The 71,104-nt window shown below is 36.3% G+C and overlaps 5 protein-coding genes and 1 long non-coding RNA gene across 10 annotated transcripts; 4 read left to right on the top strand and 2 right to left on the bottom strand.

Moving 5' to 3' along the window:
- Positions 1-8,906: 8,906 nt before the first annotated feature.
- LOC132056009 (serine/threonine-protein kinase AFC2) lies at positions 8,907-12,833 on the top strand. 3 transcript variants are annotated; one of them, XM_059448053.1, is made up of 11 exons: positions 8,907-9,089; positions 9,998-10,190; positions 10,599-10,779; positions 10,880-10,928; positions 11,026-11,140; positions 11,320-11,411; positions 11,536-11,692; positions 11,811-11,875; positions 11,958-12,055; positions 12,162-12,264; positions 12,354-12,833. In XM_059448053.1, the coding sequence occupies exons 1-11, from the start codon at positions 8,988-8,990 to the stop codon at positions 12,498-12,500; spliced, it is 1,302 nt and encodes a 433-aa protein (XP_059304036.1). In that variant the 5' UTR covers positions 8,907-8,987; the 3' UTR covers positions 12,501-12,833. The 3 variants fall into 3 exon arrangements, with proteins under 3 accessions (XP_059304036.1, XP_059304037.1, XP_059304038.1); XM_059448054.1 differs by lacking the exon at positions 9,998-10,190; XM_059448055.1 differs by lacking the exons at positions 8,907-9,089; positions 9,998-10,190; positions 10,880-10,928; positions 11,026-11,140 and having other exon boundaries at positions 10,617-10,779.
- Positions 12,834-24,575: 11,742 nt separating this feature from the next.
- Positions 24,576-33,195, top strand: LOC132056007 (quinolinate synthase, chloroplastic). The gene is made up of 8 exons (XM_059448052.1): positions 24,576-24,992; positions 25,311-25,667; positions 26,646-26,930; positions 28,414-28,632; positions 28,748-28,927; positions 29,165-29,680; positions 31,930-32,091; positions 32,653-33,195. Exons 1-8 carry the CDS (start codon positions 24,576-24,578, stop codon positions 32,731-32,733), a joined length of 2,217 nt encoding a protein of 738 aa, XP_059304035.1. The 3' UTR covers positions 32,734-33,195.
- Positions 29,688-30,838, top strand: LOC132056008 (uncharacterized). Its single transcript, XR_009414703.1, has 2 exons — positions 29,688-30,408; positions 30,498-30,838. It is a non-coding gene; the product is annotated as an uncharacterized LOC132056008 (long non-coding RNA).
- Positions 33,196-35,759: 2,564 nt separating the features above from the next.
- On the bottom strand, positions 35,760-39,853 carry LOC132056006 (D-3-phosphoglycerate dehydrogenase 3, chloroplastic-like). Its single transcript, XM_059448051.1, has 5 exons — positions 39,176-39,853; positions 37,420-37,796; positions 37,079-37,189; positions 36,904-36,999; positions 35,760-36,635 (listed from the first exon to the last, which is right to left on the bottom strand). The coding sequence occupies exons 1-5, from the start codon at positions 39,720-39,722 to the stop codon at positions 35,964-35,966; spliced, it is 1,803 nt and encodes a 600-aa protein (XP_059304034.1). The 5' UTR covers positions 39,723-39,853; the 3' UTR covers positions 35,760-35,963.
- Positions 39,854-45,084: 5,231 nt separating this feature from the next.
- Positions 45,085-50,135, top strand: LOC132056004 (manganese-dependent ADP-ribose/CDP-alcohol diphosphatase). Of its 2 annotated transcripts, none has more exons than XM_059448048.1 (2): positions 45,085-45,156; positions 48,344-50,135. In XM_059448048.1, exon 2 carries the CDS (start codon positions 48,355-48,357, stop codon positions 49,354-49,356), a length of 1,002 nt encoding a protein of 333 aa, XP_059304031.1. In that variant the 5' UTR covers positions 45,085-45,156; positions 48,344-48,354; the 3' UTR covers positions 49,357-50,135. The 2 variants fall into 2 exon arrangements, with proteins under 2 accessions (XP_059304031.1, XP_059304029.1); XM_059448046.1 differs by having other exon boundaries at positions 45,138-45,156; positions 48,214-50,135.
- Positions 50,136-50,641: 506 nt separating this feature from the next.
- On the bottom strand, positions 50,642-52,227 carry LOC132056005 (high-affinity nitrate transporter 3.1-like). 2 transcript variants are annotated; one of them, XM_059448049.1, is made up of 2 exons: positions 52,031-52,227; positions 50,642-51,375 (listed from the first exon to the last, which is right to left on the bottom strand). In XM_059448049.1, the coding sequence occupies exons 1-2, from the start codon at positions 52,161-52,163 to the stop codon at positions 50,891-50,893; spliced, it is 618 nt and encodes a 205-aa protein (XP_059304032.1). In that variant the 5' UTR covers positions 52,164-52,227; the 3' UTR covers positions 50,642-50,890. The 2 variants fall into 2 exon arrangements, with proteins under 2 accessions (XP_059304032.1, XP_059304033.1); XM_059448050.1 differs by having other exon boundaries at positions 50,642-51,372; positions 52,031-52,226.
- Positions 52,228-71,104: the final 18,877 nt, after the last annotated feature.

The following is a 71,104-nucleotide window of genomic DNA, read 5'->3' as shown; positions in this document are numbered from 1 at the left end:
AAAAACAGAATTACTATATTTTTACGAGCATTATCTTAAATAGCATCATTAATCTCTCATTTAAAGCAGCTTTTATAAGTCTTATTTTAGAATAGCATTTATACTCATCTTTTATGCAAATTGTTATTTTTCTGTAAATTTTATTTTACACAATATCATCACATTTTTCTTTGAAATCTTAGCAATATTTTTAGCCGTTTTCTTAAAATTCAAACACTGCATTCGCATCTTTAGCCTTAATTAATTAACCTAAGTCAGTCGGATAACCGTAGTTAACGGATTACAGAGATGCCTAACCCCTTTAGATAATATAGAACCCCTTTACCTAGAATCACCTTTGGTTGCGTACTATTAACTGAGGTTTAGTTAATTTTACCTTAGTTAATAATTAGGTGCCCTAATTCACCTTAAAATAAATTTGTGAAAACTCCTTAATATAAGCAAAAAGTAGGAATCTCCAATATGTCGTACTTCACTTCAACCCGGTTAAAATAGGGTATAACAACACGGAAAGCCTAAAACGAGCCGAAGTAAAAAATGTCGACTCTAGTAAACTACCCTCGGTTCGGAGACAGCCAGAACTCTCGAATAGTCGGGTAAAAAACCGAACAAGCATGATGAATCGGTGACCACGAGTCACCTTTACCGTGAAAACGGACCAACAATCGCATGAGAAAGATAATGACAAACATTCGGACGAAGAAGGCCGGAAAGATACACTTTTCATTTATATACATCGATGTTCTTTACATTGAGAAAAAGAAGAATGAAAGTTCTACGAAAATGAAAAATAAAAAGATAGATGCCAAAATAATGGCTCTACACTATCCGTACGGTGGGAGGAGGATGAATGTTCGGACTCGTCTCCGCCGGAGTCATCCGACTCGGACCCGAGAGCGCGGTTGGCCTTCTCCTCCATTCCTTTGGCTTCTAGTATCGGGCGGAAGGTTCTCGAGGCCGTGCTCAACTTGCTCGAGGGTGAGGCGCGAGATTTCCACTTCTCATACTCGGCGACATAGCGGTATGAGCCTCGGCCGCCTCCACACTTCTCCACGCTTCCTCCAAATCGGCTTCGGCCTTGGCTAGTTTGGCTTCTAAGTGAGCCGGTTTCTTTCGAGGTCACCTTTCGCACGGTTGACCGCATCCAAATTGGCCTTAAGACCGGCCACCGGCTCTATTCGCCCCTCGAGTTCGGCTCTAATACCCTCACATATCCGGCCCGCTCCTCGGTTCTTTCCTCCAAAATCCCGCCGCGCTCGTTGAACAAGGCAGCCTCGTACTCGAGCCGCCGGTTCCTTTCGGACAAGCTCGTAGCATCGGCCTTCACCGAGTCCGGCCTCTCCCCGCGCGGGAAACCGTGGCCTCGAGTTCGTCCAACCGCGTAGAGAGGGTGGGCTTTATCCCGGCTAAGGGCGATCTTGTCGGCCTCGAGACTCCGGTTATAATCGGTTATGGCGGCCGGTCGCTTGCCAAACGACGGTTCTCCTCCTTAACCGCATCGAAGCTCGGGCGAAGATTGGCTAGAACGGCCACCCGCTCAACTCTCCTTCCTTCGCCGGAGAAGGTGTTGATATTTCTCCGTCTCGCCCGGGCATCGAGTTGGCCCCCGGAGGTCATCTATCTCGTGTTGGGCACGGATGAAGGCCTCGTTGACCGAAGACCACACTCGGATAAGACAAACCAAAGGACTTAGCAAAGAAGGGATGGCATTTCGAGAATAGAATGTACAAGGATGGTTAGGAATCTTACCCGGTTGCCCGCGTGCATACCCTCGTTCATAAGGCTTCCGCCAAGTGACCCTGGCCATCTTGCGTTTGTCCGAATCCGAGACAAGGGGACGCAAATAGCTCGCAACGCCCACACGGGCGTGATAAGAAGCTAAAGTCTTCGGGGACGGTGACCACCGCTCGATCGGGTCCTCCGAGGTTCCGCGCTCGGGCGGGGAAAACGTTCACCAAACTCGTCCCCGGCACCGCATTCGATGCTCGGTTGGCCGGCCTAGTGACCGGGGAATAGGAAGGTGACCGAAGCCCGCCGCTTCACAAGAAGCCGGTGGAGTCCCCAAGAACATCTCCTCGAAATCGTCAACACGTTGGTGGGGTGGACGAACTTGGAGCGGCCTCGATGTTTTCGGCGAAGGCCGGGGGCTCCGTAGTCGCGGCGAGCTCGGATGATGGACGAGCACCTGCGGGGCCTCGGTATCGGTTCTCCGGGCCTACGCTTTCACCGGCCTCGACGGTAACCGCTTCTCCGGATCTTTTCCTTTGCGGAGGAGTATCCTCGAAGAAAGTTTCACCCGAAATGTCGACAAAGTCAATCGGCCGAAGAGGGACGGTGAAAGTATTTCTTCCGCACCTGATTGGGGAGCAGGGACCAACGGTCCTTCGCTGATGGAAGGAAGGGGCTGGACAGAGACCGTCTCCTCCGGTATCGGGGCCACAGAGGGGATCGAACTGACCCTCCGAATGACGATATCGGGCTCGCTTTCCTCCTCGAAGCCGATCGGCAACGCCGCGTGCCTTCTTCCTTTTCGGAGTCGTCGCCTTATCGGAGGACCTCTTTCTTTTGCGGCGGCGTCGAGGATGCGGGAAGAACCCGCCGTGTCAAACCGGATGACGACGTAGGGTAGGCGGTTCCGGTTCCGCCTTGGGGCCACCGAGCCCGGGGCAAACACGAAAGGCGAAAATAATGGCGGATATGGTGAATTCGAAGAGGCCACGGGTAGTAAAGAATGCGATAAAACACTAAACAAGGATAAACGTGTTACCGTGGTTTCGCGCTACCCACCGACCACGAGACAGTGGGCCCATGTCCGATTCTCGTAGGGGTGCGGCGGAGGAGAGCAAAGAACCCGTTCGCTCAAGTCACGGATGACGGGAGGGACGTATCGTGGGCGGGAGAGCGAGAGAGAAGGATGAGTCAACAAGATCAAAAAATGGATAAAAAATGACTAAGTGCATAAAGACGATCGCAAGGATCGAGCTTACGCTTATTGTTCCATTTCTCTCCGGGAAGGCGGATAACGGCGGGGATGATGTCCTCGGTTTTCACTCGGACATACTCTCTCTAGCCGGCCCTATCCCGGGTCCTCGTCCATCTTCGAGAAGAACGGGTTCGTGCCGCGCTTGACAAGTTTTATTACGCCGCCCGAAGACCTCGGGGAATATAAGCGTATCAAATGGCCCGGCGTAAATCCTCTCGCCGTTGTTGGCTAAAAACCGGAGACACGCAACGACCCTCAAACGATCGGACCGATGCACGCGCTAAAGTCACACCGTAGGTCCGGCACATATCGAGGATGACCGGATCGATCGGAGGATCGATTTTGAGGGTAAAAGGGTAAGTGTATACGAACAAGAACCCTTCTCGGTGATCAGTGACCGATTCATCCGGGCCCGGTGCAAAAACCCTTACCGGGCGGGTATCCCATCCGCAGTCGGCCCGGACTACTTCGAGTTTTTCCTCGGTAACCGATGAGGGATATCGCCTCACATCGTATCCCCTATCCGAAACCGTGGACGGCTTGTCGACCTCGAGGTCTTTGTTAAAATTGAATTTGGCGGAATAATATCCGAAACTACGAGCTCGATTCTAGTGGGATGCCGGACCGGATCCGGTGATGACATCGGTGGAGCTTCGTGGGAAGTAGACTCGGACATATCGAAAATACGAAGGGGAAGGGTTGGGAAGTGAAAAAAAGGAAGTGGAGAAACTTGTGTCTCGAAACAACGAAAAACGGCCTCCCGAACCAAAGCAAATGGCAAAGGCAGCTCTTTGCACTAATTTCGAGTCGGTGATTCAAACAACAAGTCGAATGCAACTGTTAGCAATTTATGGGAATGAAAAGGAATATGGAGAGAAGGGGAAGCTGAAGAGAAGAAGAGCGTGAAAAATGGCAAGTGAATGGGTGATGGGCCTTATATAGGCGAGAAAGGGGAACGGTTACCGAGGGTGACCAATCGCATAACGCCGCGTGTCCCCATCATTAATGAGGGGTGACGTGGCAGAACGTGCAAAAGGCGGTTGGCAGAGGCGTTACGTGGTCATTTCCCGCCAAAATTTAAAGATAAGAACGAGCCGGCCGAGTCACCGGTTTCTAAGGTTATTCACTCCCCGTTACCCCGACGGATCAGCATAACGAGGAGTGAGGGGCTATCTGTATACGGTAAATACCGGACACAACGTAAAACCGAAGCAATGAGGACCGAGAGAAAGAAGAGAGGAACATGCCTGATGGCATTCGAGCTAAACCGGGGAAGCGCCTGCACCGGAGCTGAGTAGGGTTACCATTTGTTCCGGTGTAGCCGTTGGTCCGCGTCGCCATGGCTCCGGTGTAGCTGTTGGCCCGCATGGACGTGATTCCGGTGGGGCCGTTGGTTCGCATAGCCGCTGCTCCGATGGATCATTTGGTTCGTATATCCGTTGTTCCGGTGTACCGTTTGGTCCGGTACGGCCGTTGCACGAGAGCCACGCGTCAGTAGCGTCCTGCCATGGTCAACTGCCAACCTTGCGTGTGTCAGACGGCGCCGTCAGTCTAGTCCCACCAAATCGCATTCGAATTGTCCTTGCTATGATTATTTTATTTATTTTCGCATTGTACGAGGCCCATGGAGGCAACACTATAAATAGAGGACATCCTCCTTTTTTGAGGGGGTTGGCTCCCTTTATCTTCAAAAGAATACCTTTAATAGAAGAAGCTCATATATCATTTTCTCCTCTCATTCCACCCTTCGGCCACGGCTGTTTCTTCTTAATATTGTTGTTAATGATATGATATATTGTTCATGACGTTTATATCTTTAGCTATCTTATTGATGAACCTTCAAACCTCTACTTTCTTTTGTCTTATCAATCTCATGAACTAAGCACATATCCTATACCCGCATATAAATTCAATTGATTATCCGATTTCGGGGTAAACAATTATGCCCTTTATATTTTAATTTGTAGGTACATATTTGATGCAAGAGACAAAGCAATTATAACTTTATTGGAAATGATAAAGAATAAGCTTAGGAAGAGGTTGTATAAGAAGGACGAATGGATTAACAGGTACCAAGGTCTCATCTGTTCCAAAAAAAAAAAAAAAAAAAAATCTGAACTAAATAAGACTTGAGGCAGCATGGTTTAGATCAAATTTTTCTGGTGGACCAAGATAAGATACGAGAGAAATTAGGAAGGAATAATGGTAAACTAAAAGGTTTTGGTCAATATATGAGTATATGTTATTTCTTACAATCTTTAACTAAAAATCAACAATGTGTAATTAAAAAAACACTTGAATAGGTTGAGTGACTTTGAAGGTGAAATACCAATAGTTGTGTGACTTTCTAATTAGAAAATAAAGTTGAGTGACTTTCTAGTTAAAAAATAAAGTTGAGTGACTTTCTGAGTGAAACATCCATAGTTGAGCGACTTTCTGAGTGAAACACCTATACTATTCACTGGGATTACAGTTCACACCACTTAACACTTTACATGCACAATTTAAGTTACAAATTAAATTAAGGTTCTGTATTATATTTGAGTTGTCAGCTAACGAGAAAAGTAACAAGGAATAATAAGTTTTCCTCCATTTAAAAAATGATAATTTTTCCCATATCAAGGCAAGGAATAATAAAAATTTCATGACTTAATGTTTGTTGGTATATATATAAGGGTAAAAATATATTCGCACCGGGTGTTTACACCAAACTAATGAATGTATAACATGTGTTCGAATATATACAACTATCACTTAATCATGATTAATTAATGTATATATTCACTTGATTAAATCACTTAACCATGGTAAATTGCATTGATTTGGTGTTAACACCCGATAGAGGCAAGTTTTTACCTATATACAAGTCTCTAACCCCGGGCATCAACGATTATCAGAATGCACATGCACAATTCGTACTAATTATGGCCATGTAATTAGTATCAATTCCTTTAATCAATTAACTGATGAATTGGATATTTTATGTGGGAAAATATCTATATATATCTATATCTATATGATTTTAAAAGCATGATTATAAATGTTGGTTGACCAAAATATCGTTGAAATATTGAACAACTTTTATATCCTTAAAATTTTAAGTTAAGTAAGGATAAAATTGTAATCACCTTTAATATTTTAAAATTTTAATTAACTTATACTAAGGATTTTAAATCCAACCATAAATTTATAAATCCTATTCGACTCAATCTAGAAGTTAGCAAATTAAATCCTACTAAAATTAAAAAAGGACGTCCATGATTTTCTTTTTGACATGATACGAAGAGTTTTGATAAAGATTAAAAATCATAGAAGAAGATTAGTTCTACTAAAACTGGTTCTTTTAAGTTTATAAACATGTAATACAGAATTCATCAAAAAAAAAAAAATTGCATCACATATATGAATTCTTACTAAATAATAGTAACACTTAGTTTACTACCATAAAAGACAATTTTAAACTGATGTAGCGTCTGTCAATCAAACCATCTTCAATGAGTATTCCAATACAAACTCGATAGATAATGAAGCAAGAAAATACTATACAATTTTTTTGAATTATTACGTTCAGGATCTTCAATCTAAAATATAACAAAAAGAAAAATAAGATTCGATAGTGATGGAATAGAAAATAGTGAGACATTTAGTACTTAGACTCAAAGTATTCGTATTACTTGAAGCAAGAGAAAGCACGAACATAGAGACTAGTTATTATAAAAATATGAATATAAATGTTGGTTGACCAAAATACCCTTTAAATATTGAACGACTTTTATATCTTTAATAAGCCCTAATCCTAATTGTTATTGAACATACTACTACACATGCGTTAAAACTACTATCCTATTACTGCTAATGTTAGGCAGCATAGGTTAATTAGAAACATTGTCCTACTACTCCTAGGAACTCAACTCAACTAGGAATTTAATTCACGTTTTAGATTTGAATAAATTGATCTCTTTTTCTTTTTCTATTCGAATTGCTTCTTTCCAAAAGAAAAGTGTTCTGAATTTTCGTTGTATATATTATATTCTTCCTCCATTGCATTGGTTAAATCACAAAATAAAAAGCAAGATATCATCCAACGAGCTATAATATTTATATACTACATAGCAAAAAGTGCAAAATTTATAAAAATGGTTGACCTAAATTGGGGTTGAGGGATTGAGCTATTTTAATTTCTGTTCATGCATATTGTCTTAATCTTTTACTATCAATGTTTTCTAATACTATCTCCATTGATTTTTACTTTTCTACTATATTAGAAGTAAGTTATCATTTTTACTTGCCTACTTTATCATATCAAAAGAAAAACAATTTCTTTTGATTTGAAGGAGTATTAATTTTAAGCTTTGATACTGCTTCAGAAAGAGAATAACAAAATTTGCAAGCTTCTTGAGAGGTATAATTTCTTCCCATTATTATACTCTTTATTTTCAACTTTATTATTTTGGTTTAGAGGTGAGGTCTTTGTGCCAACTAATTAACCGTGTTGTCTTGTTTTGCCTTAGGATTTTCATATCTTATTATTTCATAGATTAAGAATCAATCCATACATATAAGTTTTTGGCAATGAAACTTATTACACGTTCTAGATACAGTGCGAAAGAAATATATAATTACAATCTGTTTAATTTTCTAAATTCATGCATGCATGTGGAATATTAATTAGATGGATGTATTAATGACAACTTCTAATCAAAATAAGTTGATCAATGCTTGTAGAGGACATTTAGGCAGAGAGAAGGGCTTTGTCCATTTTTGAACAATTTCTTTGGATGAAAAAGCAAAGTATCACCTACCGGCAAAAAATAATTACTTGAATTAATAAAAGAAATTTCATATCGGGTAACGATGTATACATTGTAAAGCGGGTTGTTCCCAATTTACTTTATGAATGACTCTATTTGTAACAGGCTATCTTTGAACATATCACAAAATTGTTAGATCTTTTAACTCTATCTTACTATCAGTTAGAAATCATTTTAATATTGTTCAGTAAAGTTTTCAATATTTCTATGTTTGTAATGACAAAAAATAAAAAAAAATACGGTCACACAATCCCTGATGTGGATAATATTTGTGGTGAAATAGTTTTCAACACGGGTAAAAGAATAATAAACACATACCAAAAACATCATTTTAAAGAAGTATTAAAGTATATCCGAAGTATGGGCACCTATGATTGAAACGTAATAATTGAAACTTGAAAGAATTAATCAAATAAGTTAGCAGATGGAATAGATTAAAATGTAATTGAACACCAACAACAACGCAAGTTAAGTAACACACTTACTCAATTGAAAAGCATAAGAATTAATATCTAACTAACGAATCTCGGCTTTTTTTTGCAGGTTCTATAACACAGTATTTTACTGCGTTATAGATTTTTTTTTTTAATTGGGTCCTATAACGCAGTATTTTACTGCGTTAAAGAACTTAACTGTACCGTTACAATTAAGTCCTTTCGTCACAGTTTTTTTTTGAAGTATTTTGGTTCAATCCCACTATTTTTGGGGTATTTTGGTTCTGGACTCTACTTATATACTCAGTAGTTTTTTCTCACAAAAGAAAGGCCAAAGCCCAAACTCAGAATTTACTACATCCAGCAGCCCATTTCTGCACAACTTGGTCACTTGGCTTATATTTATGATGGGCCAAAGGTTGTGCTCTCTAGAAAGAAGCCCAAGAATAGGTCAAAATCCTTAACCACGGTTAAGGCTAACCACACCCTATAATCATCAAAGCTAAAAAATCAGAATACAACCCGATATTAGCTAAGGTATGAGATAAGGTCGCCTATTGAAATAGTAAAAGCAAGGGACACGATATACGACACGTGTTCGGCTCCGATTCAATATTAACCGACTCTTCACAATTTGTTAGGTCAATATTAGGTTGGATAGCCTTAGGTTTGATGCTTTCACATCAACTTTCTGCGCAATTGCTTTCTCTCTCTAAAAAACTCTCTCTCTCTCTCTCTAGATTATTTAAGATTTCTGTAATGGAAACAGAGCGCGTGACAGGTTTTCCGTTAGCGAATCTGGACCGTCGGCCAAGAAAGAGGGCGCGTCTAGGCTGGGATGTACTACCCGAGCAGCCAAAGGTATTAGATCTGTCTTTAAATTATTCGATTTGTTTTTTTTTTTTTTTTTCGGTTTTGTTTTGCTAGATCTGATCGAGTATAGATTGTTTTTTCGCATCAGGTATGGTAAAGACTCGGTTTTTATTGTTGTATGTTGTATCTTGATTAGATCTGTTGTGTTATTATCATCATGTGGTGTTTTTTGTAGTTGGGTTTTTGTTTTTCAGGGTTTGATTTTTGTTTCTTCAGACGTGAGGGTAAAAATCACTATATATTTGTCGAATCTTTCCTATTTTTTTGTTATAAACGTTTTATGATCAGATCTGACTTGAATTATTTATTTTAGGGATTTTATGATTATTCATGATGTTTTAATTACATGTGAGTAGTTTTTTGGGACCAAAATTTTATGTGCAAGGATGTTATAATGTTAATTAGCAATGTTTTTGAAAAGCTCTCATGTGAATTTGATTACTATGTAAGAAAGAGGGGTCCATATTTTATGTGCTTCTAAATATTCATCTCAAGCTATGTCACATGTCTGATAAATAATACTTGTGTCAGCAATTGTTTTGCAATTTACTATAACTCTATCCAAGACTACTGAAGAAATTAACACTTGAAAGTTTTTTTTCCAGAAGAGTTATTACTTAAAATGATTTTCATAATGATTTCTAGGGATCTCTTTCTTGAAGTTGGAGAGGTATATAATTATATAGCTTGATCTAAGTCTTCTGAGGCACTTTGTGCTCCAACAATTGATTAATGAGAATTTGGTTATGGTTGATTGTTTTCTTGAGTCCTTAAATATTAACATGCTACTTTTATGTTATTTTTTGTGAATTCTATTTCCAACTTTCAAGGTACCAAGAGGTAATAATAAAGTTAGTTTTGTATTAAGATACGATGAATGGAATGCCTGTGTGTAGGCTCAGCTAGGATTGTTTTGTGGACAAGATGTTGGGAATGTGACAAGCTATGCATCTTCAAGGCAACTCACAGACCTTACTAGAGCTCCCTTTATTAATAAGGGAGTTGCTCAAAATGGTTCTCCCCCTTGGAGAGAAGATGACAAGGATGGGCATTTTGTGTTTGAGCTGGGAGAAAATATAACATCACGCTGTAATCATCTTTACCATCACCAAAAAGTTTACTTATTTTTTGGTGCCCTGGTTATACTGACCATCTGATTATTTTTGCTACGTGTATAATGGTTTATGCACTCTAAAATATATATATATATATATATATATATAAAATGATTTGGCCTATATTCTCCTTTTCCTAAAATCCTGCATTAATAGTATTATAGTTAATGTTTTTCATTTTATCAGCTTTTATTTTCTTAATTAGTTCCTTTGATTAGATCGTTGCTCATCTTTTTGGGGTCATTTTGATACAAAAACAAAAATGGTTTCCAAAAAAAAATTAGTAAATGAGAACCCATTTTATAATGGCATGTAGACTGTGGATTGCCCCCTTTACAGCTTTTTGCCCCCCTAATACTCTTTTGGTTTTCCTAAATTGTAGATAAAATCCAAAGTAAGATGGGTGAAGGTACTTTCGGTCAGGTCCTAGAATGCTGGGACCGTGAGAGGAAAGAAATGGTAGCTATTAAAATTGTTCGGGGCATGAAGAAATATCGTGATGCTGCAATGATTGAGGTTGAAATGCTTCAACAGCTTGGTAAACATGACAATGGTGGCAATCGGTGAGTAATAGCCTGTTAAATCTACTGTTATCCTAACCTGTGTACTCATTCATGGGATTTTGTTATTTGTCAAATGGTTGAACTGGTTTGTTCCTTGCAGTTGCGTACAAATACGGAACTGGTTTGACTATCGTAATCATATCTGTATTGTAAGTATATGAATGATTGATTTGGACGGATTAATTTCCCCACCTAACAAATCTTATGGGGATTAAAATTTTGGATGAACTTAAATGGTTTTAACAGGTCTTTGAGAAGCTTGGACCAAGCTTATACGATTTCCTTCGGAAAAACAATTACCGTTCATTTCCCATTGATCTTGTCCGTGAGATTGGAAGACAACTGTTGGATTGTGTAGCATGTGTGTAAAAAAAGCTTTGTGCACTTTTCTTTTCCTCAATCATGCATTTAAATAGATGCAGATAGGGTTCTTGCTGAATATTACAATTTACCTCATGGATGGAGCATACATTGTATTTATTACTACTTCAGATTGATAATACCATCTTGTAATTGATTATGGTTCTGCTTATCTTGTAGTTATGCATGATTTGCGTCTGATCCATACTGACTTGAAGCCTGAGAACATACTTCTCACCTCCCCAGAATATGTGAAGGTTCCTGACTACAAGGTGGCTTGTTTGACCGATTAGTGTTACTTTTCTGTTTTCTTTAATATGCGTGGGGCACAAGCTTACTTTGTATTTAATCTTGATACTACTGCATAGGCTGATGTTTGTCAATTTTTTGTTACAGGTTTCTTCAAGGTCACCAAAAGACGGCTCTTACTATAAAAGAATTCCAAAATCAAGTGCTATAAAGGTAATTGATTTTGGTAGCACAACATACGACCGTCAAAATCAGACATATGTTGTGTCAACTCGTCATTACCGTGCACCTGAAGTAATTCTAGGTAAGGAGTGGTTAAAACATCTAGGTTTCACCAAATTACGATTTTCCGAAAAAAACACATCTAGGTTTCACTATTATCCTGCTTCCATGACTGATCAAATTCACCTTATCTATTTCAGGTCTTGGATGGACCTACCCATGTGATATATGGAGTGTTGGGTGTATCCTTGTGGAGCTTTGCTCGGTATGCTTTCTTCGATCTGGCTGGACTATGGTTTCCTTCCATTTGATTGGTTGCAGTTAATGAATTTTGTAACTTCATTCAGGGTGAAGCATTGTTTCAAACACACGAGAATTTAGAACACCTTGCTATGATGGAGAGGGTTCTGGGCCCCCTGCCTCAGCACATGCTGAAAAGAGTCGAGTAAGTCATAGATTTGATCTCTCAACAATATAATCATACTGATTCAACAGGAGGGATTTCTCTTCTTTACAGTAGATTTATGAATTACTTCCTGGTTTAATCACAGCCGTCAAGCGGAGAAGTATGTTAGAAGAGGACGGTTGGACTGGCCTGAAGGGGCAACATCTCGTGACAGTATCAAAGCTGTGTTGAAGTTGGCTCGCCTTCAGGTATTATTGCTAATCCTTTTCTATTCTACTACTATTTGGTTGAATGAACTTGCACGGTTGTTTATGAGTAATTGTCTTCCGTATTGCAGAACATAATCATGCAGCATGTGGATCATTCTGCTGGGGATTTTATTAATCTATTGCAAGGACTTCTTAGATATGATCCTTCAGAAAGAATGACTGCTCGGGAAGCCCTGCGGCACCCATTCTTCACCCGTGATCATCTTCGGAGGTAGAACGAGTTTTGCCTTTACTCATATGCACATATGCCCTTGCATGACGGTGCCCTCCAGCCTTGAATGCTATTTGGTGTGGCGGGGACTCGAAGTGGAGCCATCTTTCTCTTGGCTCATTCCAGTTTTCTTGAATTTGACTCAAGCCGGTGTAAATAGATCCAAAATGCTGGTTTCTTGCGGGGCGTTCTTGTAATACTAGGTTATGGTGGTGGGGATGGTGCCCTGCCAGTGTGTATAAGATGATGTCTAACCCTCGATTACTGGCAAATTGCAACTAGTATCGAGTTTCTTTTTACTTGAATTAATATGAAATGAGATTTACCCATTGCTTAACTCGCTAGAATTTTATCCAGCAGAACCCATACTTGTGTGTGTTGGTAAATGTCTATTATATAATTGGTTAATATTGTGTTTCTAGATTTTTTTGCCCCACATATTTAAGAAAATAGGATGACTGAATATGAAGTATGGCCAAGGTGCGTGTAGCCGGAATGTATGAGATGTTTTTGGAGAACTAAAAGAGAATCTAGGTCTCTCTATCCGTCTATGGTTATTGATGTCATTAGTCAGTTGTAAAGACGGCTATACCCTGATATGTCTGCAAGCGTTCTAGACTTTCGCGTTCTAGACTTTCTCTTGCAGTGTATTGAGTAAATTTTATCCTGATGGTGTGATTTCGTCAAATAATATTTTTACACGTAAACAATAAATAACTCAAAAAATCTGAATAAAAACAAAGACAAAAGGAAGAAATGAGCGTGGGAGATCTAGATTGTTTATCTCGGAATCCATATTTGGTTTACTTCGTATCTCTTCTTTTGTGTAACGATCAAAGAAATGAGGAAAAACGATCACGGTACACAACTTGAAGAGAAACAAAAATAGGAAAAATAGAATATTGGATGTCGAGGGCACGTGCTTTAGCGCAGTATTTAAAATAAATATTACTAAATAATAAGTAACATATATATATTTAAAATAAATAATTTAAATGAACAAATAAGTATTTTAAATAATAATCAGGATTAAAAACTCATCGAAGTCAAGAATCCTGTCTCCCTCTAAATTCCTCACAGGCCGTTCATCAGCTAATGAAGCGCGTAATGCCGCCCAATCAATGTTATTACGCTCCTCCATGTATGCATTCTGGCTCGGCTGTGATGATGATTCGGGTATCTCAGCAAGTAAGAGCGACGGCGTAAACGTAGGTGAGTCCCAGTCAAGTCGCCACCCGCAAACGGCCGCGATGGACCAGGACCGCGAACGCCCTCTCGGAATGGGATCGGCCTCATCCGTCTCATCTACCGTATGGTGTCCTTCGACCACCGTGTCCTCCGGCCGGCATCGCGGCCCTTTACGCGCACGGCGTCCTCCGGCAAAGCCACGGCGTCCTGCGCGGCACGGCCTCCGCCATCCGGGAGCACCGGTCCTCCACCCTAGCGCTTCCCCGATACTCAACCTCCCGAACGAGGCTCTCCCCGCCCTAATCTCGCCCTCGCTCGGATACCATCCTCCAATATCCGTACCATCTCCGCCGCAAGCCCTGCAAGCTCAGGGTAAGGCATATGCTCTACCCCCAAGATGCGTAAACGCTGTATGGCTACCAGCTGCATTTGTGTTCAACAGAAAAAGAAAAAAAAAGTTATTTTTTAAAACGTAACAATTAATGCAATTAAATAAATCTAAATACGATAAACTTACCAATGCCTCGTTTGCCCACGGGCGAGTGCTGAGTATCCTACATCCCTAAGGGGACACAAAGCTGGGTTGCCGATCAATCGGCGTGTGATCTGATGATACCAGCGCATGTAATGCTCAATGGGAGTCAAATGACCGACCACCGCTAAAGTGCCTAACCTGTTCTCCCAATGGTGGAGCTGGACATCCATGAAAGCCAAAAAATCATCATCAATGGCAGCCCGATCGTCCCGCTAGTAGTGTCGGAACTCATGACGGACATCAGGGGGTATACTCTGTGTATGCCCAAATGGTAGTAAGACACGCTCGGACATGTGCTCCTCTACGATGTCCAGGTGTATCAATGGACACCGCGACCTCCAAACCCCCCCGACCCGCCCCTGCGTAAGGGCCGCAAACCATCTAATATAGCAACGCACGGCCCATATAAATAGCCGCATAACATATAAATACAAATCGTTGATTACCAAATCGAAAAGACATTTAATTAAATTATTAATGTAAATTTAAATAGTTTTACCGCATCGTCCGCGTCATGATCAAGCCGGTCCGGAATGGAAGAATGCGTGGTGCATATCCACATTACTCGGTCAAAACCCGCCGTCCACCTCCTCGCATAAGGCATGTGATCTCGAAAAGGTGATCTTAGGTACGGGCCGAAAGGCAAGATCCTCTCCCACGCCCATAATCGTAAGCGATATTAGAAAATACGATTTTTAAGTCGTCATTTCAAGAGGTTTGTCTACATTAAGGAAGGCACACTTAAAATATTACGGAGAAGAGCAAAAAATCCACACACATCTCCTCGACAACACCAAGACGCCTAAGACAAGCATCTGTAAAGATACTCTAAAACATCACCGCCCCAGCTGTAGTCTCCCAGGCGGTCCAGATGCTCCAAGAAAACCAAATAACGTAAGCTGACAAAGGTACCCGATGAGTTCGGGAACAAGATGCCTCCGAATATAATAAGCAGGTACAAATGGGCATATGACAATCAACATCGTCCTGCGGGGTGCCGTCCTCAACCGGATCCAGACCCTCCAAATAAGTGTAGAGTGCACTAATCTGAACCCGATTCTATCCTGAAATCTGGCCCTGGGCATCAGGTACGAAGTGGGTGAGCCTAGTCAACTCGACTTCGCCCACGTCTGACCAGGAGGAAGCTCGTATCGAGTGTATAGTGGCTCTCCATCTACCTGCAATCCAAAGAGGACCTCCACATCCCGAAGTGTAATCGTGGCCTCAATAGGTGCGAAGATGGAAGGTATGTGTCTCACAGCCTCTACCGCTCAACCATGGCCGTGATGAGCGCCCAATCATGTCGTACTTGACCAACGGACACACAACGGTGTAGATGCCGCCCCGAAACAATATCTCCAAGACACGAGGGCGGGGGTGCTCGCGTAAAAAGAGTCAAGCTCTCTGCGGCCTACGGGGACGGAGCTCCGCAGATATCCCTATGCGCACGCCCGTAATAAGTCTGACCTATGATTGTCTTGCAAAGACAATACTGATCTATCAGCGGGTCCCTGGTGAACAGCGAGCCCCGGGTGATCATCGGGCCCCGGGTGAGCATTGGGCTCCGGGGGAACATTCGGATCCATGAAAGAGTCCAGTCTTTACAAACTAAATTAGTCATTATTCTTGAAATGAAAGATAAATTATATTAGCTAATTAATAATTTGTAGGGAATATATGAATTATGTAATATTATATCTTGTGAATAATTAACATGGGATATACGAATCCAATTTAATATGTGATAGTAAGGACACATATGATTGCAAAGACTTTTAAGTTAATTACTTTTGAATTATGTGATGGCAAAGATTTGTTAAGTTAATTAGTTTGAGAATCGAAATTAAGATGAGTAATATTTGTTTAGAACTCTATTTTGAATATGTGATATATTTTTAGTTGACCAAATAGCCAACACAACTACGATAAAATTAAACTAAAAGAGTATATTCATCGACTACATATTTTCCTACAAACTTTACATTTTTTTGTTAGCTTATGTATTTATGAAAAGAAGAACTTTAACTATTCTTTTTAAGATAATCTTTTTTTATTTAACATATATATTCACGCTTTTAAAATTATATAGATTAACAATTCATAATCATTTACAACTGGTTGTTACCTATTGTATTATATTATGTTGTTAGTTTAAATATAATGTTTGCTTTGATTGTTACTTTAATTTTATTTTTATGTAACAACGAAAGGTCATATTTTATGTAACCACTGATTTGGTCCTATACAATACAACACAATACGATAAACGTCAAAACAATACATAACAATCATCCAAACAAAGTGTTAACAATATAATAATTCATTACCAATCAACTTCTTTCAATTCATAAACAATATTTAACAACTAATAAATTCATAATCAATATTTAACAAATAATCAATTAACAAAATAATGATTCATTAACAATTCATAAATAATTAACAAATTAACAACTCATAAACATATAACAAATTAACAATTCATAAACATTTAACAAATAATGAATTAAACAAAAAAAAATCGGAACACTGGCAAAAGCCACTGCCCAGTCCGAACAAGAACCAATTTTTTTTTTTTTTTTTGGGAAAATAGCAAGGATTAAATGTTAAGCATGCTTACAATGTAATGTATATAACAAAATAATAACAAAAGTTCATAGTAGAAAACCTTAATCGAAGATTTTTAGAAGTTATTTTAATCGAGTTGTATCCGCTTTTTCCCAAAATTGACTTAGAATCTTCTCCTAGAAATCGAATATCTGAGAATCTAAACTTTCCGGATGAAATTTAATAGAAAATATCTTTTTTGGATGTGGGGACCACCTCGGTTTTGCCTTCAATAGCGTTTTCAATTTTTTTTTAACCACTGGAGGGACCAGTGGTGGAACCCGATGGGTTTAAAGTGGACTCCTATAGCGCCATAAAGTATTTTCTTTGCTATAGATATTTAGAAATGTCTATAAATAATATTTCTTGCGCTAAAGATTTCAACGGAATTCTGATTAAGTACTATAGCGCAAAGAAATACTCGCTAAAGCACTTAACGGAAGCAAGTTGTTAAGTGCTTTAGCTTAGTATTTTACTGCGCTAAAGGTACTTTTGTAACATTTTTTTTGTTGGGGTATTTTGATTCAAAATGATTTTTTTGGGGGCATTTTGGTTCCGGACTCCATTCACCCACTAGTAGTGTTGTTTGTTTGCTCTGTCCTCTCACCATTGTAAAGTCTTTCGACCAATGATGTGTTGGGAATCATCCGCTCCCTCTGTTGACTTTTACCTGTCCATTTTTTACTTTGTACGCTCCTTAAAATTAATAAATAAAGTATATATTTTACCATAATACCATATTAATTGGTGTATAATTTCAATAGACTTGGAAAATGATTTGAAGATGAATAATTAATATTAAGGATAAAACAAGAAAAAAAAAGTTTTTCTTCTCTTTATATGCTAAAGTGGATAAGTAAAAATGAAAATTTATTTTTAGTATAGTGAACAATAAAAGTGAATGGAGGGAGTAATTATTTTCAAACGTTCACCCTCTAGCCACTCTCGGAGAACACTTGACCATCGCCTCTTAGTCGGGAGTGTATTATTGTTTTTATTTTTTCAACAGCGGGATTGTATATGTATATTCCCTAAGAATTTCGTTAGTGTCCACTCGGGTGGCTGAAACAAATTTAGCCAGTTGGTGCAGGGTCAAAGTAGTACGTACAGCCATGATCCATAGAGGTCCATTTCAAAAGTTTGAAGACACAAGCCAAAGAAAACTACTTTAGACAGTTCTAATAAGGTGAGACGTGTTTGTCCCAACGTGTCCCGGCCTATTTTGTTCTAACCCCTCAGCTCCATTGGGGACACTTATTATACTATCGACAACGGACATTGTAACATGTCCAAAGTTATGTTCATGTACGAAGTGTGGACGCATGACTATTTTTTTTTTACCGTGAATGAAGGCCAATAATCGTACTGTGAGGCAGGGGGCAATGTTGGTAAAAATTTACTTTGCACTCGATATTTACACTAAATCACTAGGTGTATACCATGTGTTTGTATTCAAATTTCTATCACCTAACCATTATTTTATTGATATACATCTGTACTTTATTAAATCACTTAATCATGATAAGCTGCTATGATTTGATATAAACACCAAATGTGGTTAAGTATTAACCGGATAGTGTCACCATCGTGTAGACGGTTTACCGTCCCAGTGGAATCAATCATCTTTCTTTAATTTTTGTTCTTTTCTTTTTCGGTACATAGCGGTTTCTTGAACCAATTTTGAATTTATTAAAATACTCCTATTTGCATTCCGTAGACATCATAAGTTTAAACTGCATAAACCATAGTTATCGAAAACTACTCATTATTCTCTTGGAATAGGGATGGGTTCAATGAAATAATGGAACACAAGAACAAGAAGAAAAAATTATCAAAATCGCAATTGGATTGGACACGCTTATACATTTCCACAGGGCCCAGATGGAGTGGCTGAATATTTTGAAGCTTCTAGGGCACATGGTACACTGTAAAGGATGTCAAATAGGACTTAAGCTATATTTAGATAGGTTAAAAACGGTTGAATTAATAAATGGGTTGGGACAATACTTTGCTCAAAATTTGCTTGGGTAAAAAGCAAATAGTAAGTCAATTTGGGCTAGACAATGAACGATAATCTAATTTAGGCTACTTATTATGACGATATATAAAACAAATCTGGATGAGTTATACTTTCATGGCCTAAATTTGAGATCCTACGTCTATAGATGTGCCTTCCAAATTTAGACGTCATTTTATTAGAACGAGTGACGATCACTTCGTTAGATATTAACATCATAAATATGCTTGTAACGAGCTGCCTCAGTTCACCACCTCCTCCAACCTTTCGGCTCAATTGGGGTCACTTATTATGCAATTGGCATTGAATATAGACTCTATCTCATGATGTCCATGTTCTTTTTTGCTTTTTGTCACGAGTTAAAGAAGAAAAGTCGTGCCCAATCAATACGAAAGGTGGAAAAGTAGACTTTAATATTCTTCCAACTTTTTTCCTAAATTTTCATTCTTCTTTCACCGATATACTTTTCTTTTTGATATATATCAAAAATAATATCTCACTTTTATATTTAAACATAACTTAATCTTTGTATTCACATTTTATCTTTAATGTAATGATTAATAATCACATAAACAGCTGAGCCTTTTCTTAAATAATAAATTTCAAAGTTTTTTTTTTTTGGTTGTATTAAACTTTGGACTCAATCAAAGAAGTAACACAAAGGGAGATGTATGGAGTTGATGAGACATTCATCAAGAACTTTACTTTAAAACCCTACTAAATGCATCTTCAGTCAAACCCAAAAAAACAGCCGCCTTCTAATAATCTAATTTTTTCTTGACTTGAGCCCATCACACACTCACCTTTTCCCCGCTTCTTATATTCTTCTACTATTACCTCCAAAGCAAGAGGTCCCGATTAGTTAGAATAATTTCCCTTTTTCTGTCTTTTTTCCTTTCTAATTTGGAATCCGATCCATTTAGATGAAACAAGATGCTATCTATTTGGTATGACAAAAAATATTCTGAGAAAACTTTCATATTTTGGTGTTTAGTGTCAAAAGAGTTTCAACGAAAATACTTTCCACCAAATGAAGAACAAATGTAATCCTTTATTGTTGGACGAAAGTTATATTTTTCCAAAATTATTCATGGGGAAAATCTATATTATAATGAGCAAGTTCGACTGAATCTAATAACTTCATCTTACACCATGTATATATGTGTTAAAAAGACAGTAGATAAGTATGAATAATCTACGAACCCAAAAAATCAAATGATATGTGAGTTTAGAAATTTCAGAATTGATAAAATTCAACTTATGAATTTGCCTATGCAACTATATATCTTAACAGGTTAACTTCATAGTACTGCTTCAACTAACACTTAAACATTATTATCAGTTCTTATTCTTGAAAAAATTAATCCAAAATTCCACTTGAATGGCAAGAAATATTTCTAGTAAACATCTTTGAGAAAAATGTTCTCGTCATACCAATAATAGTTTTATTTAAAAATTTAAAAATACGTGACCATTCATTCTTAAACTTTGAAAATTGGGTACCACTTACAGCAAAAAAGCAAACTTTAAAATATGTGGTGTGTGTTTATTTTCAGTTTCAGAATTTGAGAGTCAAAGCTTGTTCTTTCTCCGTACCAACAGATTTGCTCGATTTGCCCATATCCTTCATTGGTGGAATACATTATTTTCTCTATTTTCTTCACATTAAAGTATAAAATAACTGAAATTCCTTGTATTTAATAATTGTGATAGCTAACACTTCATGGCAGTTCCGGAATTTTGCACGAGCGGGTTCAATTAAAGACGATCACAAGTTCAATACCAGGATTTGGTCACTGTTTTCTATTTATTCTTTTTTATTCATAACATGATCTCAAAATGAAATCATTTTAAAGTGTGCTTTTTATGTTTAACAAAGTTATGCATTTTTATTTTGAAAAAAAAAAAAAGGGTACAATTTTTTCCTATTTGAGTTTTTAAACTATTTCAATTCACAAAATCTACTTCAACAAATTTAACATTTGTTAAACTTCAATACAAAGTTTATTTAACCAATTTAATAATTTATCAACTCTCAGAAAATCAAAATATAGATTTTTTTTTTTTTCTGTTTATGCACTCCGAAGGAGTCGTTGTTATTTGCAAATAAAAGACAATGCAATAGAATTATAGAACTAAACTAAATCAATAAATATAATTAAATAACAAGATCTATACTAAACTAGAATTTTTAGTATAAAACAAATAATCTTTTCAACACATGCTGATTTAAAATTGTTTTCATCTATATCGGGATTAAGAATTATAAATAAAGTAACTTCAACTTGCAACCACAAAACAAAAAAAGTATTCAATTGGTAGAAATTTGATTGACTGATACTTGTATAAATATTGTGTTAGTGTTAATATTAGTAATGACAAAATTGACGAAGTATTATTTTCGCAGGAACTAAAACTAAACAATAAAGTGGAATTGCAAGCATAAAGAACCGTAAGGGAGGAAGCAGCTATATAAGGAAAGTCGACCCAACAAGGAAGGAAGCTAATTGAAGATGATTATAGAATCAGTATACAAATCAAGGCAATAATAAAGGAAAACGGAAATAAGAAGATTCAAAAAATAAATCAGAACGAGACGAAGAAAGGAAAGCAGCTGGTTAGAAGTCTAAATGGTTACTCAATTTTGGGTAATTGACCATCATAGTCATTCAATTTTGATCTGTTTTCCAAAAGTCACTGAACTTTGAGTTAGAAGCTTGTATGATCAAGTAATTGACACTATAGTCACTCAATTTTGATTTGTTTTTCAATAGTCACTCAATTTTGAGTTAGAAGCTTGAATAGTCACTCAACTTTGGGGGACTATGTTGGCCAATTACCCAAAGTTGAGTGACCATCCAAACTTCTAACTCAAAGTTGAGTGACTTTTTGAAGACAAACCAAAGTTGAGTAACTATCCAAGCTTCTAACTCAAAGTTGAGTGACCATCCAGGCAATCAATCATCAACCAATCAAGGTAAATTTCCTTAAAAAGTTAGAATACAGTACAAAGTAAAAATATTACTACCTTATACCAGTGACGGAGACAGGATTTTCATCAAGGGGGTTCGAGGTAAACACGCGGAAATTAAAGGATGACAAACGAGAGGGCTAGACTGGCCTTAACTTGCTAATTTTAACTCGCTTGTCATACCTTGCTTAACATTTCTTCCTATTTTTGCCCTGCTCCATCGAGTTTTCTTAAAAAAATTGCGTTTTTTTTTCCTTTCACTTTGCAATTTTCTACTTTTTTTTTTTTTTAACGCAAGGTTCAACCCTATTGATATTGTATATGTGATACAAAAGAATTACATACACACACACACACACACACATATATATACACACCAGTTACCCTTGTGTTTTAGAGGAGCGGGGAAGCTTTCAAGATAATGAAACTTTAAATGACAAGTCGAGAAGAACGGGGAGAAGAAATTAAAGATTGGGTAGTATCATAATGTTAAATTGATGAGAGAATTCTCTTATATAGCGATAGTTATTCTTAAAAATGTTCTAGTCAAGTTGGAGTTTATGATAGGCTGTTATGGAGGAGAAGGGGCTATTGTTTTTCTCAGTGTGTGTGTTTAATTTCGTAATATTTTTTTATTTTAACATAAGGTTCAACCCTATAGATATTGTATATGCGATACAAAAACATATATATATCGGGACTTTTTTATTGTTGTATTGCTGTATTTATTTTTTTATTTTCTCTAAGAATGTTGGTGATATTTTTATTTGTATTAACTTAATTGTAATTTAGTTTTCGTTAAGTTTTGAAATATACATAAGGACTGAATATATAAACTTATATGTTTAGTTTAGAATTTATAAACTTATATGTTTAGTTTATCTTATGAAAATCAACAGAATATGTTAGATTTCATAAAATATATTGTGATTACTTTTAATAGTTAAGTGTTAAAAAAATTATAAATTTAATAAGATTTTTATGACCGCGCAAAGCGCGGACAAATATACTAGTCTAAAATAAAAGAGAAAGCAAATAAAGGGGGAAAAGGGCATTGGCAGAAATTAATTGAGCTGGCACAGGTTTGAACCCGCGACTTTCACAAAATACTGACCTCCCTAGACCGCTAACCTAAGCCTCTTAATAATCTCAAAGGGGTTCAATATAACATACATATACAAAACGCAGATTTGACGATATATACAACAGATACTCACTGTTTCCATAATTATAGTATGAGCATCAAATTAACTAATGTCTTTATGAATTTAAACATAAGATCTTCAATATTTTGACACAAGTTACATATTTAGAAATTATATGAAAAATCTCATAGTCGTAATAGTTAACAATTCAAAAATATTTTAAAAAATCACGATAAAAAAAGACATTTTTAACTCGTCAAATATTAACTAAGATGCTTAAATTAAAATGAAGGAGTGATTAACACCAAAAGATGTGGTGCAGCGGATGTGGCTACTCCTCCCTTAATTATATACTCGGGCTCTAATAAGGGTAGGGAGATAAAAAAATAAAAAAATGAAGGAGTAATTATTACTTTTAGAAATGATCATACAAACTTGCTCCTGATCAAAAAATAAAATCAAATGATCATATACTAATAATTTGCTAGGAGAAAAGGCCATAAATAGTCCCTTATCTATGGAGTAGGTCTAAAATGATCCCTTAACCATATCTGTTTATCGGTTTTAGTCTTTAACTATTCAAAACTTATCAAATTTAGTCTCCGTCTATTTTTTATACAAACAGCGTACAAATCCATAAACCTAGTGAGATTAATGTTAAACCATTCCTCAACTCTCTCTCTCTCTCTCTCTCTCTCCCCGCTTCTTTTCCCTCAAGTTCATTTCTTTAACCTCAACTTTTTTCCTCAAGTTCTCTCTCGCCGTAGCAAGACGGACTACGTCGGTTAAACTTAGTCCATCGATTTTGTAAAAAAAAAAAAAAAAAAAAAAAAAAAAAAGTCCGTCGGTTTTTTTATAATTTTTTTTTTTTTTAAAAACAACAGACTCCATCGATTTATTTTAGAAAATAATATGAAAAATAACCGTAGTCCAGTCGGTTTGCCCAGCTTTTTAGTAGTGTTTGAGAAGAATGGTTGCGAATTGTGTGTTGAGTTTGTCTTTTTGAATTTCCAGACTCGAGAGTGACAAGTCTTGCGAATCTTATTTTTTTTTTTTTTAACAAGAGAAACTCGAGGAAAAAGAAGTGGGGAGAGAGAGAGACGAGTTTGAAGAATGGTTTAACATTAATCTAGGTTTATGGATTTGTAATGTTTGTCGAAGATTAAATTTGATAAGTTTTTGAATAGTTAAAGAATTAAAATTAATAAATGTATAGATATTTTGACTAGCAACCAAACGCCTTTCTCAATTTGCTAGTACTATAAAAAGTTCACATGGTTGTTAGGAGTCAACTTGACAAAAGTTCACATCGTTGACAGACTTTATGTGCTTACCCTTTTGGCGGGTGATTAGGTGGGGGCATTCCTCGAATTTTCTGTTTCCGCCACGCAGTTCTGTATTAATATTCCAACGCCCTCCTCCTCCAGTTTCCCTTGTCCCCTCTCTCTCTCTCTGTCTCGTGCACATCCATTTGCATACCGCCATTTTCCGCACTTCAAGAGAACTCCTTCAATTCCTCGCCTTCTTTTTCACCCACTAAACCCCCTTCTCTATCTCTCTCTTTTTCTTTTCTCTGCTTACACAAGAATTTTCGTAAAAACACAATCTCATCTCTTATGGATGCCGCAACTTTATCCATGAAATCTTCTTCCTTCTTTTCCAAAACCCCATCTCCATTTTCTAATTCTAAATCCATTCCGACTGTCTTTACATTGCCTTCTACCCTTAAACCCCTCGTGAAATGCACACAATCTTCATTCCCATCAAACCCTGATTCCTCCAAAAAGCCCTCAATAAATTCAACCACCTTTACATGTTCAGCCGTGACTTCATTTCCTTCCCAATCTCACCCCCACGCTCCTTCAAACGTTTCTTCTTCAAGCAGCAAGCTCAAACTTCTGATCTCAGAATTCCAGGCCCTCGTCGAACCAATCGATCGCGTGAAACGCCTATTGCACTACGCCGCACTCCTCCCTCCTATGAGCGCGTCCGTTAAAACAACTTCAAATCGCGTGCCCGGTTGCACTGCCCAGGTATTCAAGTAAACTCATAAATGCTCTCCACTATCTCCAATCTCCACTATATGAAAATAGCTAGCGGCACTCCTATTCCTTTATAAATTTTTGACTATAAGTGCTATTAGACATGAATTGGGGAAGCTGTTTCTATGTCTTGATGGAATTGGAGGGGTGGGGTTTGTCCCACTATCTATCTTTTATTTCTGATGTATTGTTTTTGATTTGAGTAATAATTGAGAAGGCGCCTTTTCAAAGACAAAAAAGGGCATGAGTTAAAATACGAAATGCTAACCAATTTATGTTTTCTACAACTTTGAATTGTTTTTGCCACAGGTATGGCTGCATGTGAGTTTAGATGAGGAGGGTAAAATGAGATTTTTGGCTGACAGTGATTCGGAGATAACTAAAGGGTTTTGCGCGTGTTTGGTTTGGTTGCTTGATGGGGCTGGTCCTGATGAGGTGTTAGCGTTGAAAACAGAGGACTTGAATACTTTGAATGTTGTGGGGTTGAACGGGAAAGGAGGATCTGCATCTAGGGTGAATACTTGGCACAATGTGTTGGTCAGCATGCAGAAAAGAACAAGGGCTTTGGTGGCAGAGTGCGAAGGAAAGCCGCGAAGCGAGCTGTTCCCATCTCTAGTAGTGACTGCTGATGGTATCCAACCCAAAGGGAGCTATGCTGAAGCCCAGGTGCTCTTTCTGTTCCCTCAATTATTTTTGATTTAGCATTTGAGGCCTTTTTTATTAACCTTCTCAAATTGCCCATGTGAAACACCATATCAGATATAGGAGGAAAAAAGAAAGCCATAGGGTGTGTTTGGAAAATGTTTTCTTGGAAAACAAGTGTGTTTCTTACTTATTGCAAGTGTTTGGTAAGTAAGTAAAAAAAAATATTATCGCAATTGCATATATATGTAATCTAGCAAAACACTATGGGGGTGGGATGGGATGGACTGTGGGGGTTCCGGGGTGGCGGGGTGGGATGGTCAAGGGGTGGGGGTCACTTAGGAAACTTGTTTTCTCTACTTCCATTAAGGAAGTCATTTTCCTCATTTTTAAGGAACTTGTTTTCCTAGAGATTTTTGACCAACCAAACTTGGAAAAATTGGAAAACATCCTCCATATCAAACACACACTAAGACAACATATCAGATGTAGGAGGAAAAAAGAAAGACACAAATGGGACTTTGACATTCAACTTTAGTGCCTCAGACCTTTATTGTGAACTAGTTCTATATCTCATGGCCAGTTTGAGGCAACTAGGACATACTTTTTCATCGTTTGTTTTGTTTTCTAGACCATTATTTTTCATTTGTTATAGAAGTAAATTTAGTGAGGCCCCATACTTATTCTAGACACAACCAGTAAATATTGCTCATCCATGTTTATAGGTTAAGGAGAAAAAGAGGTTCACGTTATGGCAAAAATAAGAAAGAAAGATTCACGTTCTGAACAAACTTACATTTGTTTGAAGAAAAAATGTTGTAATATTGTTTGTGCCTCGTATTAACATAATTTTAGGCCTTCTTTTTAATAACGGCTCGGAAATTTGTCCTCTTTTCTGTTTGGGCAGGATGTGGAATTTGTCATTGATGCTGTTCTTTAGTACTAGTGACCTTGAACTTCCTGAATTTTAAAGTCCTAAGTTCATTTCTAGTGTAATTGCAGGCGAGGTTCTTGTTTCCTGATGACTCAAGGGTCCAAGAACTTGTCAGTGTTCTAAAAGAGAAGAAAATTGGTGTTGTTGCTCATTTTTACATGGACCCTGAGGTGCAAGGTGTTCTAACTGCAGCACAGAAGTTTTGGCCTCATATACATATATCTGATTCTTTGGTCATGGCAGATTCAGCTGTAAATATGGCAAAATCTGGATGTCAATTTATATCTGTATTAGGTGTAGATTTCATGTCAGAGAACGTGCGAGCTATTCTTGATCAAGCTGGATTTCCAGAGGTACACGCATACCCTGTTTTGTGTTCTATAATATGAGTTGTTTGTAGTTATGACATTACTTCTAAGTTGGTCTGCGTTTTCTCGATCAACCAGCTGTGATTACCACTGTAATTGATTTCGTCGTACTAGACCAGAATGGCTGTGACATTATGTGCAAAATTGTCAAAGAAAAGCCCATGTCCTTCTATAAATGATATACACCTCATTAAAAAAGCAGCAGGGAACAGTTTCTCCTGCTAATAAATAGACGATGAATTGTCACATGTTAAGTGCTCTGTTTACTTCTTCATTGGATTCCTACTTTGAAATTTTCCCATCTGGCTCTCTTCCTGCGAAAATAATTCCCTATGTTGTTGATCTTCTTTGATCGAAAATCCCTTCAAAGTCCATAGGCTGGGTTGTTCAACTTGGCCTAAGGTATACTTGATCAATAGGTATTAAAATCTTTTTGTCGTATGCAGGTCCAGTTTTCCGGAATGAAAATGGAATCTTTTCTCTGTATACCACCAATTTCATTGCGCACATGACATATGTTCAAGATTAAATAGGTAGACTATGAAATGAATTCAGGCTCTAGTGGACCCTCTTTTGCTTAAACGAATACTCCTTCTGTCCCAATTTATATGACACACTTTCCTTTTTAGTCAGTCCCAAAAAGAATGACACATTTCCTTATTTGGCAACAATTTAACTTTAAAGTTTACCTTTTATGCCTAATGAGATGATCTATAACCACACAAATATCTTTGACTTGTTTTAGACCACAAGATTCAAAATCTTCCTTTATTTCTTAAAGTCCATGCCTAGTCAAACTACATCACATAAATTGGGACGCAGGGAGTAACATTTCACTTCCTGTTGGATTTAAGTTGCCAAATTTACCTAGGAATGCCTCTTCTGATTCATTAACTTCGATATCCTATCCGCTCGCCCCCTTCTCCCTTGTAGATATAGAATACTGCCTCTCAGGTGGAACAGAATTCACCGGAAGGAGAAACAATGAACACCCAAAGTGAGGAGACAACTACTGGTTGTTTATTATCTTTTAAATTTTGTACCTTTATGTCATGACCGCTGCGTAAGATTCCATGTCAACGGAAGGGCTTAATTTAGCAACGTTTTATGATTAGTTTAACGTGGGCAGCCAAATGCGCTGTGGCAACTGGCAACAAATAGGTAGAAAAGCAAAGAGGTCAGAGTGAATATTTGAATCTTCCAAATCGATACGCACAACGCCTAGTATCCATCGTTTATGGCTAGGACTACTGGGGAATCTAATCCCATTTGCTCCCCTAGCCTTCGTCTCAGTGTCGGCCCAGCAGAGTGCTAAGCCTTCGGGATTTACGATGTTATTTTGGGATTATGTTCTTTTTGATACTGATAGTTTCTGCCATTACATGGATTATATCCATTTACGGAACTCGATAATATCTTTTATGTGGTCTCAAGTATCTTCTGAATGCATCAATGCTTCTTTGTGTAGGTTGGAGTTTATCGGATGTCAGATGAACGCATTGATTGCTCTTTGGCTCAAGCTGCATCCAGTCCATCATACATGGATTATCTTACAGCAGCTTCAATTTCTTCTCCATCTCTGCATGTTGTCTACATAAATACTTCTCTGGAGACAAAAGCATATTCCCATGAGCTTGTTCCAACTATAACATGTACTTCCTCTAATGTTGTGCAAACTATTCTGCAGGTCAGTTGGATTGTTTCCAATGTTTTAGTCTTTGTCCAAGTTCTTCATAATCCTTTTGTCTTTTCATTTAAATGTCAGCATATTTCTAATGAAGCTGCATCTAATATCTATCCAGGCATTTGCTGAAGTACCTGACTTGAAGGTGTGGTATGGTCCTGATACCTACATGGGTTCAAATATTGTGGAGCTTTTTAGCCAAATGACCATGATGACTGATGAAGAAATTTCTGAGATACATCCTTTACACAACAGAACCTCCATTAAATCCTTACTTCCCCGACTGCATTATTTTCAGGTAACTTGAGTTCTTTTGCACTTAAGGAAATGAATTAGGTCTTAATTATCATTCTTTACTGTAGTTTAATTTGAAGCATTGTTTAAGTGGAAGTTTCGAGGACAAGATTGATCCTGAAGGCTTTTAATAATTCTTTGATTTGCTTGCTTGATATTGTCCAGATCTGCTATTCAGCATCATCATTTTAGTTAAGGAATAACCTATTGTTGCCTGTGTTGCTCATCTTTTCCCCTCCAGGATGGGACATGCATTGTTCATCACCTCTTTGGTCATGAAGTTGTTGGGAAGATAAATGAAATGTATTCTGATGCATTCCTTACAGCGCACTTTGAAGTTCCCGGTGAAATGTTTTCGCTAGCAATGGAAGCTAAAAAAAGGAGCATGGGAGTAGTAGGTTCTACCTCGAACATACTAGATTTTATCAAACTAAGGGTACAAGAGGCCTTGAATAGAAACATAGATGAACATCTTCAGTTTGTTTTAGGAACGGAATCAGGAATGATTACTTCAATAGTTGCAGCAGTCCGTAAATTACTAGGTTCTGCCGACCCCTCTTCTGGGGGAGCAAAAGTTAGTGTTGAGATTGTCTTTCCTGTCTCATCGGAATCAGTGACAACAACATCTGCAATTTCGTCTGTGGACCAAACTTTTGGTGAAATGAGGGATGCATTGAAGGTCAATGTTATACCTGGAGTTGCAAGTGGAGAGGGGTGTTCTCTTCACGGTGGATGTGCCTCCTGTCCATATATGAAGGTTAGCATTGTTTCTCTGTCATCTATTGCCTGCTTCCTCTTCTTCTTTGTACTGACCAATTGTTGCAGTTAATACTTGTCATGATTTGGCATTTGCCAAAAAATAGTCTTTCTTTGTATTCTTCCATACCTCTGCTATTCTTAATGCATATTAGAGAAGAATTATTTTTCCTTTAATAGTATTATTAGAGAAGTATTCTTTCAACAATCTTTGTATCCCACATTGCCTTTATATGTATGGGGTGCATTGGGGATTGGCGAATAGTCCAATCAGATCTGACTAGGAAAAAATGTTCAGAGGAGATTGTGAAGGCAGAGAATATTGGCCAAGAAATGTTCTTTCAATGGTTGAATGCATACCTTCACATTTTTCTGTTATTCATTGTGCAATAATAGTCCTAGCAGTTTAGGAATCCTAGTGCCACTCTCCCGTTTCCAGAATTTCACTCTCATGTTTTACGACCATGCAAATCAACTGCTGACTTAAAATTGGCATGAAATAACTTTGGCTAGAATGTCGATGCAGGAGGGTCATGTTACCCTTTTCATGTGTGTGTAGTGAAAAGTGAATAAGCTGTGGCCCTGTCAGAATGGTTTAACAGCTTTGTTACAAAGTGGTAGTCACCCTTTATGTAGGAAATGGTCTCTCAGCAACAGTATGGCGCCATTTTCTGTTTAGAGCCTTCATCCTAGAGCTGTCGTCCTGTAAGCAGGAATCTGAAAGCTGAGGTTTGACATAACCTGTTTGGTTAAATTTCTTGGAAGCAATCTTTAATTCCTTTCAGCTTAAATTTTTTTTTTTTTTTTTTTTTGAGAAGGTAACATACTTTCAGCTAAAACTTGAATCACCCAAAACTTTGCGAACTTTGAGTTTCGGATCCAATGGCTAGGAAATTTGAGAATTAGAGTCCCAAATTTATCAACTTCAATGAAGTGGGTTGAGAACCATGAAGTCTCAAGTTCAAATCCCAGTGGAGGCAAAAACACTAGGTGATTTCTTTCCATCTGTCCTAGCCTCGGTGGATAGAGTTACCTGGTACCTGTTGCTGGTGGGAGGTCCCGTGGAATTAATCGAGGTCCGCGCAAGCTGGCGTGGACACCACGGTTATAAAATAAAAGACCATGTGGGAGGGACTCACTTAGAGAAGCACATTATATACTAGCACACACTGACACATTTATATACATGTACCTTTCTTCATATCATAATGAAAATACGCAAATAGCATGCATAAGGGAACTTTAAACTCAGCTATATGTACATAAAGAAATCATATTAAAGCTATGAAGCTTAAATGAGTGCAACTTTTGTCAACTGACAGTTTAAATTATGTTACAATATTAGTCACTTAAAAAGCAATTATGGGTGACTTTCTATAGCAATAATAGATCGTAACATGCAAAATATGATAAATAACATGTTACCGCCAGTAAAACTACCCTACACTACACTGACAAAGTAAAAATCTTTTTATTGTCTAACTGTTAAAAATTATGGTTTTGGCCTTTCCTATTTTTTATTTTTTTTTATTTTTTTAAATTGAAGGGGGGCACAAGTGAATTACCGAGTCCGAAATGGCGTTAAGGGTTTCATGTGATATTCTGTGAATAATATAGATGCCTTTATTGAATGAGGACTCACTTGATATTTGAATGAAGGTAGATAGATGAACAGTTTGAATCCATCTGATGAAGCAAGATGCACAACCAAGAAAACTGTCAGACATAAATTTCTTCTTCAAAATGCTTGTTATTTTAAGATGGTGTGGTGATATTTATTAAGCTTTTGTTTTTTCTTCTCACATTAATGACAACAAAAACTCTTGCACTCTGAAATAAACCTCCTAATAGGCATTGTCTTGGTGATTTGTCTTGTAATGGAGCACACTCCTGTTTAGATCTTAAATCCCATATGAACATTCGTTCACAACATTCTCATTGGACTCTCAGTGGGATTGAGTATAGTCTAGCCTCTTCGTAATCTTTCAATATTTTAACGCCCTTTCCGACCTTTCTATATCTGATTGCTCCAAACTAGGTACCTTTCAGATGTTGCATTAGTTGACATAGAAGGACTTATTGCTACATTTTTTTTACTTCAAATGTTGCATTGTTGACATAGAATGGCTTGTTGTTAAACATCATCTTTGTTAACTGCAGTTATGTCGTGGATGTCTTCCTGGACCAAAAAGAACATTTTTTTTTTTTGTAAAGATGGAATCTCATTTCATTACATCCTTTATTTGTCAGATGAACTCTCTTAGCTCGTTGCTCAGAGTTTGCCACAGCTTGCCCCATAACAAAGCTGAACTTTCAGCTTATGAGGCAGCACGTTTCAGTTTGCAAACCCCAAAGGGAAAACAAATTGCGGATATTGGTTGTGAGCCGATTCTGCACATGAGACACTTCCAGGTTTGTTTCCTCATCTTCTCTATTGTCAAATGAGTCTATCCAGGTAACATGACAATGCTTAGTGGTGCCCAAGTTGTGATTTTATACTCTGATTTGAGCAAATTATAGAGATATTCTACTTGATCCTCCTGTAGTCCATTTTGAGTTGCACACTGAAAGAGTTAGCCTTTTTGGCCAAGCTTCTCCATTGTCAAAAAAAGTGTTCTTTTCAAAATTGAGGTGTTTGGCCAAGCTTTTAGAAGAAGAAAAAATGCTTTTGAATAGAAGCAGATGCTGTTTATGAGAAGCTGAAAATGGTAGCCTTTCCCTCCTTATCAAAAAAAGAAAAAAATAGCTTCTCCCCAAAAGTATTTTTTTGAAAAGCACTTTTGAAAAGATACACTTAGAAACACTTGTTAAAAGCTTGTCCAAACACTAGCTGTTGCTCAAAAGTGCTTTTCAAATTGATTAGCTAAACACAAGCGGCTTCTCACCTAATGGACAGGCTAAGTCAGTTGGATATAGCCTTAAGTGCAGTTGGATATAGCCTTAAGTGCTTGCTCTTGAACTCCCCTTTGGCAGGCAACAAAAAGATTACCAGAGCAGCTTATCAATCAAATACTCCAACCTTGTGATAATGGACGATCGAGCTCGCAGAATTAAAACGAAAGCTGGATCGGAAGTGGTAATTACTCAATACAAATGAAAGATTACACCCCTTAACTATACTTGGCAAGGCAAGGCTTGAAGGAAAATTACGCCTGCCACATTTTTTTCTGCTCAGGACATGGATTATACAGGAATTTTATGCTGTGCGCATGCCTTGATTGTTCTGTTTTCTTACTTTTTCTTTAATTTTCACTTGATTTAGCGTGATAATAGATTTATAGATGGAGGAAAATGACAATTGGCTTTTGTTTGGGCTGTATCGGTTACAAAATTTTGTTGGCATTGTAAGTGTAGTTTCTGTTGTCATGATGCCACAAAAATGGTTTTGGCGGTCCTGAAGCTGAAGTCAGATAGCTGGTGTCTTCGCCTTCAGAATGAAGTTAGAATGATATTTTGCATTGAAAAACAATGAGCAACAATAGTGATAACATTTTCTTCGGGGGATGCCCTTATTTAGCCAAATGGAGTGGATATGAACTGTACTAATTACTATGTAGCTGCATCAATCATACAATAGTCATTAGCTTTAGTAGGCTTTTGGTTGGCTTAGAATTGTGATTGGCAGTACTATAGGAATTGTCTGATTAAAAAAAAATGTTCTAATAAATTTGAATGAATAGTTTATAAGTTAAAATTACCAGACATTCTAGTACTATTACAAATATCACATGAAAATTAGATGCGACACTGTTAATTTGAAGCTTTGCAGTAAATGTCTGAAGTTAATGTTTGGTTAATTTGCTCCTAAGAACCACAGAAGCGATCAGTATTTTGGCAAACTGTAAGTTTTAACAGGTTGGACAAATAGTTAACAGCCACATGAAGCAAAAGTCCCAAATTCCTCGTCTGTGTTTATCTGGAATTCTGGATTGGTGGAAGTGTTGATGATTGTGATTGGCAGTACTATAGGAATTGTCTGATTCAAACAAAAGAAAGAATGTTCTAATACAAACTCGGCAGGAAAAATGTTTTGATTACTCTTCATCTGTTGATCTAGTATTTATATTTGAGATAACTATTACAAGATAACACGTTAGAAAATTAGATAACAACAACTGATATAATTTGAAAATACTTGATCTACAAATGGTCTGAACTTAATGTTTGGATCACTGATGAAATCTGTGTAGGGCCGCAAGACATGCTCAAAGAAATCCACAACGGAGAATGTGAAAACCGTGCTGGAAGTTTCTAACAACGTTATCAAATAGTATAACAGCCCACATGAAACAAAAGTCCCCCCCATCTGAACCTCTTCATTTCTGTTTTTACCCTCTCCATTCATGGATTGCTGGAAGTGTTGAGGCAAATAGAACTCATTGCAAGTCAGTCAGTTTATTCCAATCATAGACAATGTTCCTCTTGTTGCAGCCACCATGGGAATGTATGACCTATCTATTTAACAAAAATTCTGAGTTCTGGTAAAATGCATTTTGATTACTCTTCATCAAAACAAGATCGAGGGTTTATTTATATTTGAGATACCAATTTCCCAGCAAGATGTCAACACGCTGATCGCGAAGCATAGAGAAACAAGCTAACAACCAGATATTTGGGAATAGAATGATCTACAAGATGGACGACGTCAACTATACGCTGCTCCAATGGATGGCAGAGGGATCACTGATGAAATGTGTGATCGGATGCTAGTAATTGGTTCAGCAACTCCAGCATTTACGGAGAATGTGAAAACTTTTGGTATATGAGAAGAAAATGAACTCTGGCAACAACGTTATCAAAACCGGGTATTACGGGCCCACACTAAGGAGGCACGCCAACTACTCACACGCCCCATCTGAACCTCTTCATTTCATTTTTTCACCCTCTCCATTCATGAAATGGGAAATGGACATTGTAGAGGCAAATACTGAACTCATTGCAAGCACAATCGGAGTTTATGTCAGCAATCATAGTATTCAATTTTTAAAATATTTTATGCATAAAAATATTTATTTGTAATGTAATTTATAAATATTTCCTCAAATTTTTTGGTAGCTAGTAGCATTTTGTATCTACTTATCAGTAAAGACAAAATTTAAGATCCGAGGGTTTCTTTTACTAATTTTGAATGAGCATACCAATTTTATAATGGATATATTACTGGTCATATAAAGTCCGCAAAACCAACTCAACACCAATACTAAAGAGAGAACCGGGGCTAATTGATAATGTTAGGATATCTATTCTTTTGTTTTACATAATGGGAATAGAATGAAAATACGAACTTGTTTTTTTCTTGTCATGTAATTAATACTTATTAGCCGTCTTATTTTAGCATGACTTAGTATTTTTAGATTATGGATGGCTTATTAATTAGCAATATTTATTTTACCCGATTTTATTAACTTTTGTTGAATATTTTCCAGGATGTTATCACTCTTCTCACATTTTGTGTTATTTTCTTATGAAACAACTTAATTATATTTGTGGGAATAAAGACATATTTGAAGTAAAAGTTATATGTTTGGTATATGAGAGAAAGGGTTGAAAAAAATTTTATTGGTTTGGTTTGGTGTATAAATTTAAAAACCCGACGCAATTGGTTTATGTTTACAAAACATAAGAAAAGGTACACATGCTCCACTATAAACATTTCTGCTGCAATATTTGTCACTCTATATCTCAGGCTCAAGTTCCTTTTCTTCATGGATCTTAATGTCATTCGGATGGGCATTTGATCATTGAAGCTATTAGTACATCTGATCTTTCATGTATTCTCTACATCAAGTTAATGAGCAAAATATATGAACACAAATCGAGGACCTTTAATGGCGGAAAAGAAAATGCCATATAGCAAATTCTTCTGGACTACCAAGTGTATTAGCTGTTTTTTTTTTTTTTTTTTTTTTTTTTTGGCATAAAAAAGTGGAATAGTCATTAAAGCTTAATTTCCTGTTAGTTACTTTGACAGGGAGCTTCCTTTCATTCAGTATTACTCACCCAATGCAAGTTAATTCTCTGGTTATAGAAGGGCGACAATTATCTGATGAATGAAACAAGTGGTAGTTTGAACAGGGGCAGAACACGTAAATGCTCATATATTCTCTTAAAGCCAAAAGAAATACAAAATGTCAAATTGAAAACTCAATACAGTACAAATACAATACAGTACAAATACCTGTAATTGCAGAGCCGAGTGGTTTATTATCCTACATAAACTACTTGTAAACAACAACATCACCCAAAATTGGCTTCATAGAGAATTCAGCAAAAATTATAGTACCCTATAATCCAAGATAAACAAACTCCTGGATGGCAGGAATTTCCCCAATCCTCTTCAGTGACTCCTTGCTGGGTTGTTCATCCACCCCAATAGCCATAACAGCTTGCTTTCTAGGAGCAATCCTTCCAACAGTCATGAAACTGACATTCACATTCTCCTCACCCAAGACGCTACCCACTTTTCCAATCATTCCTGGCTGATCAACCTGGCTGCAAAGAATGATACTGCCTTCCAAGCTAACATCCACTTCAAAAGATCCGACCTTTGTCAAATGAGGGACTCCATCCTTAACTCTACCCTCCACTCTAATCTCTCCTGAATCAGAAATGGCGCTGGCAAACTTAGATTCCACATTGGCAATCTGAACCTGAATGAACTCAACTGGACTTTCTGGTGAACCATCTAGGAGAATTCGTTCTTCAGATATCTGTAGTCCCCTTTGTTTAGCAGTGAAATCTGCATTAACCAAGTTAATGAAAACACTGGAAATAGGCTCAATCACGCCTTTAATTATCATGGCACGAAGCAATCTTGTATCAAGATCATCAGGTGCTCTAGCTGAACCATATGATACTTTCACTGATTTCACACCACTTCCACCAGCAACTAGCTGGACAGCAAGTCTACCAAGTTTTTCAGCAAGTACGACAAAAGGCTTCAGCTCTGATAGCACCTGCATGAGAGAGGTAGCAAAGATTAAATTCAGACATTTGTTTTATCAATTCAACCAGCAACTCCACCTTCAAAGAAAATACAGAGGAAAAAGGATAAAGCGATGGACTCGACTACAATAATGCAAATTACAGGTTAATTAGAATAATGAAAGACATCCTACATGGGCATGCTAGTTCAGTTAAAGTACTGCACCAAGCCTTCTGTTTTCCCTCCTCAGAACTATGAATAATACAGCGTGATAACTCGTAAATATTGAAAGCATTTACCTCAGCAGGAAGCATAGGTGCATTGACAGCAGTAGCTGAGAGCTCCCCCTTCAAAGCGCCAACAACCGCTTCAGCGACCTCAATTGCCACACCTTCCTGGACAATCATTCAGAGAGCATTAGTAAATGTGTGAACTGGATGAAGTGTGGCATACATGAATGTAATGTGCACAGACCTGAGCCTCTGTAGTACTAGCACCAAGATGTGGAGTTGCAGTCACATTCTCATGTTGAATCAACTTGCTATCCTTTGGTGGTGGCTCCACAGTGAAAACATCAAGTGCTGCCTGTGACAGGATTTATATGTTAGTACAATTACGTAGACCGTCAATGAAGAAGTCTATTCTAAAGTCTAATCCCACAATGGAGAGGAAAGGCGGAAGATAACTAAGGATGGCTTTTGGACACTGATATTCCAACAGGCATGAAGGCTGAGGGAAATATAGAGACAGCAATAGCTCAACAAATAATTACTAATTCATATGTTTCGAGTGTCTCAAAGATGAAGAGCCAGGACCTGTGCCACAATGCCTGCATCAAGTGCCCTCACCAAAGCGTCTTCATCAATCACACCCCCACGAGCAACATTCACAATCCGTACACCCTTTTTCATCTTTGCAAAAGTTTCATCATTCAGGATCTTCTTTGTAGCAGGGGTGAGCGGCATGTGAAGTGAGATGAAATCTGCAGAAGCAAGGGCTTCATCAAAGCTTACAAGCTCCACGCCAATAGCACGTGCACGGTCAGCAGGGGCATATGGGTCATGAGCAATGACATGCATGCCAAGCCCCTTAGCTCGCCTTGCAACTTCTGATCCAACCTTCCCAAAACCCATCACAGCAAGTGTTTTGCCTACTAGGGAGACACCAACATATTTGTTCCTCAGCCATTTCCCTGGAAACCATATACAAATTTTCAGAGGTATGCCAAAGCAACAAGTGCAGCAAGTATATGAGGGGAACTCATTAGCAGCTATGGAAAACAATATTTTCAGACAACTATTCCAAACAAATAACATCTGGAAAAAAAAAAGTGGCAAATTAAAGACCGGTTGAGTCGAGGGTTCCATACTTTGGGTTATGATCCTAAAAATACTTAAAATGGGAAGAACATATGGAGGTGCCTTAGAGTCTTCCCAAAAAAAAAAAAAAAAAAGTGGCCTTACAACTGACGCAGAATAAATAATAAAACCAATTAGCTTTGGATCATCACATCCTTTTTATGACGGTGCCAGCTTACGCGTGCCTCGACTAATGCATCCCACAAGAATAGGACAGGGGTAAAGCTTGATAACTAAGACAAGGGCAGACGAGCTAATACCAAGTGTTATAGCTAAGGTTTGAGCCTGGATCTCCGGGTTTCCACTACTTACTCCTATGTCTTCCAAACCCTTCGGGGATATGTTGATGTAGTTGTTTCTTCTAAATACATCAACTATTTCATCAATTCCTGTGCTCATCAAGTATTTATATCTTTGAATCAAGATAGTCATAGACCAATCCCACATATAAGCTACTACAACTCGAATTACACACCCACACACTCTCTCTCTCTTAATAGTTAATATATTAGCAACGGAACCAGGATTTCACTAAGACTTAACTTTAAATCATAAATTCGCCTTTTCAGAGGGTGATAAATATAATTAAAAAGGTTATCTTTACCGCAAAAAATTGCAACACATACTACCAAAGAATAAGTTTCATGTATTTCACTTGAATAAGAACCAAGTCAAATTACAATCTTTTTTCTAGTTAATAAAGCATTCAGACCAACTTAACATAGATCTGATCAGCCTACCCAAACCATAGTGCATGGAAATCATAAGATATTTCTCACATTCACATTCAAAAAGACAAACTCATTGAGGACTATATTCACTGCCATGCATGTCATTTGTATTCAAAAGCACAAAGATACAGGGGCAAATTGAGAGTGATCAGTGCCTCTACGGACTCCAGCTTAAGTATATATTAAGGAAAAGGTTAATTAAAAACATATTGTCTACGTCTCAATTTGGAAAAAAAATAGAGACTTTCGAATCTTATGATCTTAAATTAAAGATGTGAGTAGTACTTTAAATCTTGAAATCTTAAATTGGAAAACTTTAGAATGTTGGAATTGGAAAATTTGCTAAAACATATAAAGAGACACTCGTTTTGGAACAAACCAAAAAAAGAAAGTAAGACCATGTCAGTCTGTCACAAAAGAATAATGGTTATATTGGTAATTCGCGAAACTTAAAAATTCTAGATCTGCCTCTAAAAGTGTACCAGCTTTAATGGAAGCATCAGCTTGAGCAACATTCCTAGCCATAGCAGTAAGAAGAGCAATCCCATGCTCCGCAGCTGCAACAGTATTAGCTGTAGGCGCATTAACAACAAGACATCCATGTTCCGTTGCAGCCGCAAGATCAACATTATCAATGCCAACACCAGCACGTCCAACAACTTTCAACCGTCCACCTGAAGATTCAAAGATCTCACGGCTCACTTTTGTTCCACTCCTCACAACAAGCGCATCACAAAGTGAGATCTTAGTGCATAGTTCTTCAGGACTTAAGTTGTATGAGCAATCAACGTTAGCGAATTCTTTTAAGAGTTTTAGCCCTGCTTCGCCTAGTTTTTCAGCGACGAGAACTGTAGGTTTAGCGTCCATTGAGAGAACGATGAAACGGGGGTAGCGACGGTGACGGAGGGAGATACTGGAGATGTTAAAGGCTGAGGTGGAAGAGAGGTGGTTTTTCCATGAGAGTGAGGCGCGTGAAGCGCGTGAGGGTTTTGAAGATAGAAGCATAGTTGAGGAAGCGGAAGCTGACATTGTGGTAAGCTATTCGGTGCGGCAGCGGAAGAAGGTTGAAAATGAGTGGGGTTTAGTGAAGGGTTTGGAGAGGGTTTTATGTGTGACTGAGTGCTGACGGAGTGATGAGTAGGAAAGTGGGTGGGTGGACGTGTACACGCGCTTGGAGATGTATGGAAAGATCTTCGTTATTGAAGAAAAGGTTATAGACTTTGTGTACTCCTCCTATTTGTTTATTGTTGTTTTGGTCACAACGAGATATTCCCTGATTATCCCATCTGTTTTCCTTCTCCGGAGGAGTTTTACTATGTGCCTCACACAATTGATATTAATTATGTAATATGAATAAGTAAACACACACCTTATACTTTTGGGTCCATTTTTTATCTCATAAAAAAGAATCTCATACAATTAATGTCAATTGTGTGAGGTACATACTAAAAATTTTCCTTCCTATGTCTCAATTTTAATTTTTTTTTTTTTTTTGCGTCTGTTCCAAAAAGAGTGTTTCTTTTTATGTATAGTAAGTTGATAATTGAGTTATCCTAACTGTCAAGTTTATGATTTAAAAGACTTTAGTATATCATACACATCTTTAATTTTAAATCACAAGAGTTAAAAATTTCTTTTTATTTCTTAAACTTTGTGTATAATTCAATTATGACACTTAAATTGAAACGAATGGAGTAATTACTAAAATAACAACGTAGTCCCACAAGGAAGGGGTGGAGAATATCCACAAACCTTACGAAGATAAAGAGACTGTTTCGATAGATCTTTCGTGATCATCTCTTTTAATTAGGCAAACAAAATTGAGAAAAAGAGAGTTGCTAAATTGCCATATCAATTTGACTCAAATTTGGCCATATTTATGTAAAAATCACCATAACCCTATTGTATAATTTTAAATTAAGATAAACTTTGAGAAGAAAGATAGAAATGACATTAAGTAGACATAAATTATTAAATTTGACCTAAATAGTTATATGAATTTACTTCATTTAGATCATTGTGGTCAAAATAGTGTGGCAAAAAGACCTTATTAGAAAAATAAAAATAAAAATACTTCTTGTTTCATTATGTAAACTTTTATCGAAAACATGAATAATCTGCTAACTTTGATGCCCAAATGATTACTTTTATCATTAACACAAATAATCACTTACACTATACTCCTTCCATCCATTTGTTCAAATTCATTGTACTAAAAATGTGCGTTCACTTTTATTTATTCAGTTTAGCAAATTAAGACAGAATTTATCACATATTTTTTAATTTACTCTTATTATTAATTATAATTATTTTTTAATGCATTTTGAAATATTGAATTTACTATATTTCAAAGGATGATACAGTATACTTGTCATTTAATTAATTACTTAAATATGCTAAATCAAATATGAACCAGTAAACATGGCCGCGTATTAATTTAATTCATTTCCTCTACATTACATATAATTTAGGTGGTTGAAATCAAGCAGTATCATTTTTTATAATTTAGTATGAAATCAACCCAAAAGAAAGATGACTTTATCAAAACTAGTCTCTACTAACGTGCTTTGCAGTTTGCACGATATTTTTTGACAATCATTATCAAGCAAAATAAAATTATAAGATATCATTTAATTTTAAGAATATTTAGTTATTTATTTGAATTAATTTTAAGTTGATCACAAAAGTAAAATATAATATTTAAAAGAAAATTAAATCCTTTGTCGTAAATTTTTCTAACTTCATGGTAATTTCATGATGAAATGTTTAAACAAAGAAATAATTTCAACTACTTTATTTTCTTTTAATATAAATTTATAACTTTCGACTTGTTTATGCTAGCTATTCTTGTTTTTCCCATCCTCCAATTTTATTTAAGTAGATTTGTATCGATTTCCACAAAAATATTCTAACTGATTGTCATTCAACTTTGAGTTTATAACGCAAAGTCACTTTTTATTTTTATTACATAAAAATCATCCAACTTAAAGTTTATCACACAAAAACATTTTTTATTTTTTTGTTATGTCGGTCGTCCAACTTAACCGTCAAGTCATATTTTTAGTACAAAATATGAATATTCAAGTGAGATTACTTTTTTGTTAGCTTGGCCCAAGTTAAATGACCTTTATGTAATAAAAAAAGAAAAATCACTTTGGTGTGATAAACTTCAAGTTGGATGAATTTTATTTGACAAGTAATAAAAAATGACTTTTATGTTATAAAATCTTCAAGATTATAATATCCAACATTTACTGTACTCATTATTTTATCTTAAATAAGTACGTTAATTGACTTTAAATGACTCTTATTTCATCTTTTAAGACTAGACATGCGAGGTAATTTGAAGGTACCTAAACCTATTTAAATACGATCTATTAATAACCTAATCATCATTGTCTATGTTAAGTTTTTTTATTAGTTTTAATACGGACAAAGCAACATTCAATAACAAAATGATTCCTAGGCAAATACGATTACTGGTTGGATATATCCTAATTATTTGAACATAAAGACTCTTTAATTCAGAATCAGAATTCAGAAGTTGTATTTGTTTTGTATTCTATTTTCATTTGTTACATTTTTCTATTTACCAAAATAAACAAATATGAATATGATAGAATCTATATATTATTTTAAAAGCATGAATATAAATGTTGATTGACTAAAATATTCTTTAACTATTAAATGACTTTTATACCATTTTAGTCTGATTTACTATATTTATATTGGATATTTTGGTAAATAGAAAACGAATTATCACAGTTAACAGTAGAATTTAAGACATAGACTACTTCTGAGTCGGTAATATCATGTTTAATTAAGAAGGTATCCAATCAGCTGTAGCCTTATTAGCCTAGGAGTAATTTTGCACGTTTAACTAAGAAGATATCCATCATTAGCCCTATTTGGCTTGGAGTTATTTTGTGATCGAAAATTGCATTGTCTGCTTGAGTTTAAAATTTTAAAAATGATCAGGTAAGTGTTAGATCATATTTTAATGAGCTTAGGCATTTTTAGATTAGGGAAAAGGACACTGTGTGTCCACTCAGCCAAATTAATCCCATATTTAACCACTGTTTGGGCTTAATTCCATTAGGTGTCAGTTCGGCCCAAATTAATGCCAAAAAATGGTCGGTCGGCCCAAAATAATGCGAAAGTGGCCGTGCATGACCGGCGCTTAAAAAAAAAAAAAAAAAAAACTTTTTGTGGCGACTTACGTTGCCACTAAAGAGCACTACGACATATATACATATGTTGGAATTATATATACACTTTATATACAAGAATTATACATTTCATATACATATCTTTGGAATTAATCATACATTTATTATATGTTAATTATACATTTATTATACACATATTATACAATAATGATATGATATTTATTTTTAACATATACAATAGTGATACATATTATATACCACAATGATACGGTTTCTATAATATATTTTTTATACGTATGGTACACTTTTTATACAAGACTGATACAGTTTATATACACATCTTTGAAATTATATATACACTTTCTATACAAAAATGATACATATTATATACAAAAATGATACAATGTTCTATTTTTTACGGGCGATTCTTGTGCTTAATACACATTATATACACAAATGATACATATTATATACAAAAATGATACATACCTTAGTGATTCATATTTTATACAATTTCTATACATTACAGATAGGTACTGATATATATTTTATACACAAATGACACATATTATATATAAAAATCACCTCAAACATTTTTGTGTTTGGGTTTTTATTTGAAACTTGTCTTATTAAAGTTTTGGCTAATAGATGGGATTAGTTTAATTGCTACATTTTGGGTTTGAAAAAAATTGGGCTAGAGGGTGGGATATTTATGGCCGACCAGCCATATATGTCCTTTTCCCTTTAGATTACCGCATATGTTTGGTCTTAAAAGATAGAAGAAAAGTTTATTAAACTAAAGTAAAGTATTTATTTTAAGATAAAGAATGCAGTAAATGTTGGATAAAATTATCTTAAAGATTTTATACAATATGTAGGACTTTAAATTCCTAATCAACTAATAAGAAAATTACTCAACTAGGCTACATTTATATTTGATAAAAATAGTTTTCCATTAATATTTATAGCTAATAAATTAATTTCTTTACTTTTGAATTCAAGTATTTAGCTCAATATAAAAATGATAAAATTTACAGGCACTTCTCGTTTTAATTTCTTCGTATTAATACTAATCTTACTTTGATTTCTTTTTAGTAATAATATTTAACTCAGTTTTATTAATATAAAAATTTGATGACTGTTACGTAACAAAAATTAGAAAAGCGTTTTTTGTGTTTGAATGACTTTTATGTAATAAATAATAGAAAATTGACTTTTGTGAATAAACTCAAAATTGAATGACCATTGGTTAGGATATTTTTGTGTAATAAATATGGATATATTTAAATAAATTGGATGATGAGAAAAAAGAAAAAGAAAAGAATAACTAGCGTAAAATTGATTGGTTATCTTTTGCAGGTCGGTAAGTACTTTGAAGGAAAATAAAATAGTTGAAACTGTTTCTTCCTGTAAACATTTCATCGTGAAGATTACTATGAAGTCAGAAAATTTTACGGCGACATGAGGACTTGATTTGTTAAGAAAAGTATTATATTTTACTTTTTTGATCAACTTAAATTTATTTAAAATAAATAATAATTATTCTTAAAACTGAAAGATACTCTTATAATTTAATTTTAATTTATCAACTATTTTCAACACTTTTATATTTGCAAATGACAATAAATAAACTTAATCTTTAAAATTAGATCCTCTTAGTCGTAACATGTTTCCATATGGGAAAAAGAAGAAAAATATCTATGCCAAGAACAAAATTTTCAAAGATGTTAAGTGAACATAATCAAATACTATAATAACATATGTAATTATAAACAATATTACCTAATAATTTTTGTGATATTTGAGGTTGATAGGAAATAACGTGCAAAACACATTTAATGTAACATATTTCATAGTATTTGATGCAAAATATCTTTGTGTAAAGCACGAACATAGAGACTAGTTAAATTAAAAGGATATAAAAATCGTTTAATATTTAAATGATATTTTAGTCAATTAATATTATTTTATTCCTGCTTTTTATTATTAAAAAATAAAATATAGATTAATGATCTGGTGCCATTTTCTTTCAACTCCTAAATATAGTAGGGGTGAAGCCAGCCGCACATAGATAGATTTCCGCGTGTCCTAACTTTACTGGAAGAAAGTCTTGTCATACACGTGGCAGGGCTTATTATCGTGCTTGTTTTCTTTCCACCAGAGTTAATTGTAGTCATATTTGACCAAATCAAACCTGGCGAAAAGCTAAAGGTAACTAGCTGCCGACGTTGTTCGTTCTTTATTTCTCTCTTCCTTTCGAAGACCGACAATTGAATAGATACAATCACATTTGGGTACGTTAAATTTGTCTTTCCATTTGCCTATTTCTCCTTGTTTTCTCTGTCTATGTTCATCATTCTTGCTTCTATTTTGTTTTTATTTTTTATAATGCCTTCAGTTACTTTACCAAACCCGCGTTTTTACTTTTGGGAATAATCAAAATTTTCCATTTCTCTGAATCGACATTGACATATTATTGGAATTCATATTGAAGCTTTATAAGCCTTTTTTTTTTCTTTCTTTCTATCCGCTCGCCCTCGTAATTCTCTTGTATTTTTTTTTTTTGTTCTGTTATTGCCTTATTTGAATTTGATAGTGCTAAATTTCATATTAAAAATTGTTCTTCTCTGACAAAAAATTGTGGTTGCATTAAAAACTATTTATCATATACGTATGTGATCATAAATTTCTTGTTCTTTTTGCTATTTTTTTCGATAGTTTTGCTCCCAAGTCCCAGCTGGCGGGATTATACGGAGTTTGTTGTTTTCGATAGTCGTTTTGCTGTAACTATACATTTTGGTGTTGTTACTGTAGAATTTATTAAGTTGTTCTAATTGCTTTTCCATTGGATAAAGATCAGAACATTTTACGGAACTAATTGGAGCTCATTGATTGAGAACAGAAATAGTACTGATAATCATAGCATAAGTAATTGAAATCCCTGAAATTGTGATAGGTCATAATCAATTTTTTTCTTTTTGATGAAGTAATGTAAAAGGGCGTAAGTTCTGTTGGCTCTTCTCAAGATCCAAATAAGGGAGCTCCAAATTAAAAGCTAAACTTTTAAGTACCTATAAACAACCTCAATGGCTAATTCTTTTCCCATATTCTTCCTGCTGCTACATGATAATGCACGACAGATGATAATGCACATCAGATGATATCACATGTAACTGTTGGAGCGTGTATGTTACGGTCCCCTGTTATGGATCAAGTTAAAGGACGATGTAAGACAGAATCAGAGTTAATGTAGAGAGAATTAGGAGAAGAGGATTTCTTTTTCCGGCCTATGATGCTGGCTCGTTAAGAGAGAACCTGTGATCTAAAGTACTCAAAAGCTGGAATAATTTTCTGCATACCTTTCATGGAATAAAACATAGAGTTTAAATACAATACTGATAGGATAACTACCCCTAGAAACTTCAAACTAGGACATGTTTTCCTAACATAACTAGAATGAGAAACTGCATATAACTACTACAAAGAAACTGCAGATAACTACTAACAAAGAAATAACTACTGCAAATAACTACTAATGTAAACTATTGGGAGACCAAGGACTGCTAACAGTCTACTACACAGAGCTTTTCTTAAAGCACTGATAACACTTTTTGCCCTTTTTTGTTTTGATGAAATAAGTTGCTTCAATGCGGGCATCAAGAAGATGCAAAGTTACATAAGTGATAGATGTTAGCTCCAGCCTCCATTACAATACAACATAGAACATTTCCAGGAAGCTTACCTAAAAATCAAAAGTAGAATGGGTAAGCTAGAGTAACTGAGTAAGTGAGCTGATGAAGTCTAGGAGGGCAACAACATTATTTACAGGGGCTAGAGCACTCCAACTAAAGAGATACACAAGGCATTTAACTTTTAGAGCATGTTTAGGAGTTGAAATGCCATCAAAACATCTACAATTCCTTTCTTGCCAAAGACAACAGAAAGTGCTTGCTGGGATCTTCTTCCAGACTTTCCTGATGGCTCTGTCAACTTTCTATCTGCTCCATCCTTCCACTGTCTCCCTGCCTTGGGGTTGTGCCCGACTTAGTCCCAAAATTGAAATAAACATATACCACATATATGCTGCCACTGGACAATGCAAACTAGAAACTCCTTTTACAGAGATTATCTTGGGTTATACAAGCACCTTTGAGGGTGTCCATTTTTCGCCCCTTTTCTTTTCTTCGTTCAGTCTATTAAAATCCTTTTCCTTGAGAACCTTTTCCTGTGCCATGCCAAATATGCGAAAATCTATTGTTGGGCTCCTAAGATGCATGAACGGTAGATGGAGTAGTAGTCATTAATTTGAAAAGGACTAGGAAGCACATATTCGTATTGGTTTGCCTGTCTTTGAGGGTTGTTCGTTCCTATAATTGCTCTAAATCAGTGTATCCTGGCCCCTTTTGGAACTTCTCCATACATGTGAAATTAAGCTTGTATATCAATGGAGAAAGGATCACTGAACCATGACAAGTTTTGGAACATGCCTTTTGACTTCGAGCTTAATTTAGGTTACACGGGAAACTAGCTTTGAGGAAATTCCAGCCCCTTATAACTGGGCTCGATAACCTTCTGGACTGAGTAGGTTCTTGAATTTTGTTTCTGTCCTATAGCTATGAAATGAGTATTACTCTTATGCAATTAAGATTAAAATCAAGTAGTCTTTCTTTTCTTTGTGATTAGATGGGGGATTTTAGCAACCATGATGAAATTATGGACTATCTGTTAACTAACATTATTTGGCTGCATGAATTAAGTCCTCTTAATGGTTGCAAATTTTGTGCCTCAAAAATAAAAATAAATAATATTACTACTTTGATTTGAAAAACAAGAAAAGACACACACATTAAAAACACAAGCATATAATAAAAAATTCTTTCTGACTGAAACGTTCATTCCATAACTTTTGATTTGTTTGGAGGTCTGAGATGCTCTTTGAATGGCTGCTTTGACTACCATAGAGTAGCTTATTTGGTAAATAATGGATGACGATCGGAATTTGGAAGTTCAGGGGAATTCATCATGTAAGACCAAGACTGAGTGCAGGTACAGAACAGGCTTCTTCATAATAGAGCTGGAAAACAGCCTAATAATATCAGGGATGCTAGTTTCTGTCTTTCCGAATCTAATGTGTTGAGTAATGGAAGTTTCTACCTAGAGAAGTGGTGCTCCGCTTTAGTATTTATTCATATTTGTTAATTTCATACCTAGTTAATTTCATATGCATGTTTTGTTTTGTCCTTGTGTTCTGAATCAACTTAGGCCTTGCAATAGAAATGTTTCAGTATACTACTTGATAGTTTTGTTCTTTTAAACTGTATTTGATATCTTTACTGTTTTAAACTGTTCAGATGTATCTTCACTCCTCTGATATAGACATATAGTAGAAATTCAGATCAACCACAGCTTTGATTACATCTCTTTTAGAGTGTGGTATTATTGCAATTACTCAATTGACAACCTAACCTTGCAAATTAATAGGGTGGTAGGCAATGGGATATGCAAATGGTCTTCTATGTCCACAAGGGAAGCAGCCACTTCTTTCCTTTGGGGTCATATCAGATGTCCAATATGCTGATATTCCCGATGGCCGCTCATTCCTTGGTGTTCCTAGGTATTATCGGCATAGTGTTTGTGTGTTGCAGAGGGCAGTTCAGAAATGGAATCAAGAAAAGCCTAAGTTTGTTCTTAATTTTGGGGACATTGTTGATGGGTTTTGTCCCAAAGACCAGTCAATGATTGCTGTCCAGAAAATTGTTAATGAATTTGATAAGTTCAATGGCCCTGTCTATCACATGATTGGAAATCACTGCCTTTACAATCTTCCTCGAAAGGACTTGCTTCCGTTGTTGAGAATTCCTGGCAATGACGGTCGTGCCTATTTTGATTTTTCTCCAATTCCGGAATACAGATTTGTAATTCTAGATGCTTATGATATCAGTGCCATTGGTTGGCCAGAAGATCACCCAAATACTTTGAAGGCCTTAAAAGTTCTTCAGGAGAGAAACCCAAATTCAGACAAAAACAGTCCAAATGGACTTGTGGGAACAGACCGAAGGTTTCTCAAGTTCAATGGAGGTGTTGGAAAAGAACAACTGGAATGGCTGGATCATGTCCTTCAGGAAGCTACCAAGTTGAATCAAAATGTAATAGTGTGTTGCCATCTACCTTTGGATCCTGGAGCTTCATCTCTTTCAGCGTTGTGTTGGAATTATGATGAAGTGATGGATGTGATACATCACTATAGCTGTGTGAAGGTCTGTTTGGGTGGACATGACCATAAAGGTGGATATTCGGTTGACTCCCATGGTGTGCATCATCGGGTCCTTGAAGCAGCTCTTGAGTGCCCTCCTGGGACTGATGCTTTTGGACACATTTATGCCTTTGATGATAGATTATCACTTTTTGGTATTGATAGAATGAAAAGCACTGAGATGGTTTTTGGTCACAAAACTATACTTTCAAGTTGCAACGAACAAATCCACAGGTTGTAAAGTTTACCCACATTTCGTGGTTACAAAAAAAGAGGTGAACTGTAAGATATGTTGAAAAGGCATAGTTTTCATGAAATGCAAGAGAGACTTGGTTCTGATGTAAGTTCTGTTGCTTAAGCCCAGATATTATGATTGTTCCATCAATGAGGTACATATTGGACTATATTCTTGACCTCCAGGGCGTCTTGAAAATCCCTGAGTGTCTTTCTGGTTTAGCCTGATTCTGAAGATTCGAAAGTTGCTCCTGTCCTATAATAAATATGGTTGTACTCTGGACTTGAATTAGTACATTTAACCATGGATACATTAGTCAGTCATGCGTCGCTACTCTCTTATCTGAACTTTTTTGCTTCAATTGCTAGTTGCATTATAATGGCAGATGTACCTTAAATTACTTGCAGTGGATCTTGGAGCAACGGTAAAGTTGTTTCCGAGTGATGATTTGGAGCAAAGTAAAGTTGTTCCCGAGTAATCTATAAGTCACAAAGACCGAGCCGTGGAATCAGCTAGATGCTTGTGAATGCCAGATATTCCGTGCACCGGGCTGCCCTTTCTTTAACCTTAAGATTACTAGCATTTGATATTTAATGCCAGCTATGTAAATGAAGGGGCAACATTTCGCCATTAATCACATGGTTGATACTAGTTTACGTTTCTTCAGTTGACCTCCTTTTGATCACATGTACTCCATGTCTTATAGCTGTCTTCCTGGTTACACGAGTTACTTCTCTCGATATCATCAACAAGAATTACTTATATATGCACATTACTTTAACTGAGATTTTTGTTTTCCTTTTGTGGTTTCTTTTCATCCTTTTTGTAGTGGACTCGAAATCTCCTCTCTCTTCCTCATAATGCCAGAAATAGGTAAAACAGAAACAAATAGAAGAAAAAAAAAAGTGGTACACGTTTTTAACCTCCATTTCTTGGTCTTTTTGGTTTTTGGCATAAATTTAAAATCAGGGAATGAAAGATCAACTAATCCTTGGTGTAAAATCTATAAATTACTAGCAACTACCAGCTACTACTATATATCGTTTGGATGTGTAGACTATAGAGTTATTTCTTTTGTTTTGCAGCTTCAATTTGCAGATATATAGTGTGGAACTGCAGCAGTATTTTACTGGCTCGACAACAATTGGGCACCGACAAAGATAGAATTATAGAAAAGAGAATATGGTATATGATAAATGTCTTTTTTGACATCCCATGGTGCTAGTGGTGTGAACATGTTGAACACACGATTTACTATTAATATTAATTGACAATATAAATATCTAATGTCTTTGTCTTAAACTTTTTTCTCAGTCTCACGTTTTCATAGCTAACCCACCAATGCTTGCTTTTCTAAATGTTCATCATCACATATTCACACTTACCTGCTCCAATTAATAAAAGCAGTAACTATAGTAGTAGTACTTATTTTATACAAGCTAACAAATATAACAAGCTAGAATTTCCCTGCTACTTACTTCTACCTATGTTTTAAGTCTAGGATATTGCTGGAGCAGTAAACAAATATATAATAATCATTTTATTGCTGGGTACTTTTAGCCTTTTTCTTCTCAGCAAAGTAGAATCCGACAAGGGAGACGACGGAGAAAGCAGAGAAGCAGGCGGCGCAAATGTCCACGGTGAGATGGCGGCCTGTGATTGCCGTGATTTTGAACAAGTTGGTTTTCGTGTGAGCATCAGTAGTTTGTCCATAGGCAACAACTTCACCAGCATAGTCATAAACATAAGCCCTAATGAAATAGGTAGCAGTAGGAACATCCTTCTCTATAGTCCAAGTAAAATTGTTATTTGAAGGTTTATATGGTATTGTTACAACGTTAAATTGGCAGGTTTTGTCCTTTTCGAGATTGTCGTTGGACTTCCTCCATCCTCTGTCCACTTGGCTCACTGGGGCATAACATAATTTCACCTTCACTATCTTGTAATTTGAGTCTGTTCCAGCTGGGTAGCTCTTGTTCAATGACCATGTTATTGTCACTTGTTCTTCCCCAGCTTGCAGCACTGCTAAAACAAATTTAATATTAACAATCAGTTGCTGAGTTAGAAATTTATATAAGAAGATTAAAAGAAATACTAAAATGTTATAATTGGAATTCGGACAGGTGACTTGTAACAACTTTTGAGCCACTTTTACCACTATACTCAACTTTCTTGCAGCCACTTTTGAGCCACTTTTACCACTATACTCAACTTACTCTCTTTTTTATATTAAGGAAATTCAACAGTTTATATATAACAAAAAGATTATCCTATTTACACGGTATCACTTTCCTATTTATTGAAACATCTTCCCTCCTACTACCTCCGCCTGTGGTAACACCCACTAATTTACCCTTCAAACTAAAGGAATATGCTCATATATAAGTTTGTCAAAATAAAAAATAAAAAATAAAAATAAAAAATCAAATATAAGAACGGAAAGGCTCGCCACTGCGAGTATAAAATTGAAATCCATTAATCATTTTCATATTCTGCGGAAAGGGAGGCAAGTGGATATATTTAAATTCATTAATCATGGGTCGATAGACGAGCCATATTTTTTTATCCGTAGTCAACTTGGCAATAACTTCCAAGCAATGTCTAATTATAAATACACTTTTTCTTTCTCCTTTTTTAGTAATATAATCAGATCTATTACCAAGGGGGATAAAGCATATACCTTGTCCTTGTGAAGGTGAAGAATTGAGTAGAAGAGTTTGCTGAAGGGAGGAAAAAAGGGCACCATAAGCAGTGACTCCAAAGCAAGAAAAAACAACTACTGAGACAACAAAAAATCTAGGAAAAGTTGCCATTATATTTTTTTTTTTGCACTTCCAAAGTATGAGGAAGAGAGATTGAGTGGTGGTGGAGATTAAATAAAGATGTTGTGAACCCACTAATTTATGTCCATCAGACAGTGGGTGCGGGGGCCGACAAGTTAGACTTTGCTTAATATGGAGTTGAAAATACAAAAATGAATTGACGTTTATCAAACCATTCTAGTTACGAACCCGCGACTTTTGTAAGACAAAAAAAAAAAAGTTAAACCAAATTAATACAAAAAAAAAAAAAAAAAATTGCTTATTTAATTTAAATAGTATTCGCATGTTAATTTAGTGCGTGAAAGAACTTCATTTCGTCGGATAAAATAACGGTTTGGCCTTTCGCTTTATAAATCTTTTTTTTTTTTTATAGTGCGTAAATGGTCATTTTTTTTTTTTTTTTTTTTTCATTTCGTCGGATATTTGTCTCTTCCTTGCTCTCTTCTTTGCACTCTTTCCTTCATTTTCTTCTTCTTATTAATTGCTTTTCTTCCTCGATAAAAATCAAGTGAATAAAAATACCCCAATAAAAAAGTTTTTTTTTTTTTTTTTTTTTTTATAGTGAACAAATAAATGGGTCTTTTTTTTTTTTTTTTTTTAAGTTGAGAATCAAAGAATATTTATATAACGCATATAGATTTTTCTTTGTAGGCATCATCAAGGATAAAAAAATATCGGGTTAAATATAAAATATTGACGTTTTAGTCTTGACGCACGATTAATCGTTGTCGAAGTATGAAAATAAAATACTAAATTTTTCAAACAAAACTTATTTCGGGCACACTTTTATTTTTTCTAAAATATGAAAAAATGACTAAATTTTTCAAACAAAACTTATTTAACTGCTTGTATCGACCCTTGATGTATTAGTGTATTCTACGTTATTGTACGCGAGAAAAAAATATCGGGTTCTATATAAAATATTAACGTTTTGGAATCTTTGACACACGACTAATCGTTGGTCAAAGTATGAAAAAAACATTAAGTTTTTTTTAAAAAAAAAGTTTACCAAATTTTTTTCTTCAGTGCTAGTATGCAAAAAAAAAAAAAAAAATTCTTTAGCGTAGTAAAATCTTTGCGCTAAAGCAGTTAACGGCTCCGTCTCCGTAACTTTTTTTTTTATTGGGGTATTTTGGTTCACTTGATTTTTTATTGAGTCATTTTGGTTCCGGACCCCAAAATGAACTATACACGATTGAAACGAGAGAAAGATAAATCAAACGTATTAGATAGATCAAGATCCAGCGAGCTAATAATAACGGGGAAAACGAAAGAAGAATTAAAAAAAGAATAAAAGGTGCACGTCAAAAAAATCTATATGTGTTTTGATATTCTTTGATTCTCAACTTAAAAAAAAAAAAAAAGGACCCATTTAGTTGTTCACTATAAAAAAAAAAAAAAAGAGGAAGAAAAGCAATTAATAAGAAGAAGAAAATGAAGGAAAGAGTGCAAAGAAGAGAGCAAGGAAGAGACAAAATCTGACGAAATGAAGAAGCCTCATTCACGCACAAATTTTGTGCGTGAAAGGCAAATGTTATTTTTGCGGTTTGGTCCTTTCACGCAATAAATTAGTGCGTGAATACTATTTATGTCTTTTTTTTTTTTTTGTATTAGTTTGGTTTAACTTTTTTTTTTGTCCTACAAAAGTCGCGGGTTCTTCTAGTTACACTACCCCACAAGGGCTTCATCAAAGTTGTCTTGTAGCGGGTAACTGTTTTTATTTTATTTTTGTCGTGTTCATTAGATCATACGTTACATTAATTAGCACTATGGGTGAGCAAGAACAAACAACAGCGTACGGAAGATCTACCATAAGCGGTGTCTTTATTTAAGGAAATGAAGATAAGACAAATTAGCGTAAAATCTCATCTGAAAAAATACTACTAATATTTAGATCATATTAATAAAACGCGATGCAACTTCTCAACAGCTTTTTAAATTTATAAATAAATAAATGAATCAGTAATAGACTAATAGCTTTATTAGAAATAATACTAAACAATTCATCATTAGAGATAAAATAAACTATTTCAACTAGTTTACTTGTTTTTACCTCATATGAGATTCTTTGGTTCGGAGTCCGGAACAAAAATGCCTTAAAAAAAATTGTTTGAACCAAAATACGCCAACAAAAAAAATAGTTACAAAAGTACTTTTAGCGCAGTAAAATACTGCGCTAAAGCACTTAACTGTAACGGTACCGTTAAGTGCTTTAGCGCGATTTTTCTTGCACTATAGTGGGTGTCTTCTCTCACCTATAACGCAGTATTTTCTTTAAGGCTTATCACAATTATTCTCTCACACCGCAGTAAAATATTGCGCTATATCCTTCAACATAAACCCGTCGGTTCCACCCTTCGGTCCCTCGGTGAGTTTAAATAAAAAAAAAAACGAAACGCCATTGTGAAAAAAATGAGGTGGTCCCACATCCAAAAACGTCGTTTTTATTAAATTTCGTCAGAAAAGTTTAGATTCTCGGTATATTCGAAGTCGAGGAGCAAGATTCTAAGTTCAAATTTTGGGAAAAGCGGCGTAGAACTCGATTAAAATAACTCTACAAAAAATCTTCGATTAAGGTTTTCTATTATGAACTTTTGTTATTATTTTGTTATATACATTATATTCTAAGCATGCTTAACATTTAATCGTTGCTATGTTTGCAAAAAAAAAATCAATTTTTTTTTGTTGTTTTTTTTTAGGCGTTGGCTTTTGCCGTTTTTTTTTTTTTTTTTTTTTTTTTTGGTTTAATTCAATATTTGTTAAATGTTTATTAATTGTTAATTTGTTAAATGTTTATGAATTGTTAATTTGTTATATGTTTATGAGTTGTTAATTTGTTAATTGTTTATGAATTGTTAATGAATTATTATTTTGTTAAATATTGATTATGAATTTATTAGTTGTTAATTATTGTTTATGAATTAAAAGAAATTGATTGGTAATGAATTATTATGTTGTTAACACTTTGATTGGATGATTGTTATGTATTGTTTTGACATTTTTCGTATTGTGTCATATTGTATAGGACCAAATCAGTGGTTACATAAAATAGGACCTTTTCGATTTACATATAAATAATATTAAACTAACAATCAAAGCAAACATTGTATTTAAATTAACAACATAATATAATACAATAGGTATCAACCATCCAGACAAGTTGTAAATGATTATGAATTGTTAATCTATATAATTTTAAAAGCGTGAATATATATGTTAAATAAAAAAAGATTATCTTAAAAAGAATAGTTAAAGTTCTTCTTTTCATAAATACATAAGCTAACAAAAAAAATATAAAGTTTGTAGGAAAATATGTGGTCGACGAATATACTCTTTTAGTTTAATTTTACAGTAGTTGTGTTGGCTATTTGGTCAACTAAAAATATATCACATATTCAAAATAGAGTTCTAAACAAATATTACTGCTAAATTTCGATTCTCAACCTAATTAACTTAACAAGTCTTTGCCATCACATAATTCAAAAGTAATTAACTTAAAAGTCTTTGCCATCACATATGTGTCCTTACTATCACATATTAAATTTATTGCATATTCCATGTTAATTATTCACAAGATATAGTACTACATAATTCACATATTCCCTACAAATTATTAATTAGTTAATATAATTTATCTTTCATTTCAAGAATAATGACTAATTTAGTTTTGTACGGATCGGACTCTTTCATCGATCCGAATGTTACCCCGGGACCGATGTTCCCCGGGGCCGATGCTCACGCGGGGCCCTCGTTCACCGGGACCCCTCTAATAGATCGATATTGTCTTTACAAGACAATCATAGGTCGACTTATTATGGGTCGATACTATGGGGATATCTGCAGGCCCGCCCGTAGGCTACAAAGAGCTTGGACTCTTTTACGCGAGCACCCCCACGCCCTCGCGTCTTGGAGATATTGTTTCGGGGCGGCATCTATCGTTGCGTGTCCGTTGGTCGGGTACAGCATGATTGGGCGCTCATCACAGCCATGGTTGAGCGGTAGAGGCCAGAGACACATACTTTCCATCTTCGCACTGGTGAGGCCACGATTACACTTCAGGATTGTCACACCCTGATCTTATTAGGGTGTGATGGGCACCCGGCCCTTACTTAGGGCCGAGCGAACCTCGTACTCTTCTTGCTATTTTTAATCACGCCAAACTTTTTAAACCAAATGAGATAAAATACCTAGCAAAATTTTTCGAAATATTCTTTCTCGTCCTTCAATCGAACAAATTTATAATCATACAAAATTCAATACATAACACGGACCGACATATCTACCGACGAATATAACATTTTTACCAATTAATAGACATACCACGACTTTTTGTCGCAAAGTCTCTAACATACATCCGTAAATCATAACAAACAAACTATACTTAGCGGCGACCTCCGGGAGAATGGAGCTTGCCGTCTCTGTTGGAACACCATCCATTTACAATCAGCCGGCTTTGCGGGAGTACTGCGTGGCATGAAACGCGACCCCGAAGACAGGGGGGTCGGACGGGAAAATGTCGAGCATGTAAGGCATGCGATACAAAAACGGAACCATAATCGAAACAAACGGGACTAAAAGATAAATACATTAGTCAAAATACCCTCTTCTCTCTATTTCTTCGACACAAATCGGACATACCGTCTCATATATCGACAAAGGAGTACGGAAGGTAAGTGAGTCAGACAGTACTAAAATGCTTATTTTACAATTACGGATCGCATGTCGAAGGGTGAAAGAAAATACGAGCGCACGGTGATGTCACACGTCGGACGGAGGGCGAACGTACGGGGAATGTTCGAAACGAGGTCATATATCGGACGGAGTGCGAACGTACGAGAATGCTCGGATGAGGTCATATATCGGACGCGGACGTACGGGCGTTTCGAACGGACCGTGTCAGTCGAACGTTGTTGACCGTGTCGGACTTAATTTTCGTAGTCGAGCCGGACATGCGTAGAGATATCATATAAATATTCGTGGTCGAAGCCGGAAATGCGAGAGGCATGAAAGTGAGCGAGCCTCATCAAAGTCGAAATGCGAAAAAGGTAAGACATACGGATTATGATCGAATCGAGGTACGATAGAAAATCATCGCTTATCCTTTAATATCAAAATGCATACCTTCGGATCGCAAATTATGCATAACAGAGACCATATATTATCATATACATATACCGATATCGAGATCCCGCCCTCCTTTAGTAGGGACGCATATGAACCCGAACCTACTAGTATGGGACGCGGTGAACGGACGGATTATATGCCATCACGGCCACCGTCCCCATATCATATCATGAACATAAACGTTGAACCGCCCGCTTTGAGGGACGCGGTGAACAATGCGGGGGAACTCGCACGATAACGTTTAGTCCGGGACGCGGTGATTAGTTTAAAGTCGAGGCATCTCGCGCGATAACGGATCCTGGCCGGGACGCGGTGAACGGATATATTGAGCCTTGCACGAGCGAGTAGTGAGAAACCATATGCACGTAAATCCGGACTCAACGGATAGGTACCGACCGACATCGGAGGATTCGGTAAACAAGTTTCGGGTTCTTTCGATAGTTAGTATCGGAAAGTTATGAGCATTTTAAAAATACGAAACCTCTTCGGACTCCTTAAGCGATCCGAGATCGTACATGAAGAACATTAAGGCTTACGGGGAATACTCGTATCGAATACTCGGGTCGGAAGACTCATATCCGGATACTCGTGGCCGAATACTTATGCGAATACTTATGTCGAATACCCATTAAAATGAATACTTATATCGTACGCTCGTACCGAATACTCATACCGAGTTATCATGTGAATGCTTTATACCGAATACTTAGATCGGAATACTTATGTCGAACATATATATATCGGAATAGGATGCTTATATCGAATACTTATATCGGAATATTTACATCGGAATGCTTATATCAAAATATTCAAATCGGATCATTCGTACCGAAGCGTTTATATCGGAATAGTCAAACGAATACTTATATACGATGGTTACCGAGATACTTATATCAAATTCGGAACAATAGCCAAAGATTTCCTTAATTATCGTACGGTAATAGAACAAATAGAACAATACAAATAGGTATCGGGAACTGTGGGCCCACCTCGGGTTAAGTCGAGGTGGCTTACGTAAATTATGAACATTTGGCCTTATAATGTCATCTACGAAAGTTTCAGGGTAATCCAATTCCATTGGTGGAAGTTACATAAATTACGAATTTTAGGCTCTATGGAGCCGCTTGTGAAGGTCTTAGGGTAATTCGGTTCCATTTATGAAAGTTATAGACGTTTAAGTTATTTTTCCGATAAAATGTAGAATGTTTAATTCAATTGTGTCGAATGAAAAAGGGCCAAATTCAAACTCGGATTTCTAAGAGTAGAATCGTCCCCGAGACTTGTAATCAAGCCTATTACAACTAGGACATGCCAAAGAAAGAAGGAGTAAGCCTTACATACCTTATTTGTCTCTTACGCTTCTCCAAATTCAAGTTCCAAGTTCGCCAAAATCTACAATTTGGTCACATTTACCAAATATTAATCATAAAGCCTTAAGGATTCAATCTTAACCAATTCTTGCTTAACCTTTCAAATAAATTCACTTATATTAACGCCAAAATTTCGGCGGCGATCTCAAGTATACATATAACATCCCCGAGACTTAACTCGGCTCCAAATATCAACAACCCAACCAACAACAATACCAATAACATCAGCGATCGAATTGAAAACGCATTCTAACGTATATTGTCCTCTTTTCTATATGACATATCAACTTCGATCTAACTTCGCATTTCCAAACCAATATCAATGTTTTCATATTCTTTTGCTAATCAAGATCATTCCAACACAATTCGGAAGTATTTCATGTCCTTTTACAAATTATTTGCTAAATATACAAATATTCCACCAAAGCCATAATTCATCCGAAACCTTCATTCTTCGACATAAATATTCATAACACGTTTTCATCTCCCAAATTCATTAGCGACAACCATAATTTGCACCTTAGCAATTCATTTTCATAATTACATAAAACTAGAATAAAATCATATAATTTCCTACAACAACTTAACAATAGATTCTCATGCCAACTTAACCATTCTTCTTTCCTTTACATCACAATACCAACGGACGAATTTATATCGCTATTTTTCCCGTTCTAATCCGTTAAAACTTTAAATAAACTTGTTAGCAATGAAAAGGAGCCTTATCCATACCTTAAGAATTCAGCCACCACGTTATCACCCTCCTCCTTGGTTGATTTTTAACTCAAATTGAAGACAATTTGCGTACAACACTTTTCCCTTCATGGGCTTCGGGATTCGGGGCTCGGATTTTGGTCAAAATTGATTTTTCTTCTCCAAGGCTTTTTTTTTCTCTCTATCTCCAGAATTTTCTGGTTGTTCCAGGTCTGAAAATGAGGAGGGAAGTGCTAAAATATCACTTATTTAACATGGGTCATGGGCCTAACCCGGTTGGGCCCGAGTTGGGCCTAGCCCACTGACCTTTCGACCTTAAAACGTTCATATCTCCTTGTACCGACGTTACCTGGGAACCCACGACCTATGGTTGGAAAGCTAATTCAATTATCTACAACTTCTATTTCTTGGTATTTTCCAAATTCCAAACTTATAAAGGTTTAGTTAGTTTTTTCCCCTCAAAGTCAGGTCACCCGAAAACGTTTTCTTAAAAATTCGTTTGGAGGGCTTCCACTTTGATTTGGCCAAAGGGTCCTTCATGAGTTGTGTTTAAATTTACATATGTGATTCATATAACTTGTCACATGTTCCAAAAAAAAAAAAAAATCTTAACGTGTGGGCCCTTTCTACCTTACAAATAATCACGTTCAAAAATACGGGATATAACAAGGATGTGGAGGTCCTCTTTGGATTGCGGGTAGATGGAGAGTCATTATACACTCGTTACGAGCCTCCTCCTGGTCAGACGTGGGCGACAGAGTTGACTAGGCTCACCCACTTCGTACCTGTTGCCCAGGGCCAGATTTCAGGATAGAGTCGGGTTCGGATTAGTGCACTCTGCACTTATTTGGAGGGTCTTGATCCGGTTGATGACGGCACCCCGCAGGACGCTGTTGATCGTTATGCCGTTTGTACACCTTATTATATTCGGGGGCATCTTGTTCCCGAATTCATGGTGCCTTTGTTAGCTTACGTTACTTGGTTTTCTTGGAGCATTTGGACCGCCTGGGAGACTACAGCTGGGGGGGGGGGGGGCTGTTTTGGCGTATCTTTACAGATGCCTGTGCCGAGCGTCTATTGGTGTTGTCACAGATGTGTGTGGATTTTTTGCTGTTCTCCAGGTAATATTTTAAGTGTGCCTTCCTTTAATGTAGACAAAACTCTTGAAATGACGACTTAAAAATCGTATTTTCTAATATTCTTTGTACGATTATGGGCATGGGAGAGGATCTTGCCTTTTCGGCCGTACTAGGCATCACCTCGACATTGACATGCCTTATGCGAGGAGGTGGACGGCGGGTTTTGATCGGGATGTGGATACGCGCACGATATTCTACCATTCCGGGACCGAACTTGATCACATGACGGACGATGCGGTAAAACTATTTAAATTTACATTAATAATTTAATTAAACGTCTTTTCGACTTGGTGATCACTGATTTGTATTTATATGTTATGCAGCTATTTATATGGACGCCGTATGCTGCTATATTAGATGGCTTGCCGGCCTTCTGTAGGGCAGGTCGGGGGGTTTGGAGGTCGCGGTGTCCATTGATACACCTGGACATCATAGAGGAGCACATGCCTGAGCGTGTCTTACGACAGTTTGGGCATACACAGAGTATACCCCCTGACGTCCGTCATGAGCTCCGACACCCGGCGGGACGATCGGCTGCCGTTGATGATGATTTTCGCTTTCATGGATGTTCGGCTCCACCGTTGGGAGAACGGGTTGGGCACTTTAGCCGTGATAGGCCATTTGACTCCCATTGAGCATTTACGCGCCGGTATCATCGTATCACACGCCGATTGATCGGCAACCCGGCTTTGCGTCCCGCAGGGATGTAGGATACTCGCCTCGCCGGGCAAAGACGAGGCATTGGTAAGTTTATCGTATTTAGATTTATTTAATCGCATTGAATGTTACGTTTTAAGAAATAACTTTTTTTCTGTTGAACACAAATGCAGCTGGTGGCCGTACAGCGTTTACGCATATTGAAGTTAGAGCATATGCCTTACCCTGGGCTTGCGGGGCTTGCGGCGGAGATGGTTAGGATATCGGAGGATGGTATCGAGCCGGGGCGAGATTAGGCGCGAGGAGGAGCACATTGGGAGGGCGACTATCGAGCGGCGCCGGGGAGGAGGACCGGGTGCTCCCGGAGGAGGACCGGGTGCTCCCAGAGGAGGCCGGTCGCTCCCGCAGAGCGGACGCCGTCTTTTCGGGGACGCCGTACGCGTAGACACCGCGGTGCTTTCTTTGCCCGCAGGACCTGGTGGTGAAGGACACCATCTGGTAGATGAGGCGGATGAGGCCGATCCCATTCCAGAGGGCGTTCACGGTCTAGTCCATCCGCAGCCGTTCCAGGCCGGTGGCAGCTCACCTGGGGACTCACCTACGTTTACGTCGGCCGCTCTTGCTTGCCGAGATACCGGGTCGTCATCACGGCGAGACCCCGAATGTATACATGGAGGAGCGTGATAACGTTGATTGGGCGGCGTTACGCGCTTCATTAGCTAATGAGCGGCCTGTGAGGAATTTAGAGGGACCCAGGATTCTTGACTTCGATGAGTTTTTGATCCCGGTTAGTATTTAAAATGCTTATTTGTTCATTTAAATTATTTATTTAAATATATATATGTTACTCATTATTTAGTAATATTTTATATTTTAGGATTCGACGCCGGCGGGTCACGAGCCACCCGCTCGGCGTTTTCTCATGGGTCGTCGAGCCGGCGGTGTCTTCCCATATGACCACCGAGCCACGGGTAAGCTTTTTATTAAAATTTCTTTTATTCAACATAAGGTCAATATTTAATATATATATTTGATTATTTAAAGTACTTATTTTAAATATGTATGTTACTTATTATTTCGTTATTTTGATATTTTAGGATTCGGCGCCAGTGAGTCCACAGGAGCGACCCATTCAGGAGCATTCTCGTTAGTCTGCCGAGGCAGAGGTGTCTTCTCATGAAACTATTGAGGCGCATGTAAGTTTTTTACTTAAAACTAGTTTTATTCAATATAAGGTAAATATTTATTTAATTTTTATAACCTTTACTTGGAATTTCGAACGGCATCTCGTCCGGAGACTACCTCATATTCACCACCACACCCGTACGAGGAGCCTACGGACCCATCTTAGAGCTGCTCGGGCGCCGTTGACACGCGGGTTTGATTAAATAAATAACGTTAATGTATTCAATATAAATAAGAAATGGTACTAATTATTAGGCCAAACCCATGACAAACACAAGGGTCGACTTTAACCTTCACTTGAGCACCTAAAGTGGCCCTTATTCCATTTAGACACTTGTGGGTGTTACTATTACTTAGACACTTTTGCATCGTTATCGGAGTAAAACCAACACCGGTCGTCCTCTACGTGGATTAAGTAGCCAATTAAATTGTGCCAGCTCATTTAAATTGTGCCAACTCAATTAAATTGTGCCAACTCATTTTAATTGTAAATTCACTAATTTGTAAATTCGTGGAGTTTTGACCATTAAAAATTGAGGTTTTTGGGCTGGTTGAATGTGCAATGAGGTGGCGCCCCCTTTGGTGTTGGTTTTGCTCCGATAACGGTGCAAAAAGTATCTAAGTGGAATAGGAATGACCGCTTTGAAGTGTTTAAATGGAACAAGGGTCACTTTAGGGTGCTTTGATTAAGTGAAAGAAGTGGATGATTCAGTGTACGTGATGGGTTTGGCCTAATTATTATATACTTTTCAGGTTCATCCTTCGGCGCCTGAGGTGGAGACTCCCGACGAGGAAGAGGTCAAGTTTCCAGACTTAGCTCAGCCTGAGGTTCTGAGCGTGCCAGCGGGAACAGATCCCAAGAAGAAGCACGTTCTAGTCAAGGGCGCACGGGCGGGGAAGAGGAGATGATCATGACTTGGAGCGCCGGTTATTAAGAGGAAGAAGGACGATGGAGACGATGGCGAGGGCGGTGGGGATGGCATGAGCCTTAGGCCTAGGGATAGTCTCCGGCATACTACATGTGGGACCCATCCTCGATAGTAGATATACATTAGTGTTATACAATTTATCGTAAATATTATATATTTTTTGCATATTTATACATATTACACATCCTAAATTGATAAAAAAAAGGTGACACGTTCGAAATAAAGTTAAGGATTAATTTAAAAATAATACGAAACCCTAAAAGATAAATAACGTAAAGCTAATGACTACAAGTCTTCAAACAAAAAGGGACTTCGAGCACTTTTCAACCGCTAAAACGACAATCCAAAGTATTGCGTTTTCTTTATGTATTGAGCCTATCTTATTAATTGTACAAATATAAGTAGGGTTCTATATAAAATATTGAAGTTCCGGAGTCTCAAAGCATGATTAATATACGGCTAAACTACGTAAAAAGGAGTGAAAATGTAAGTTGGAAAATGGCGGACTACTATAGCGCGAAAGAAATAGTGTGCTATACATAAAAGCCAACTATCTATAGCGCGATAAAATCTTTGCGTTATAGGTGAGAGAAGACAACACTATAGCGCGATAAAATCGCGCCAAAGCACTACGCAATACCGTTACAGTTAAGTGCTTTAGCGCAGTATTTTCTTTGCGCTAAAAGTACTTTTGTAACTATTTTTTTTGTTGGCGTATTTTGGTTCGAACAATTTTTTTTAAGGCATTTTTGTTCCGGACCCGCTGGTTCGATCCCTCCATATGGAACTTTTTTTTTTTTTTTTTTTTGGTGACATAGATACTACTGATATATTAGATTATATCTACAAAAACTACATCAAGGTTTATGGCATTAGAGCCATTTACCTGCATATGGAGCTATTCTTTTGAGAAACGATAAAAAATGGCTAATGCTTAAAACAATTGCAAGATTATGGTATAACAGGACCTGATCCGCCAACTTCCTAAAAGAAAGGATCCGGTCAGCCAATGCACGACGAATTGCTAATGTTTAGGCGATATCACTTCTTTTATATATTCTAGCATTTTTTGTCTTCATCTTATATAAAAAATTACATTTTTTTAATGAAAAGTTGTCTGTGACACCACTTCTCCTAAGGTGCGCGCAAGAGATTAAGTTCATGATCTAATTATGATGAATAATTGATGTATTTAGAGTCTAATAGATAAAGTTATTGTTTGAACCTCCGTGATATTGAAAATATTAGTTAAATTAATGCCACAACTGGGGGGCCTCAATTCTTCACTAAAGCTGGAATTCCTTGAAATTTTTTGGAAAACCTGGAATCTCTATCACTGTCATGATAATTGGAGGAAGATTCAGAGAATTTTCGACTTTAATTCAGTCAACCAAGTTAATTTATTGATACCATAGTTAATTATTATTGCCATGCCCCTAGATGACTTGCAAAGACAAAAGATGAATTTGAAATTAAAGAAATAGTCTATTCCCTCCGGCCCTGTTTATTTATCATTTAGCTTTTGGCATGCTCTTTTTAAAAAATTTCACCCCCAACTTTGCTTTAAAAATCAAATTGCCCCCTCAACTTTGAACAATAAACATTCTTCCCCCTTTATCCTATGAAATGACTATTTCACCCTTACTTTTTTCAATCCTCCATTTATGAAATACATTTTCATATTATCTATGATTTTTTTTTTAAATCTAGGTATTTATAAATTCTTATTTAAGTTCATTAACATTATAAGTAGAATAATAATTTTATGAATTTGTAACAAAATCTAATGCTGTTTTTTATGATTATTATTTCAATATCATATGCAATAAGTATGTATCTATGTATGTACATGCATGTGTGTGTATTAAGGTTCACTTCTCTCTTATTCTCTATTGTTCAAATAAATAGACAAGTTTTGGTTATCACTAATGGAATATTCTTAAATTATAATAAAATTCATTTACAGTATAAATAAATTATTTTAAAAAAAAATTGCCAATATTTTTAATTGTTTTTGCATTACTTGCATAGATATATATTTATAAAGTTATTATGACCTGTTATTTTTCACTTGTTATAAATAAATATTAATTTTTTTGATTATTTTTAATAAAAATAATTTTTTGTTTATTCTGCTAATTTATTTTATTAAGAACATCATTAACTTATATACTCAATTAGTATTTCTCACCTTTTTCTTCGCCTAGAAAATAATATTTATTTTTTATAAGAAATTTGTTACATAAATTAAGAAAATGAAAAATACACTACTAAAAAACTGCCAAAAATCGACGGATAAAAAACCGACGCACTGCGTCGATTTAAAAAACCGACGGACAACCGACTCCCTGCGTCGGTTTTTACATTTCTAATTTTTTTAATTAGAAAACCGACGGACGACGTCAGTTTTTTTGGCAGAATTTTGAAAATATATATCGGCCAAAAAAAACCAATGTCCCTCGTCGGTTTTATTAAAAAAAAAAAAATTAATATCAAACCGACGGAGGACGTCGGTTTTATTTTTAAAAATATTTTAAATAATATGCAATTCAATTTGTTTTTAAAAAAAATAATAAACAATTTTTTTTTTTAGGAAACCAACGGATAGGGTCGGTTTCCTTTTTTTTCTTTTTTTTTTTTTTTAAATTTTTGGGTCAAATCTGGTCAAACATGGGGGAAAAACCGACGGACAGGGCCGGTTTTGTCCGTCGGTTTTTCTTTAAAAACATTCCAGACGGGTTTTCATGCCCATTTGTTCTCCTCTTCCCAATTAAACTCCCATTCCCCTCAAACCCTAGCTACCCGCCGCCCCCCTCCCATCCGCCCAGCCCCGCCGGTCATTTCCCCGCTGCCCAGCGCCGCCGCCTGCGCAGCCCGTCCCCACCAACCCTAGACCCGTTTTGAAGTTAATTAATTGAGGTTAGTTTCTCTTAAATTAGGGCTTTTAAAATTCTTTCAATTTTAGTTTTATTTGTAGATTTTAGGCCTAATGCTAATCTATTTAGCTTTGTTAAACATCATTTGCAATGCTATTAATGTTGAATTTGTGAAAAAAATGTAAACTTTATTTGACTAGTTTAGTTGTCATTTTTTTTTTGGCTTGAGATTGTGCTATATTTCATGTTCTTTGTCAATGTATTTGTGTTAGCTTAGTTATCATTCTTTGTAATATTATTGATGTTGAATATGTGCAAAAATGTATACTTTAATTATTTGACTAATTTTTTTTTTTTTTTTTTGTTGGATTGTGCTTTTTGTTAGAATTCCATAAGTTATTAGAATTGTTATTGATCATTCCAAATTAGAATTAGTTGAGATTGTGCTTTTCAAAGTTAGAATTGTTAAGTTATAGTATTTCTATAACCTCAATACTAAAATGTAGATTTTATTTCTCTAGATTTACTTTTCAATTTTTAGAATTGGTTGGAATTGTGCTTTTCAAAGTTAGAATTATTAAGTTATGTTAGAATTATTAAGTTATAATATTTCTATAACCTCAAAACTAAAATGTAGACTTTATTTGACTAGATTTACTTTTCAATTTTTAGAATTAAAGTTAGAATCCATAAGTTATTAAAGTTAGAATTGTTATTGAGAATTCAAAGTTAGAATTGGTTGGGATTGTGCTTTTCAAAATTATATTAAAGTTAGAATTTATAAATTATTAAAGTTAGAATTGTTATTGAGAATTCAAAGTTAGAAGTGGTTGGGATTGTGTTTTCTTAAGTTATATTTTAGGCCAAACCCATCGACAAACACCTGTGGTCGTCCACTTCTTTCACTTGAACACCTAAAGTGACTCTTGTTCCATTTAAACACTTCAGGTGGGTCATTCCTATTTCACTTAGACACTTTTTGCACCGTTATTGGAGCAAAACCAACACCAAAGGGGGCGCCACCTCATTGCACATCCAACCGACCCAAAAGCCCCAATTTTTAATGGTCAAAACTCCACGAATTTACAAATTAGTGAATTTACAATTAAAATGAGTTGACACAATTTAATTGAGTTGGTACAATTTAAATGGTGGCACAATTTGATTGGCCACTTAATCCACGTAGGAGACGCAGTGGTGTTGGTTTTGTTAGATAACGGTGATTAAAAAGTGTCTAAGTGGAATAGGAATGGCCCACCTGAAGTGTCTAAATGGAACAAGGGCCACTTTAGGTGCTCAAGTGAAAGAAGTGAATGACCACAGGTGTTTGTCGATGGGTTTGGCCTATATTTTAAGTTAGAATTTTTAAGTTATAATATATTTCTATAACCTCAATAATTTGTGGGTATATTTTTGTAGATGGATCGTATGTGGATGTATAACATGAATAATAGTAATCGTGTGGGTGTACATGACGAATTTGTTGAAAATGTTGATGGGTTTATCACACATGCAATGACACTTCACCCTTTTCAAAATGAAGGGGTAATTAGGTGTCCTTGTTCTCATTGCCGGGGTGTATGAAGTATTTGAAAGGAAGCGGTTAGGGTTCATTTATATAGTCGTGGGTTTAAGCGAAATATTATGTTTGGACTGATCATGGAGAGCGATGGGGTTAATGGTATATTTTACAATATGGTTGTCGGTGAAAGTAGTGTGTCGTAGGAATATAGTCATGTCCAATATGATAGAGTTAATGATATGGTTAATGATGCTTTTGGCGTACGATGCAGGTTTGAACTTTGAGCAAAATTTTGAGGAACCTCCTAATGAAGAAGCAATGCATTTCTATAAAGAATTAGAAGAGGTTAGTCGTCCACTTTGGGTAGGGAGTCAGCATTCTAAGTTGTCTGTTGCAGTTAGAATGATTAACATCAAATCGGTTAATTTGTTGTTGAAGTGCTATGGACTCAATGATTAAGTTTGTAGGGGAACTAGTTAGTCCGGAATTCGACATACGTAAGAGTAACTATGAAGCAAAGAGATTGGTTTCCAAATTAGGATTGTCGTATGATAGAATTCATTGCTGTCCAAACGGTTGTATGTTGTTCTATATGTAAGATGCTGATTTATATGAATGTAACATATGTGGACATGCGCGTTATAAGCGGACACCTAGTGGAAAGATGGTTCCAATTAAGGCGAGACATTATTTACCTATTATACCTAGGTTAAAGAGGTTGTTTGCATCGCCAAGTCCTGCTCTTCACATGAGATGGCACAGCGAAAATAGAACGCCACCTGGTGTTATGTGTCATCCATCGGGAGAAGCGTGGAAACATTTTGATAGAACTTATCCTGATTTTGCTAGTGAACCAAGAAACATTCGTTTGGGTTTGTGTGCGGATGGTTTCACACCATACTCTGTTTAATTTGCACCCTTTATTCTTGTTGCTTTGTATTTCTTACTCCATATAATCTACCGCCTGAGATGTGTATGACAAGTCCCTATATATTCCTAAATTGTGTTATCCCTGGTCCTCGTAATCCAAAAGTTTTGATTGATGTCTATCTACAACCTTTGATTGATGAGTTAAAACAATTGTGGTGTGAAGGTGTAGTGACATATGATGGTGTTCAGGTCGCAGCTATGGCGCAACAAATTGCTGAACTTAATAGGAAATTAGCTGAGACTGAGGCAAAAAGAGTTGAGGAAAGTAACACCATGAAAGCGAGCCTTTAATCGCTAATGGCACAAGTTAAAAGCCACATTGCATGTGGACAATTTGGTATGCCCCCTTCTTCCCCCGCCCCCCCCTCCGGCCTAGAAGATGATGATGACGGTGATTACGTAGCCGGACACCGGATGATCGATTGTAGTAGTTTGGATTTAATAATGGACTTATGTTAAAACTAGTTAATGGTACTTTTGGTTGGACATTTAAATATTTACGAACTTTGAAGGTCTATTTAGATCGTATTTGATGTGTTTAGATAGTGTTTGATGTGTTTTATTATTACTTAGGGTGATTTTATGTGTTGTAGCTCTTTTAGAATTGATTTGGAGCATTTTAATGCTAGTTTTGAGCAGCTTTTGGCGCTGGTTTCTGTGGTGTGTGGTTGCAGAAAATGCATGATTTGCATGCAGGAAATTTTTCAGAAAACCGACTCAGTCCGTCGGTTTTCTGGAAATTAATTCTTAAATTTTATGAAAAAACCGACGCATTGTGTCGGTTTTTTATTTAAAATAAAAAAAGTTTCAATAAAAAACCGACGCAGTGCGTCGGTTTTTTCATAAAATATATATTATTTTTATATAAGATAAAAAATCAGAAATTAAAAAAACCGACTCAGTCCGTCGGTTTTTTTTAATTTTTATTTATTTTTTAAAATTATTGAATAAAACCCGACGGACTACGTAACCGACGCAGTCCGTCGGTTTCCAAAAAGCGAGGCTATGAAAACCGACGGACCGTAAAGGGTCGGTTTCCTGTCGGTTTCATTAAAAAAACCGACGCGGTCCGTCGGGTTTCGTCATCGGTTTTTCCCCTTTTTTTAGTAGTGATATAATGATTTTAAAGAAGTAAAAAAATAAGACAAAAGTTCTAATGTAAGGGTAAAATAGGCATTTAAAAAAATCCATAGAATAAAGGGGAAAGAATGTCTATTGTTCAAAGTTGAGGGGGAAGTTTGATTTTGAAAGCATAGTTGAGGAGTGTAAATGATTTTCACCCTTTTAAAAAATATTAATAATTATAGTCGCAAAATATTTTCCTTATTTATTGTTTGAATCCTTTAATTTTTATTTCTTTCTAGAATATTTACTCCAATTAAATTAAAAGAACTTTTTTTTGTACTATTTTTAATTTTTTAAAATAATAAAAGTATTTTGAAAATGACTATTCTTAGGAATGTGTTATTAACAAGTTGGCTTCATGTTTCCAAATGATGCAAGAAAGGGCATTCTAGTCCCTACGGTTCATTTTTACTTGTCATGTTTTGTTGAACACTCTTTTTAGAAATCATTAACTAAAAAAATAATTTGATTAAATTATTTTATCTATTCTCTTATCTCAATTTAATATTACTATTCCTTTTACGACATTAATCTTTCTTCACATTTATTGAAGTAAGAGTAAATGTGGAAAAAAAAATTAATTCTATCTTTATTTTTAAAATGACATTATGTTGAATCAATTATTTTAGTAACCATGACAAGGATAACAGACAGGAGAACGTATTAAACTTAGTAAGCAACCTCCACCTCTTACCCGAAGATTGTGGGTTCGAGTGGTAAGAAAAAGCGAAAGCTCTAGGAGGGTTAAAAAATTTTTTTTTTTTTTAAAAAAAAAAAAAAAAAAAAACACGGGAGTGTTGTGAACACTTTGCCTCACGTCTCCAAATGAAATTCTCCACCACTAAATTCTTGATCCATCGAATATTCAATGGCCAGCTAAGAGGAGTGAAGATCGAACTAAGTTGGAACTTTGATTAAAATAGTAAACTGTATGATTTTTCTGAAAGTGCAAGCTCTGACTAATACGTCTTTAGCCAACAGGGAATTGACCATACTAGTGGCTACTTAAAACTAGTATTTTGTTAATTAAATCCCACAATTAAAATGGGCGCCTCACCAGTCACCACTCCACTAGATAAATATTCCTCGAAATTTTGGAAGGCTTGGAATCTTTCACTATCATGAATTCATGATGATTGTATTTGTGGGAAGATTCAAAGAATCTTCAACTTCGACTCGGTGTATATATCAAGATCTTTTATGACTGGTTACTTAGTTCTTAGTCGGTTTTATTTTGTTTGGCATTATTTGCTTATAATTCGTTTAAAGTAAAATTTTAGTAGGAACATCCTTCTCTATAGTCCAAGTAAAATTGTTGTTTGAAGGTTTATATGGCATGGTTACAACGTTAAATTGGCATG

Source organism: Lycium ferocissimum, chromosome 5, assembly GCF_029784015.1.
Source record: "Lycium ferocissimum isolate CSIRO_LF1 chromosome 5, AGI_CSIRO_Lferr_CH_V1, whole genome shotgun sequence".
Lineage (NCBI taxonomy): Eukaryota > Viridiplantae > Streptophyta > Magnoliopsida > Solanales > Solanaceae > Lycium > Lycium ferocissimum.
Note: the sequence above shows the minus strand (reverse complement) of the source record. Positions and strands in the feature narration are given on the sequence as shown.

Bases quoted from the DNA above. Each gene is read 5' to 3' on its own strand.
- LOC132056004 (XM_059448048.1), top strand. From the start codon at position 48,355: ATGGGATATGCAAATGGTCTTCTATGTCCACAAGGGAAGCAGCCACTT.
- LOC132056005 (XM_059448049.1), bottom strand. From the start codon at position 52,163: ATGGCAACTTTTCCTAGATTTTTTGTTGTCTCAGTAGTTGTTTTTTCT. The intron at 51,376-52,030 runs GTATATGCTTTA...AATTTGTTTTAG, and splicing joins TTCACCTTCACAAGGACAAG to CAGTGCTGCAAGCTGGGGAA.
- LOC132056006 (XM_059448051.1), bottom strand. From the start codon at position 39,722: ATGTCAGCTTCCGCTTCCTCAACTATGCTTCTATCTTCAAAACCCTCA. The intron at 37,190-37,419 runs GTCCTGGCTCTT...ATCCTGTCACAG, and splicing joins ATGCAGGCATTGTGGCACAG to GCAGCACTTGATGTTTTCAC. The intron at 36,636-36,903 runs GTAAATGCTTTC...TCTCTCATGCAG, and splicing joins CACCTATGCTTCCTGCTGAG to GTGCTATCAGAGCTGAAGCC.
- LOC132056009 (XM_059448053.1), top strand. From the start codon at position 8,988: ATGGAAACAGAGCGCGTGACAGGTTTTCCGTTAGCGAATCTGGACCGT. The intron at 11,412-11,535 runs GTGGCTTGTTTG...TTTTTGTTACAG, and splicing joins TGAAGGTTCCTGACTACAAG to GTTTCTTCAAGGTCACCAAA. The intron at 11,876-11,957 runs GTATGCTTTCTT...AACTTCATTCAG, and splicing joins TCCTTGTGGAGCTTTGCTCG to GGTGAAGCATTGTTTCAAAC.
- LOC132056007 (XM_059448052.1), top strand. From the start codon at position 24,576: ATGGATGCCGCAACTTTATCCATGAAATCTTCTTCCTTCTTTTCCAAA. The intron at 24,993-25,310 runs GTATTCAAGTAA...TTTTTGCCACAG, and splicing joins TGCCCGGTTGCACTGCCCAG to GTATGGCTGCATGTGAGTTT. The intron at 25,668-26,645 runs GTGCTCTTTCTG...GTGTAATTGCAG, and splicing joins GGAGCTATGCTGAAGCCCAG to GCGAGGTTCTTGTTTCCTGA.